Raw genomic sequence first — 72,089 nt, 5'->3', positions numbered from 1 at the left:
CAAGATAATCAAGATAAAATAATTATTGTGCCGCATGCCATGTTGCTCTCATTTTGTCTTGTGTTGTAAATACAGCGCACCCTTCCTTCACAGTGATCCCTCCCCCCAAGCCCAAACAGTAGTTTCAGCGCATGTTGAGAGGGAGGAGGGAGCCACCCACGGCATGTTTTTCCAAGTATTTTGAAACGTCTTGTAGAAGATGACAGAAAGGCAGCCTTTGGTCAAGAAAACAGGTCAGTCTACTGACCTACTGTATAGAACAGTGTTAGCCCTGACAGGTCTGTTAGATCGGCCATCGAGCAACCTATATGGACGCCGGAATGAAAGGCCCTTAGAGCGTCCTCGTTGAGCCAAAACAATGATTGTAGCTTTGGAATCAAAACACTATCTCCAAAGGCAGTGTTTCTCCTATATGCAGGCGCTGCACCGCTGCTGAATTAGGACCGCTGCTGCTATGAACTAGACTATTAAAAAAATTATTATCATTATTATAATATATATATATTTTTGTATCATTTCATTTGGGCTGTGGGGGGTGCTTAACACATTGACTGCCACGCTTCTATCCATCAATGTATGATCACTGCCACCAGTCTAAGCCTATGGAGATGTTCACCTTCTTTGCAGGGCTATAACTTTTTAAATTGTATTGCTAAATTGACATTACTATGGCCCATTCAACATCGATTATCTATCGTTCAGGATGTAGGAACGTTATACTTTTTCATTCATAGATTCTTCCAAAAATAGCTTCTAGAATATAAGTATGTTTTTATCGTTTTCTGCAGTAATTTATAGAACGTGAGTTATAGGCATAAACGCATATATATTATCAACTGCCGTTTATTGCCGATACACGCTATATTAAAAAATTCAACGGTACATGATCGTATACGTTATGATTCATCATGCACGGATGAAAGGGGGGGGGGGGGTTGTTTATAATTCCGTGATCGTCAGTAAATGCTTTATGTAGTATGGGTGATATATTGATCAGAGCGGTTTGCATTGAAAAGAATAAACAATCAAGCTGAAAGTAACGTTACTGTCCTCTTACCGTTCGCCGATGAGACTGGAGGAAAAAGATCCCACTTATTTGACGTCGATCGACTAGATCCATTTCCAGTTTGTATGGCGCAATAAACACCCAAATCATATCGATTATTGAGTTATGGCAGCGATCCATTGCACGCCAGTGTGTGTCTATAGTCCCGCAACGATATGTGACTGCCGGACGGATTTCCCAGATGCACCGAGATCACCAGATGCACTTCCGGTTGTAACGCCCGATCATCCACCAGGCGGCGGTATTGAGGCGTTGCACTGTTGTGCAGAGTCCCACTGTATCAGCAGAGGCTGGGTGGCGGAATTATGAATGCCATGCCGAAAAAATGAAATATGATCTCAATAACGTCGTACAGTGTGGTTTGGCAGAATTCGCATGACCAGCAAACCCGTCGTAAGCCGTTTTTGGCGGTCAATGTGTTAGTGTAAAAGACTGACCTGAGGAAAAGGCTGCAGGGAGAAAGCACTGCAGTCTAGTCGATTTTGTGTTTTGAGCACAAAGTTCATCATAGATCTAGCCTCTTTATTTTGCTCTCACCAGATCTCACCAGATTGATGCATTTAACTTTCAAATGTAAAAAAAAAAAAAGTTCCGGGAAGGCATGCCCCCAGACCCCCCTAGAGGCACAGCACCGCTGCTGATTTTTTTTCAGGGGAAACACTTAAAGGTATTGGAAGAAAGAAGGAAGAAAGAAGAAAACCTTCAGTTTTGAGAAATGCTCATGCTTACCTTATGAGTGTAATTAACTTATTTTCAGAAGAACAACATTTGCATTATTTGTTTGCATGTAAACAAATAATTAGACATTTAACACTTTCTCCGCCAATAATGTCATAGAACGGGTTTCAAGTTCATGCGAATTCTGCCAGATCACGGCGTGACGTTATTCTGATCATATTTCATATTTTCGCCATGGTATTGATATTTCACTCACGGATCATTGTCTGATGCTGTCTGAGCCGGCACAACTCTGCAACGCTTCAATACTGCCACCTGGTGGCTGATCGGAGAGTTGCCAAACCGGATATGCCCGTTGGAGCTCGGTCCGTCCCCTAAATCTGTCCGGCCACTCGTTTATCATCCCAGGACTCTAGCCACACACGTGGATATGGATCGCTGCCATAACTCAATAATCCACATGATTTGCGCTGTTATTATTATTATACAAACCGGAAATGGATCGCCTCGATCCCCATCACATAACTGGGATCTGTTTGCTCCAGTATCATCGCCCAACGCTAAGAGGAGGCTGCCGTGAGTTTTTTTTTTATTATTATCCATACAAACTGCTCTGATCTATATATCACCCATACTACATGAAGCATTTAACGACGATCACAGAATTATAAACGACCCCCCCCCCGTTCACCCGCGCATGATCAGTCATAACGTTTAGGACCATGTACAGTTGACATTTTTAATATAGCGTCGATCGGTATCAAACGGCATTTGATAATCTAATATATGCATTTATGCCTATATCTCACGTTCTAGGAATTACTGCAGAAAACGATAAGTAAAACGGTCCTACATCCTGAACGATAGATAATCGATGTTGAATGGGCCATAGTAATGTCAATTTAGCAATACAATTTAAAAAGTTATAGCCCTGCAAAGAAGGTGAACATCTCCATAGACTTACAGTACTGGCAGAGAATGGTATAAGATGATCAAAGTGGTGGCAGGGAATGTGTTAAATAGGGTGAGCAAACGTCCTCTTTTGCCCGGACATGTCCTCTTTTCACGCCCTGTCCGGGGCGTCCGGGGGGGGGGGGGGGGGGGGGGGTTATAAATTCATGGAAATGTCCGGGGTTTCATTGTTTTTCAGTTTCAGTTTCACGGCCCTTTGCGAGCATCTGAAGGCTCGGGACTGCATTTTTCGCCAAACATATACATTACCGAATTAAAACGCTATTTGTTGCCGTTCGAATGCCGATATGTCAGGCGTGCGACTTTTTACATGGCGCGCCAGATTATCACCCCGGACTCCCGGAGAAGCATGCAGCTGCAGAGCCGCAGAGCCAGCGGCACTCTCAGGGCCGCGCTCTGACGGCCGCGCTGTGAGGGCCGCTCAGCAGCGCCACCCACCCAATGGCTGAATTGCCAATGGCTGAATTGGAGTATTGCACTGTGCGGGCACAGCTGCGAGATCCACGCGGTGCCAGAGGATGTACATACTGTATGAGTAAATTAACTATACTTTTGCTCACACAATATCTTGAATGAATGCGTTTATTTATTTCGAACATAAATTGAAAATAAATAATAAAAAAGTAATAAACAGATTAAAAAACAAACAAGCAGGAGTATAGGATGAAGTGTAAACGTATGTATTCCTACCCCCTTGATTGATTGATTGATTGAAAACGTTATTAACAGATTGCAGAATAGGTACAATACAGTACGGCTCAATACACACAATTGTTAAGGGGATGCAGACCAGAGAAAGACTTTTGTCTTGTTTACATCAGGGTCCCCCATTTTCAATTCATCATAACATATGACATACATGACATACAGATACAGTATTCACTATTCAGTATACCTTCACACTCTATTATCTTATGCAACTCATATTCACTCCACAAACTGAAATATACATACATTGTTGAATGAACAGCCCGTTTCTTGAAGTTAGACTCTCCTCTAAATTGTAACCCCCCTCTCTATAACAGAATTTTTGGATGTTACCCGGGAGTGAATTGTTTCGTGCTTTAAACATGATTTGTGCAGTCTTAAATTCAGCCAGGTCCCAGAGTTTCATGGCATGTGATTTAAAAAATAGTGTGTTTGTGTGTTCCAGATATCCTACCTTATTGATAGTCAAATAAAAATCAATGTATTTGTAAGGCCCGACAACACACGTTAATGTCCCTTCAGGCTATAGATTTGCAGTGTTTTCCAGCTTATACAAAAAAAATATATTATTTTGGAATATTGCAACTACTACACAAAAACGTGAGTACACAAGTTCAACTCATGTTCAGCCCTATGTTACTCATTAGCACTAAAAGTGATTTTTCTTTATTGTGTACGAAACTTCAGAATGTTATCTTTCAAAAGAGACCAGGCTTATGCATGTGCTATAAGCATAAAGTATAAAGATAAGCTTTGCAAAAAAAGTATGCAGTCCTCAAGTTCAAGTAAAAAAAAAATTGCCACTTTTCTGGGTGCATGTTTCTGGGTGCAAGGCATCTTTGAGTAAACTTTGAGTAGAGATTCAAGATTCAAGAGGTTTATTCATCACATACAGTACAGTACACAAGACATAGTGAAATGAAGGTGGCCATGCCCGCTTCGATTGTGCAAAGTATCATTAAGTATCTCGAGGCTGGGGCCAGCATGTCCTCTTTTTTGGAAATCAAAATATGGTCACACTAATTTAAACAAAACACATTCTTGATGTGAACAAATGGTCGCTATATTATTATTGAGTCATTGGTCATTATGTAATGCACAACTTGACCAGTGAGTGGCAGTAAATGCCCCAAACCCATCCACCATGCTGCAGAAACCCATTGATAGTCAAGCAGAAAGAGGAACGCCATTGATGTTCTAAAGTAGGTTAGAGCAATGACGTGACCTTTACTTTCAACACCAAAGATTCAAGATTGTTTATTCTCATGTGCACAGTTAAACAGACAGTTTTCCCTACAATGAAAATCTTATACTTGTGCTAGTAGTACTTTGCTAATAATAATAAATAATAATAATAATAATAATAATAATAATAATAATAATAATAATAATAATAATAATAATAATAATAATAATAATAATAATAATAATAATAATAATAATAATAATAATAATAATACTTTGCTAGTAGTAGTTATCTTTGTATCCAAAGATACAAAAACCACAGAAGAAATCATTACATATATTCACAGGAATTAAGCAAAATAAAGATCAAGACCTCTTGGCCTCATTGTGTCCAGCAGCTAAAACATCCAGTATATACCGCTCTGTTTCTGTTTAGCAACTTGGAGAATTGTGTACATGTTATTTATGGCCACATACTGTAATGTAGCTGCTGAACCATGGTTAGCCTTGATATAGGGAAAAGCAGTAGCATTTTATTAGATAGCTGCTTTACGTTGAATTTAATTTCCTATTTCTTTCCTGTTACGGCTGAAAGACTTTGCTCATCATAATGTACACAATATCCTTGGGAGCAGGTACTATGGGTTTAATGCATTTATCTGTTCAAGCCCTGTTATCTGATGATGAACAAGAGGGTGATTAACATGACTGGTGTCACTGGGGTATAAACCAAAAGTTAATAAATTCAATGCAATGGATGATGTCCGAAACAGATTAAAACCTGATTAATAGTGAAACTGTATAGCCTCCAAGCCTCTCTGACACGTTATTTCGGGGGTCACGCCTTGAAAACTTTGGGAACCATGTATTTATATAGTACATGATACCTAAGCACATACAGTACAGATATCCTCATAAGTATCTATTAATTCATATCAATTAGATACTCTTTGAGCTTGTTTTTATCTACTTATTCTGAAAGAGTTGAACAAATTATTTTCGCTAGCAAGATCTCATTCGATTATTCATTCCATTAAGCCTACTGCCAGCAGGCACATTTAAAGAAATATAATCCGATTGATTGGGGTAATGAGGGACTTAAAATTTGCCTATAGATTATGCATTTAACTTGTCGGTGAGGCTATTGAGCCGTACTGTATATTGTACCCATTCTGCAATCTGTTAATAAAGTTTTCAATCAACCAATCAATCAATGCCGTTAGAAAATCAGGATTTCTGCAATCGACACCTGCTGTCTTTTCAGGTGAGGTGGCCGCACGCAATTATCCTGAGTATCAAGTCTGGTTCGAATTAACGAGACTGAAACCGTTCGAGGAACAGGGAAAGCCTGGATTCAAACATCGGGTTAATTGAATCTGGATAATGGGACTTTTGATCGACTTAGGCTGCGGTTACATTAGGGCCAAAACTATTCGTTTCAGTTTCGTTTTTCAGAACGCTACGTAATGGCAGGCAAGTTAGACGTCGTTTTGTCTCCTGAGCACCGAGTGATGTATATACATGTAGTACAATGCCAAAGCAGTAGGTGGCGATGTAGTTCAAACATGAAGGCCATTTTCAACCAATCAGAAAGGTTGAACGCGCCACTACACTTCCTGCAAAAAAACAACAGTCCACCATCTTTAAATACCTCCCGTGAGCCATTTAGCAACGTAGAATTTATTTCTCAGCAAGAAACAAAGTGCAATAAAAGTGCAATAAACAAAAACTGATACATTCACTGTGTGTTCTGCCTCTCATTTGTTGATGTAACAAAACCAACATCAACACAATTTACCACCAAGAGTGGATAGTTTAGTCTCACAAAAATATCTCCGATGTTGTTAGCTACATGCTAATGTGAATGGCATTCTCCATGTATATAGTTAGCATCGAGGCTATTAGCGTAGTAACGTTAACGCTAGTAGAAATGGATGAAAACTTTATTTAACAGATTGCAGAATGGGTACAATACAATACGGCTCAATACACACAATTGTTAAGGGTATGCAGATTGTTTGGAGTTTGGACTGGGCTCCTTATAACAATAACTTGACAACACATGAGCTTAGTTGGTAGCCGCAGCTACTTGGGACAGCTCTGCTGTAAACACTGGAAATAACTGTGCGTGTTATGAATAAGCAATCTGAGGAGGACGCAGCCGATATCCTGTATAGCCTCCCTGTTGTGAAGGATCAGATTAAACCGAATATATATATTTATTTATATATATATATTTAAATAGTGTTTGTATATCGTTTGATATCCCCTGTATATTCCTTGTACAATATGCACTGAATATCCCTTTAGTCTACTAAACAGCCCATAATAGTTTCATTCTACCATTGGACGAGAACCTGGCGCCAGGTTGCCATACCCCTAGGTTCAAGTTCAATCGTGCCGCCCAACATGTCGTGGCAAGCCCCGGTTCCGCATAGGAATACGTCTGGCGAAATACGAATGGTACTATTTGTTCATAGCGCATATATATATATGGCGCAAGTAAAGTAGAACTTTCTTTTAGTCCAGTTCTTTACCCTCCAACAGAGTGACAGACGCGAAGCCTCACCCACGACGCACGTGTGGTGTAGTAAGGCCTACTTGGCCTCAGAATAGGCATTGAGATATCGTGTTGATTAATAGTTGAATAGTCATAGTTTGGCACTATACCGTCGAGTTGGACGTATTCTATTAAGCTAATAATAGTCTATTTATGTATGGTGCATCGTTCGGTTAGAGTTATAAAGTTATCAGTACCCCCATCGTTCCTGACGTTATCTGGACGCTTAACCAGGCTGGGCAGACCCCTAGTGGTGCTTGCATCCGAGGAGCTCCGGGCCAGGGCGACTGGACCTGTATATTGGATTACTCTACCCGGACGACGGCGAGCCTTCCACGGCTTGGATTATGCTTTGGGTGCTTTGATTATTCCATGGATAACGGCCAACACTGCGGAGTGTTGGAACTACCCCCCGGAGAGGACTCCAGGTGAGACGGCGCTCTACACCAGTGAGGTCGCATCACGTCTCTCCGTTGTGGACCGGCAGCTACCGTCCACCAGAGGGTCCAGCTGTATTCGTCTGCGGACCGAGGTTCTGTGGGCACCGTGTTCAAGACTTTGAATTCTCCCAAGAAACCGTCGGCCAGATGGGATACCGCCAGCGGCTTCTCTAACCCCCCCCTCCTACTGTCTTACAACCAGCGGGACCCCCCCCCCCCTTAGTGTATCCAGCTATAATCATTTAAGTACCATCGCTATAGTTTCCTAAATATCCAGGTTGTATACTTACTCCCTGCGTAACCAGAGATTGGACATTCAATGTTGATTTACCTACGAATACTCATTTGCCATACAAGTGCATATTTCAAATCATAAGTGTAAACAAGTGAACGTTGTATATACCTTTTGCTATATTAAATATTCGATTTGTACATTTGTGTGGATTCGTTTCATCAGGTGGGAAAGTGTTCATCATACTTATATCATGTACTGGATGGCCAGAAGTTAAAGTACAAGAGGTAGTGGTATTAAATACCATATCTAACAATACAGTCAGGGAATTGTACCCCTCAGTTACAATTGGTCCTTCGAGCCGGAGGGTAACTAGTGTAATATTAATATAGTGTTATTAATATTGAAATGGCCTATGATGAACACTCCACGAAACGGTCCTCCTAACCTAGAACGCCCGCGGCGCAGACGACAGCCAACTCAGTACTTAGAGGATTACACTGTCAGTCAACTACCTAGCCTTCGACAAACGGTAAACGCGGTAAAAGTAGAAAGTAAAATTATGTCTGACCTTAACGACCAGGTTTCCCCGACCACAGAGGCCCTAGTAGGTCCTAATGTAACTGACCAAGCTCACGGTGGGGACCAGGAGGGAGCGGACATGCCTTTACCCCCCGCCACTACAGAAGAAGTAGTTCCCGACCACCCCCGGGAGGAAGACAACCCTACAGAGAGAGAACTCTGCACGGAAGAAGAGGAGGAGAGCACCGAGGAAATAGAGCTCCAGGACTCCCCAACGAGTACCCCCAGGAGCGGCTCACGCAGGAGCGGCTCACCTCCACAACCGCCTTCCCCCAGCGAAGCGGAGAGGATGCTACAACAGGCGTTCCTCGTCAGCCTGACAGCCTCTACCGAACGCGATCGACTTCAGGGTGAACGCGACCGTCTCCAAGCACAACAACGGAGCGAAGAAGAGCGCACACGCCTGGAGATGAGACGCCTTCAGACGGAAGAGAATATGGCAAGAGACCGGGCCGACGCCCAGCGCGCCGCTGCCGGTGCCCAAAGAGAAGCAGATCTCACCAAGCGCGAAGTCGAGCGCGACAAGTTACAAGCGCAGCTAATGGAGCAGCTGATCCGTAAGGCAACACCCTCTCCCTCCGCCAGGGGTTCAAGGAACTCGTCGAGACAACAGTCAAGGGCAGCGTCTCCTCAACGAGCAAGCGACCCTGAACTTGACCAACAGACCGAGCCTAGACCCCCCGCAGACCCCCTTCCCAGACCGGTCCAAGCGAGACCCAGCTACAAGGAAGGAGCGGCATACACTGCGGAGAAGCTAAATAAACGATTACAGGATCTGGAAGATCTGATAGAGGAAGAAGAGGGAGAGGAGGAGAACCAAGCCCGACGACAGCACAGTACTCCACCGGACCAGGAGGTCCAGTACAGTCCAGGCTATACCCCCGCGGCGCTGCGCTACAGACCCCCGACTCTATTCGCGGGTGAGCACGACGCACGACCAGCCCCGAGGAATAGCACCTGGACCAGCGGGCCATGGTACCCTGTCAGTACCAGCCCACAGCGAGGCGCAAGAGGGGACTCGCCCAGGAGGTCTTTCCCCCAACGCTCGCCGATGTATCAGCCATCCACGGCGTCATACATTGCCACGCCGTCATTTCCAGACTTCGCCTATGAGAGTCGAGCACAGTACACGGAGCTCCGGATGTGCTTAGAGACAATGATGGTGGATGTCGCTGATGAACGCCACAAGTATGCAATATTACTGAAGCACCTGAAAGTACCGCGAGCGCACAATATAGCGCTAGCCTATGCCACCTCTTCGACACCATACACAGCGGCCCTAGCGGCGCTGGACCAGAGATATGGACGTATATGGGATTACGTAATCCAAGAGATAAGGCATATTGATCGCCTACCCCCAGCCACAGACAATCGCTCATTAGACGACCTGTCAATCAAAGTGCAGTCCCTGGTAGGGATGCTGGGAGCGCAACGGGAAAAGGGCATGCATGAGCTATACGCCAACTCTAACGTCGAGAGGATTTTGGAGAAGCTGCCACCCGCAAGACAGGAGCGTTTTAGGCGGCAGAGAGACTACCGGGATCCCAACGGCCCCGAGCCATCCCTCCTTGATCTAGCCGACTTCCTGGCGAGAGAAGTCAGCAGCTTACGACTGGATACATTCGGGCGGAGCACGCCAAGCTCCAGAGAGGGACCCAGGAGAATAAATGATGGAAGAAGATCGGTGACTGTCATGCACCAATCAGAGTCAGTACCGAGCAGTAAGAGTCACAGCACCCCCTCGAGAAAAGAGAAGTGGAAGATAGCGTGTCCCTACTGTGAGAAAGAACACTGGCTGTCACAATGTGACCTATTCACAAAGATGAATGCAGAAGAAGTGAGTCAATGGATAAAGTCCAACAGGCGCTGTTACCGATGTGCGCGGCCACACATGGCAGCCGAATGCCGCCTAAAGAAAAGGTGCAGTCGGTGCGATGGAGCCCATCTAGATATACTACACGACAGTAACAGAAGACGGCCTCCACCTGCACCATCGAGCGGCACCAAGGCAAGTGTCATGTACATTGACCCCGCCAGCAGCAGCGGCGCCCAAGTGCTCTTAAAGGTAGTCCGTGTGACATTGAGCTACCAAGATAAAGTCATGGACACTTACGCCGTCCTTGATGACGGGTCAGAGAAGACCCTTCTGCTCGCGTCCGCTGCGGCCCAGCTGGGACTGCGGGGGAGCAAGAACGAAATGACGATTCGGACAATAAGAAGAGATTTAAAGACGATAAAGGGCGAGAATGTCTCCTTCACTATCGCAGCAAACGGGCAGCCAGAGCGACGGTATAAGATTACAAATGCTTTCACCAGCCAAGAAATAGGACTATCGCAGTACACCTACCCTGTCGCCAAGTTGATGGATAAATATGTGCACCTGCGCCAATTACCTATCCCGCTCATAGACGGCGCTACCCCGACCCTGCTGATAGGCTCCGACCATGCAGAACTCATAGTCCCGATTGACCGGGTCCATACAGGACCCCGAGGCTGTCCTGCAGCAGTCGAGACCCGCCTAGGGTGGACCCTACAAGGCCCCCTCGCTAAATCTCTCAACCGAACAGCAGCCACTAGCTGCCTCCACTCCAGAACGACAGAAGAAGACACCACTCTCCTGCAGCATGTCGAGAGGCTATGGACACTAGAGACAATGCCCTTTAAGAACGAAAAGAAAGATATTCGTTCTAAAGAAGACATTTACGCCATCAACCTACTCGAGCAAGGGACAAAGAGAGTCACAGTCGGCGGAGTGATGAGATACGCAACTCCACTCCTGAGGCGAGAGGGAATGCCCACCTTTCACGCAAAGAAAGACGCCACGGAGCGCTATCTATTGAACACAGAGCGGCGCCTAGCCAAAGACCCCGCTCAAGAGCGTGTGTACCGCGCTGAGATTGAGAAGCTAATCACAGCGGGACACGTAACAAAGATTGACATTAAAGAGGCCGATCAGACGACCGAATCATGGTACGTGCCGCATCACAAGGTCCATCACAACGGCAAGGATCGCATTGTGTTTAACTGCAGCTACCAGATCGGATCCCAAAATCTGAATAAAGAGCTCTTGCCCGGCCCCACACTCGGCCCCTCCCTACTAGGCGTGCTACTGCGCTTCCGCCAGGACAAGGTGGCTATCAGCGGGGATATCAAAGGGATGTTCTTGCAGGTGAGACTAGTAGAGGAGGACAAGCCCCTGCTGCGGTTCCTATGGAGAGAGAGGATCGGAGATGAGAACCCAGCCATCTACCAGTGGGAAGTACTTCCCTTCGGAACCACATGCAGCCCGTGCTGTGCTACATTTGCACTGCAGAAACACGTCGCAGAGGACCCAACAGCAGATGAAGAGGTCCAACACAGTGTGAAGAACAGTTTCTACGTGGACAACTGTTTACAAAGCGTTTCGACTCAAGAAGAAGCCGAGGCTCTCCTAATCAAGTTACGCGCCTCCCTGATCAAAGGCGGCTTTGATCTCAGGCAGTGGGCCAGCAGTGACCCGCACGTATTGCGCAGCCTCTCCCCCGCGGACAAGGCTGCCAGCAGCGAGACCTGGATGGCGACAATCCCAGGAGAAGCCCAAGAAATGACACTAGGACTAGTCTGGCGCTTCAAAACAGACTCGCTCCACTATAGACACAAACCCTTGGCTCCAGAGCAGGGAAGGTCGACGGCGATACCGACCACCAGACGGAGTGTGTACAGAACACTCGCCAGACAATATGACCCGTTGGGATGTATTCTACCTTACACCACCAGGGCAAAGATGATTGTACGAGCACTATGGGACAAGGACCAGGGCTGGGACGACCCAATACCCGCACACCTTGCCTCAACATGGAGAGAGTGGGAGACGGAACTCCGCTCACTCCCAGGCGTCAATATACGCTGCAGCTACTTCCCATCCACAGTGAGGCCAGAGACATGCAAGATTGATCTACACGTCTTCAGCGACGCCTCCGAAGTAGCCTATGGATCGGTGGCCTACTTGCGTGCCCAAGAGAAGGGAGGAAAGATACACACTGCTTTCATCCTGGCCCGCTCAAGAATAGCCCCACGTAAGCAACAATCTATCCCACGTCTAGAGCTCTGCGCAGCCCTAACAGGAGCGCATCTAGCCACGTTAATCCAACGTGAACTCACCATTCCGGTGCACAGAACAATCTTGTGGTCAGATTCCACGACAGTACTCACATGGATCAAGTCTGATTCATGCAGATACAAAGTCTTTGTGGGAGTCAGAGTCACCGAGATTCAAGAGCTAACAGAAGCAGCGAGCTGGCGGTATGTGGACACCAAACACAACCCAGCTGACGTCATCACCCAGGGAATGTCTCTGGATGACCTAACCCGTCGCAACATCTACAGTGACGGACCAGAATTCCTCAAGCTCCCGGAAGGAGAGTGGCCTACGCCCACCCCACGGGAAGCAAGTAACGAGGAGGCTGAGAACAAGAAACCTATGTTCTGTGGACTGAGCACAGTCGCCTCCACAGACCCCAACATAGATGACTGCATTACCCTAGAGAGTGCGCAGCAAAGAACATTCCTGCGGCACCACCCAGAGATTCAGCCCACCACTGACATGTCAGCAGCTGACTACGAAGAAGCAGAACTTCTTCTACTACAACGAGCCCAGAGAGACTCGTTCCCCGATAAGCTAGACTGTCTACAGGGAGGAAACCCCGTCCCATCAGACAGCAGACTGCTCCACCTGGCACCAGAGAGTGACGCCCATAATCTCATCAGAGTGGGTGGTCGCCTGCGGAGAGCCCCCGATCTACCGGATGATATTAAGTACCCGATCGTCTTGAACAGCCGACACAAGGTCACAGAGCTGATCATAAAGAAATACGACGAGGATGTACACCACGCAGGAGCAGAGAGAGTCTTCGCGGAGATCAGACGTCGTTATTGGATACTGCAAGGGAGAGAAGCAGTACGGCGCTTCCAGCGAACCTGTCTAGACTGCCGTAAGTGGCGCGCGCAGCCCAGCATACCACGGATGGCTGACTTACCCCCCTGTCGCCTCCGAATCGGCGACAAGCCATTCCACTCCACAGGCATGGACTGCTTTGGCCCGTTGTATATAAAGAGAGGAAGAGGAACCGAGAAGCGGTGGGGTATTGTATTCAAATGCATGACCACCAGAGCGATACATATCGAGCTCCTTCCGACCATGAGCACAGACTCATTCCTTATGGCCTTCCAAAGATTCACATCACGGAAAGGAAAACCGTCTACATTGTTGTCTGATCACGGGACAAACTTCAAAGGCGGAGAAAGAGAGCTGAGAGAGAGCTTCCAAGCTATGGGCCCAGAACTTAAGACCCACCTCGCTCCATCCCAGATTGACTTCCAGTTTAATCCCCCGAACGCACCCCACTTCGGTGGAACCTGGGAACGAGAAGTACGTTCTATAAAGACAGCCCTGTACGCCGTGCTTGGGGCCCAGACTGTGGCGAAGGAAGTCCTAATGACAGTCCTCACGGAGATCGAGGGAGTATTGAACTCAAAGCCCCTCGGTTACGTCTCCAGTGATGTAGCAGATGTCGACCCAGTCACCCCCAACACACTCCTAATGGGGCGGCTGGACCCCGCGCTACCCCAGACAATGTACAGGCCTGAAGAAGCGAACGGCCGAAGAATGTGGAGGTACAGTCAAGTACTAGCTGACAAGTTTTGGAGCAGCTTCCTACTCCACTACCTACCGTCTCTACAGACCCGCCAGAAGTGGGTAAAAGAGAGAGACAATTTGACAGAAGGAACAGTCGTCATGATTATTGACCAGTCACTACCCAGAGCTATGTGGCCGGCTGGCCGCGTAAGCAAAGTGATCACCGGTGCCGATGGCAAGGTCCGAGCAGCTGAAGTACTCGTCCAAGGGCGCACTTACACACGACCCGTGGCGAGGCTCATAGAACTGCCCCGACTCCCAGATACTATCGATGATGACCATGACCCCATGACTTTGTGAGTTGACTGACCCTTACAGCGGACCTTGAGTGGTAGACAGTGCGGTCAATCTGTCTCTGCTTAGCTAATTAGGTGGGACTAATTAGGGGGCGGCTGTTGTGAAGGATCAGATTAAACCGAATATATATATTTATTTATATATATATATTTAAATAGTGTTTGTATATCGTTTGATATCCCCTGTATATTCCTTGTACAATATGCACTGAATATCCCTTTAGTCTACTAAACAGCCCATAATAGTTTCATTCTACCATTGGACGAGAACCTGGCGCCAGGTTGCCATACCCCTAGGTTCAAGTTCAATCGTGCCGCCCAACATGTCGTGGCAAGCCCCGGTTCCGCGTAGGAATACGTCTGGCGAAATACGAATGGTACTATTTGTTCATAGCGCATATATATATGGCGCAAGTAAAGTAGAACTTTCTTTTAGTCCAGTTCTTTACCCTCCAACAGAGTGACAGACGCGAAGCCTCACCCACGACGCACGTGTGGTGTAGTAAGGCCTACTTGGCCTCAGAATAGGCATTGAGATATCGTGTTGATTAATAGTTGAATAGTCATAGTTTGGCACTATACCGTCGAGTTGGACGTATTCTATTAAGCTAATAATAGTCTATTTATGTATGGTGCATCGTTCGGTTAGAGTTATAAAGTTATCAGTACCCCCATCGTTCCTGACGTTATCTGGACGCTTAACCAGGCTGGGCAGACCCCTAGTGGTGCTTGCATCCGAGGAGCTCCGGGCCAGGGCGACTGGACCTGTATATTGGATTACTCTACCCGGACGACGGCGAGCCTTCCACGGCTTGGATTATGCTTTGGGTGCTTTGATTATTCCATGGATAACGGCCAACACTGCGGAGTGTTGGAACTACCCCCCGGAGAGGACTCCAGGTGAGACGGCGCTCTACACCAGTGAGGTCGCATCACGTCTCTCCGTTGTGGACCGGCAGCTACCGTCCACCAGAGGGTCCAGCTGTATTCGTCTGCGGACCGAGGTTCTGTGGGCACCGTGTTCAAGACTTTGAATTCTCCCAAGAAACCGTCGGCCAGATGGGATACCGCCAGCGGCTTCTCTAACCCCCCCCTCCTACTGTCTTACAACCAGCGGGACCCCCCCCCCCCCTTAGTGTATCCAGCTATAATCATTTAAGTACCATCGCTATAGTTTCCTAAATATCCAGGTTGTATACTTACTCCCTGCGTAACCAGAGATTGGACATTCAATGTTGATTTACCTACGAATACTCATTTGCCATACAAGTGCATATTTCAAATCATAAGTGTAAACAAGTGAACGTTGTATATACCTTTTGCTATATTAAATATTCGATTTGTACATTTGTGTGGATTCGTTTCATCAGGTGGGAAAGTGTTCATCATACTTATATCATGTACTGGATGGCCAGAAGTTAAAGTACAAGAGGTAGTGGTATTAAATACCATATCTAACAATACAGTCAGGGAATTGTACCCCTCAGTTACACTCCCCATATGGCCAGTTGGTGTCGGGAGACAGCAAATTATATTAATTATAGCGCGATATTGCAAGTGACTCCCAGAAATAGTTCTGATGTTTGGACTAATGGACGGAGACGAGGTCCAGCCAGGGGAGAATTTGGCGTCGGTCTCTCCTGCGCATGGGCATTGGGCATGAACGGCTCCATATCTGATCTGCGCAAATTACATGGCACTGTTGTCGTCGAGTTTTCAAAACGAAAACACCCTTTCAGCGTTGCCGCTAGGAAAACGCGTTTTCCTGCCAAAATGGCGTTTGCTTTTAACTTGGACATACAAGCGTAATTATTCGAAAATACAACGTTGCTGTTTTCCCCCAGTGTAACCATGGCCTTAGTTAAACCAGGTACGGGGAATAGGGCCCTGGTCTTGTGTCGCTGCATCCTCATCCATTATGTCTGTTGCCTTGTGTTGCGCCCCTCCTCAGGGGTGCTTACAGGTGTGGTAGGGCTGACCCCGATTAGTTGAATAGTCGACTAATCGATCAAAAGGAGCCGTAGTCGACTGCCAACCTCTTAGTCGTATGCAATTTTTTTTTTTATGTATATTTCTTTTAATCATTCTTTCCAAAAGCAAAGCGGCCTAGAAGCGTGGCTAACGCTAAAGGTGCGCATACCAGCGAGGCTAACTCCCTAAGAAAACAGGCACAGAGGCACTGAAAGAGGATTTCACCCATCTAATGAACACACTAGACTAGACAAATATCAAGATGTATCCATCAGTGGACCAATTGCATCCTTTCGCAGAGGACAAGAAGCCTTTAGTCGACTCCTTCAGACATTAAGCACCCAACACAGCTCAAATGGAATGATAAAAAAAAATAGTAGTCGGCGGCTAAGTGGCGCAGTGGGCAAGGCGCTCGCCACTAACGCAGGATATGCTGGGTTCGAGCCCAGCTCTCTGCGTTGCTTCCGGCTTGGCTGGTCGTTCATACTAATACATACTAATTGGCAGTATTAGGGGGTGGGAAAGCCGGTGGGTGGGGATCGGACGTTGTGGACAGCGACTCCTACAGGTCGGTTGGTGCGCCTGTACAGCAGAATCAGGAAGCAACGGGGGCAGCGTGAGCCTCCCACGCGTTACTCCTCGCCGCTGAGAGATCGTGCTGTACAGGTGAAAAGATGCGACAGCTGCCTCCTTGTGTACCGGAGGGGACACGTGATGCAAGGCTTGGTCCACATTGCAGCCGACCAGTGGGAGGCATGGTCTAACAACGTTCGAGACAGGGGAGGGTAGAAATGGATAATATGAAATTGGGATGGGAGAAAAATAGAAAATGGGGAGAAAAAGTAGATAAAAAAATAAAATAAAATAGTAGTCGACTATCGGCAAATTTCGGCCATTCAAAGTCGACTATCAAAATCCTTAGTCGGGGACAGCCCTAGTGTGTGGGTGGACGTGCCCAAAACAGTAGTGTAATGGTCAGTGGTGTAATGCACAACTTGACCATTACCAGCAGCAAATCTCCAAACTCATCAGAAAACATATCCCAGTTAAACATATGTTAGACAGGGGGAACAGATAGTAATTTAAGTAACTAAAATTTGTCATGCCCTGGAAACCACTGCAGTACAATATTTTCAGTAGAGGTTCAATATTCTTATGATTCTTATGGTTGAGTTAGTAGAATTATTTTTGGTACCCCTTCAGCAATATTCTGGGTTCTATCGAGTAAGCTTAGCATGGTTACTTTCAGGAAGTGGATTTAAACTTTACTCCCAAAAATTACAATAAAAGGCATGACTTCACTGACTATAACCAAAACAATCATGGAAGCAGTCGATTTAAACCCCCATGCACCTTTCCAAGTGTAAGTAACTGTTTACTTTAGTCTGTTCATCACAAATTATGTGAAGCCCAACCAAGTTAGATGCTGCATGTTGCTACTGTTGACACTAATAACACTGATCTTTATTTCCATGAAAAGGAGCGGGAGAAAAACACAAATTCCCTAATGCACAGTTGGAGCTGGGAATTCCTGACCTACTGAACAGTAGGTTTCTAAAAGCATAGTGTGGGTAGTAGGGTAAGCAGCTTCTGTCTGATTGTGTAGGTACTGAGGGATTTAAGACACGGCCATTGCCTTTATTATAGGAATAATGATTGATGTAAAGAGCCAGATGATTACCACCTCCTAAAGTGTAATAAATGTAATTATAAAGACTGTGTCTAGTCAATATATGACATGTTTAGAAAATGTTTATCTTTAGAAATCTAGAGACGTTACGCATCTGAGGGTTAACATAATACATGAGATTTGTATAGCGCTTTTGTAAAACTTAAGGTCAAATTTTTGTGTTTTTTTGGACTGATATTTGTGTTGGGGTTAAGTGGGTATAGGGGGAGGGGTTCCTATTGCTGGCCACACCCCAGGCTCTGCCAAGAGGGGGCTGTAGAAATTTAGAGTATAAAAAATTACTAAACTCAAAGACCAAAACCATTTTTTTAACAGCATTACAGATTCTACCTTGTTTCTTCAAGTCTGATACACATGTGTAAACATCCACAGTCACAACCACAAGAGGGACCAACCCAGAGGTAAACATCCAGTCACACCCACCAGAGACAAACCCAGATATAATCAGAGACCATGGTCAAATGACACAAAGTTGGAGACAGGAACTAAAGGAATTACAGGCTTTATAGCTTCATAATGTACATTTATAAATATTTTAACAACACATCTACTTTATCAGATAGAATACAGTAGAGTACCATGATTCCTGAAGATAAGGAGAAGGATACAAAGAAAGAGAGAGAGATCCCCATAATAAAATTGTATTTGTCAATGGGGAAATTAATGGAGATGTGGTCTGGGTGGAATTGTAAATATTGCATTTATATAGTGCTTTTTCTAGTTTTCTGACCACTCAAGTGCTTTACAACTTATTCCTCACCATCACACACCAACGGCAAAGGTAGCTCTCATCGGGAGTGGTAAGAGGTTAAGTGTCTTGCTGGAGGACACTTCGACGTGAAGCCGGGAGAAGCTGGAATAAAAATTTATGGGAAGGGAACCTTCAGATTATTACCAAACAACCGTTCTACCTCTTGAGCCACTGAGTCACAAAGTTTAAACATTTCCTCACTGATTCCATGCATTTCTTAATCCAGTGGTTCTCAATTTATTTGATGCATGACCTCTGAGAACAGAGGAATGCCTTATTGTGACACCAATCTTAATCTTCTTCTAACATTAATCTTCTTTGCTGTCGATTAATCTAGTGTGGCTTCTCGTCATACATACATAACCTGAACAGACTTTAACCGCTCTATGGTCTCTCTCCAGTCTTCATGTGTTACTGGGTGTCTTGAGGATTTAATAAAAACCCTTTCAAACACTGCAGCCGTATGATGTTTCTCCAGTATGAGTCGTCATGTGTCTCTGTACATGATGGAGTCTTCTAAACTCCTTCCCACAAACACTGCAGCTGTACGGTCTTTCTCCTGTGTGAGTCTTCATGTGTTTCTGTACACAATCTTGTCGACTAAACCCTTTCCCGCAGACACTGCAGTTGTACGGTCTCTCTCCAGTGTGAATCTTCATGTGCCTCTGTAAGTCCGAGGACAAAACAAACCCTTTACCACAAACACTGCAGCTGTACGGTCTCTCACCAGTATGAGTCTTCATGTGCCTCTGTAAGTCTGAGGATCGAACAAATCCTTTCCGACAAACACTGCAGCTGTACGATTTCTCCCCCGTGTGGATCCTCAGGTGGACTGTCAGATTGGACTTGAACCTGAAATTCTTTTTACAAAGCCTACAACTGTATGGTTCTCCTGTGTGAATTCTCACATGATTATTCATATCCCCAACTTGATTGAATCCTTTACCACAGAAATTGCAAATGTGTGGTCTGTCCCCTGAGTGAGCATTCATGTGGCGTGTCAGACTAGATTTAAAGTTGAATTTCATGTTACAAATGTTGGTTGTTTCTGCTACTCCACAGCCCTCTCCATCAGCTTCTGGTTCCATCTGTTCAGTGGAGGTGCTGGGTAGAGGTTCTCTCTCTCCGTTTCCTACAGTCTGGTGAAGATGCAAGGGCCAATTTTGGTGTTGATCATAGAGACTTCTCACTGAGCTTACGTTGTATATGGAGTCTTTGGGACCAGCCTCATCCAGCCCTTGAAGCTGCTCTCCCTCCTGACTGGTCCAGGTGTCCTCCTGTTCCTCTTTAATCTGTAGGAGCTCTAGGTCCTCCTGGCTCCACTCCTGCTGCTCAGGGAGAACCTCCTCTTTACACAACGAGAGGTGTGAGGGGTCTGGAGGGAAGAACAGAGAACACATACTTCTTAACACACTATAATTACAGTAGTTACATTATTTGTTATACCTTCTACCTTCTAGTGTGGTAGTGAACGGGTTAACCTTCTGTAGTGTGGTAGTGAAAGCATTAACCCTTTGTAGTGTGATAGTGAAAGTGTTAACCCTTTGTAGTGTGGTAATGAAAGGGTTAAACATTGATCCATCTTTTCTGTGCATGTTATTTCAGTAATATATTTGGAATGACACACAAAACAAGATTAAGGATAAATTCTACAGTGATACATTTTAATAATTGTGGTATTTTATTTCATTTTGTAAACCTTGATAATATATTGTTAATCGACATTCTGTTGGGAAAATAGTTAACTGTTATAAAACAAATTATTCCGATTAGATTTCTTACAATATAAATGCAATGTGACTCGTAAAGTGTAGAATATCAATTAAATGAATCAGGTTACTGTCAACTTAGGAGTTGAATAGTTGAAAGAATAACCCTTTCATCCCTGCAACATGTACCTCTGGTGATTTTGGCTCATTCAGTCTTTTGTATTTATTTTTTGTTTTTGTGTTTTATTTTATTCCATTTTCTATATTATGTTAATTACCTTTTGTGACCATTGTTAAGATGAATGGGGGGGGGGTGCTTGCCACAGTCTGATCTAGCCCTAGAATGGCTGATGTTCCATACATTGCATGTATTCCATATACAGCCATTAGGGGTGTAACGCTACACAAAAACCACTGTTCGGTACGTACCTCGGTTTTGAAGTCATGGTTCGGTACGGATTTTCGGTACAGTGGGGGAAAGTTTGGCTTTTCATGTTCCACTCAGGGGTGATGTAGTGTGCAGTAACTAATTGTACAGCGGTTGAGTGCCAGAAACGTAGATCTACGCTTCTGTGTCGTTATTTATTTTATTCGCTATTGCCATTCATAATCCATCGAGGCACCTTGTGCAGGCTGTCCTGAATGTGTCCGAGATCGCAGACGGCCAATACCGCCGCCTAACGCCTTGCGACCGCTATTGCACCCCATTTGAAACGATGTGGCTTGGCGTCTGGGCCGAGCTGGGCCGTGGGGGCGGGGTCTGAACAGTCGGGCGAGACAAGCGGTTACCACAGTTGCCTCGACGAGGGCCCCCTCATGTTCATTGTTGGATTACGTTGGAAACATGATCGCGATGAGTATTTGGAATGGCGATCAGATAATTAGATTAGTCTTTAACACTTTGAGTGCCAGCGACGCTATATGTCAGGGGTGGCCAACCTTTTTTGAACCAAGATCTACTTTTTTATTTACCACCTAGCCCGAGAGCTACCAGCCAAAATTGTATATTGTAAGCCGTCATTTGAGGCTTTATAAAAGCAGCATAATGAACACAAATCTGTCAGTGCCGAGTCCGACCTCATCTTAAATAACAAACAGCATTGCTTGTTGTAGTTAACAAGGAGAGGAAGAGTTGATTTAGCAAAAAAAAAAATTTTTTTTTTTTTTTTAATAATCAAATTTTATTAATCAAGATCTACTTGAAATCAGCCCGCGATCTACCTGTCGATCGCGATCGACTGGTTGGGCACCACTGCTATAGGTTGTTAGTTCATGCCGACCGTTGAATGCCAGCGATGACATAGCATTTTTTTGTCATTTTTTTTTATTAGCGATTTGAATTCATATTTCATCAATCTAGTCTCACGTTAGTGCTGCAAACTCTCTCTGAGCTCCATTGGGAAAATACCGCCCCCTATTGTCTCTCCCTGTTGTACTGCACCCCATTGGATTAGACTGAATGAAAGACATGGGGGGGGGTTGGGGGGGAATCCAGTTTCCTCATTTTACTTCTCCGGCAAGCCATCCGAAGAGATCCAAGTCATTGCAGAGCCGCAAAACAGCGTGGAATACATATTTCCAGTGCCCAGCGCTAAATCAATAAACGCAATCGATATTTGGAATGGCGATCAGGAATTGGAATAATCTTTTTGGAGAACATCTGATAGAGCCCTATGAAATCCATTTTATTATTTTCCAAATTCCATTAAATTTTTTCCCAAATTCCGTTTTTTCCATTTTAATATTTCAGAATTCTGTATTTTGCCTTTTACGCCCATTTTACCATCAGAAATAGTGTCTAATACGTGGGAATGAATAAATGTCCACAATTTAATAAGATATAACAGTCCATTTAATGTTTTTAAGTGCTGCAACTCAGAAATACAGTTCAATTTTACACAATATTTTTCAAATAATATTGTGACAAAATAAAAATACACATTTCAAGTGATCACAATGTCAGTAGCCTAGCTATATCTATTCTATTGTGATGCAATATAGTAATGCATAATTTATGCAGGGCACGAAATAAACTTTTTGACTCACCGGCCAGTGGCGGGTAGATGGGAAAAATCTACCCGCCAAGCATATTTCTTACCAGCCATTTTTTTTAATAAAATATATATATTATATAATCATACTTGTAGTTGTATTATCTGCGAGACATCGCCACCACGCAACAAGTCAAAATGCTCGCTATCTGCAAACAGCTCCACTGTCTGTGTGTATACTCGAGTAGCCTCCAGCTCCAGCAAGGATTCTCCGGCGCTGCAGCTGGACCCTATACTCTGCTTTGTCAAATCACATTCAGCATGCCCTCATGCGATGGAAGCCAGGGGCTCGAATACGCATCGAATCAATGTTATAAGACATTGATATCAGGAGCTATCTGTAGCTACTGCTAGCCGGCTAGATAATGTTAAGACAACGCCTCAGTGAACTATTTAGTTTACTGGGACATTTCGTAGTGAGCTAACATGAGCTAACGTGAGCTACCTAGCCAACGGAGGTATCATGCACTACTAGACTATTTCTGGAGCATTTGTTGATATCAGTAGCTGGTCGGCTAGATAACGTTAGACAATGCCTCATGTATTAAACTAAAAGTGAATAGTTGACTGGGTCATTTTGTAACGGTAGCTAACGTTAGCTCACGGAGGTCCCACTAGACTAGAGCAGTCAGCAGACTGCCCGAGGCAATAGCCTGTGTTTACACGGGTTTGGGAGGAGCAGTGCGCTGCAGGTCTGTGTGCTTCAGAAGTCAGCGAGTGAGAACTCCGCTAAGAATTGTATCATGTTTTTCGATCGGTTTTCACATGACTATTTGGTTGCCCGCCACATGGCGGACAGACCTCTCAGTCTCACTCGCCAAACCTAAAATCTGCCCGCCAATGGCGGGTGGCGGGCTCTAATTTCGTGCCCCGTGTATAGGCCTACTGACAATAATTTGCAAATAGATGGGTGCACCAAATTTAGCAAGAAGCTATAATTTCCATCTATAGTCCTATGTACTGTAACGTTACATAGCTATTTAAATCATAATAGTGTCAGTGATTAGCCTCGCCCTCTAGCTGTATCTATTGTGATCACTAGGGATCATCGTTAGAGAGTTGGTGTGTTTTGGGAAGCACAGTCCTTGTTCCTAACATGGCTTTTGAAGTGATCTTCGCACGTGTTTTTGCGGGTCCAATCCACGGGGTATGTTGACAGAATTTGCAAAACACCTTATCGACTGAAGCATAAAAGTCATTAGGATACTGCTCTGCTCTGAATTTAGGGCTTAGTGCGGAATTTCTTCTGACGTTAACGTTAACGACGCACCGAAGCAGCCAGACGCTTGGATATTTCTCTGTTATGTGTAACACGCTGTAGCGTCCCCGGTCATGTTCGCGTTGCACCAAACGTTCCATATTCTCCCGAACACGGAATTTCAGTCCAGATTAGGGCAAATTCTGCAATATTCCACGTTTTACAGTTGATTCCATTTTTATTGGTCAATTCCGCAATTCCGTCCGCGATTCCGTGAACGCGGATTTCATATGGCTCTATCTGAGGTAAGGAATCTATTATACCAGTCTTAGGATAATCAGAGCTGTTTTCACAGAGATATCAGCAGGTGCCATATGTGTGTGTGTGTGTGCGCTGATCAGGAAATGAGAATAGATTTTTCAGCTCGCTTCTCTAGCGTGCATAAGTACACATATACTATCGATAATCTAGCGTTTATTTGAAAACGATTCATAAATAGGCCAAAAAATTACAACGTTTTTTGTGTATTCCAGAATATTCCAGTAAAGGCCGTTTATCACAGAATCTTTATATTTTCCTGAAACTTTCAAGAAAACGAGGGTTTTGCAAAATGGTATAAAACGGAAATGAACAGATTAAAAAACAATCCGTTTCGACAATGTTGACTGCAAACAAGTCATTGATAAGCGACGGCCAGATTAGACACATAATTTAAGACATAGTTTATGCGTTCACAACACTATCATTGAAGTGGGTGCTGGCATTCAACCATGTTTTGAGACGGGGAGGCGTGGCATCCAAAGTGTTAAGGTAAGGGCTATATATTATCAATCTTGCGTTGATCAGATAATTTTTTCCCGTTGGTGGCGATCAAAGCATAGAAACACGACCCCCCCCCCCACTCTTTCTTGCATGCATGAGGAAACATAATACCGATAATCTAGCGTTGATTTCAGATTGATCATTGATTCAGGCGAGACATGGGATGATTTATAGTGAAATGCAGATAAACGCTGTTTTGGCTGCGTTTCCTGGGATTACACAGAATTGCTCTGGAACTATGCTCGTATTCACCACGGTATAAAACGGAAATGTATGGATGAAAGAATTAAAAAAAATTTGCATGTTGACTGGAAGAAACTCACTGACAATCGACAGTTTTATTAGATCCATAGCTATAATATTTAATATAGGTTTAGCACTGCCAAACACCGGCATTTATCCCATTGAACAGAGCACTGGCACTCACGGCCCACAGCGCGGCCCCCTGCTGAACGGCACTTGATGTGTTAACATACCATTGTATTCGTTCGGTACACATCCGTTCGGTACGGTACGGTACACACTGAAATGGTTCGATACGGATATGTGTACCTTTACACCCCTAACAGCCATAGAACACTTCATGCGATTTGTTGGGGGGATTCACCCTCATGTAGGGCTGGGCGATAAGGCCTCTAAAGGATATCGCGATATTCTTTTGCTATATCACGATACGCGATATATATCGCGATATTTTGACATTTCCTCTAAAGCACTTAAAAATGCTTGATTTAACCCTTTGATACATACCATACAGATACATTGCTAGAGTGTACTCCTGAAATCATCGACAGATATCCCTCCGCCCACACCGTCATTGTTGTGAAGGATCAGATTAAACCGAATATATATATTTATTTATGGATATATATTGAATAGTATTTGTATATCGTTTGATATCCCTTGTATATTCCTTGTACATATACACGGAATATCCCTTTAGTCTACTATAGCCCATAATAGTTCATTCTCTTATTGGACAAGGACCTGGCGCCAGGAGACAAGCCCCTTGGAGCCAAGTTCAATGGTACCGACGAGACATGTCTCTACTAGCCCCGGCTCTGCGCAGGAATACGGCTACCGAAAAGAGAGTGGCACTATTTGTTCACCGTGCATATAAATATGGCGCAAGTAAATGTAGAAGTCCTCTTATCCCTTAGTCCTTTACCCTTCTACCCAACTAAGTAACAGAACGTGAAGCCTCACCCCACGATACCGCGTGCGGTGTAGTATGGCCTGTTTGGCCTTAGAATAGCATTGAGACCTCGTGCGAATTAATAGCTGAATTGTCAGAGTTTGGCACCGTATTTCTATTAAGTAATAATAGTCTATTATGTATGGTGCATCGTGCGGTTAGAGTTCTAAAGTGAGCAGCATCCCCGTCGCTTCCTCGTGTTATCTAGAGTCTTAGCCAGGTTGGGCAGACCACACGTGGTGCTTTCATCCGAGGAGTTCTAGGCGAGGACCGAGTGGACCTGTACATTGGATTACCTACCCGACGACTGCTGAGCCCTATGTGGCATGGAATATATATTTGCTTTGGTACTTTGATTTGTGGAGCGGATAATCGCCAACACCGGTGAGTGTTGGATTTACCCCGAAAGGAGTCAAGGTGAGACGGCGCTCAGACCAGACTGAGGTCGCCTCGCTTCTTCTTCATTGTGGACCTACAGCTACAGCTACAGCTACAGCCTACAAGAGAGCCAAGGTGTATTCATCTGTGGATCAAGATTCTACTGCACTGTCTTCTGTACTTGAAGTCTCCCTAGACATCGTTGACCAGACGGGATACTGCCGACGGCTCTCCTACCCCCCCTACCGGCTTACAACCGGGAGGACCCCTACAGTATATCCAGCTATAATCATTAAGTGTGCCATCGTTATAATTCCCTAAGAGCCAGGTTGTATACTTGCTTCCTGCGTAACCAGAGATTGGACATTCAGTGTTGATTTGCCTACGAGTACTCATTTGCCTTACAAGTGCATTCAAATCATAAATGTAATAGTAACTATTATATGTACCCTTTGCTATATATTAAATATGTGATTATTACCTTTGTGTGGACCCGATTTCATTGTGGGAAAGTGTTCATCATATTTAGATATCGTGTACTGTATGGCCAGTAGTTAAAGTACATAAAGCGGTAGTGGTTTAATGATACCATACTTATCAATACAGTCAGGGAATTGTACCCCTCAGTTACAGTCATCATTCATATCGGAGCAAATGACGTAATGGCTAGACAATCCGCTAAGCTCCAATCTGACTTTGAATAACTCATTCTCACTGTTGAGAGTCTGGGCAAAATATGCATTGTGTCCGGCCCCATTCCATCCATAGGTCGTGGATCTGAACGATTTAGCCGTCTGTTCTGGTTGCACCAGTGGCTACAGAACTATTGTACTGCTACAGGACTTTGCTATATAAATAACTTTGATCTGCTCTGGTCCAGGAAAGACCATTACAGACCCGATGGCATCCATCCAAATATATCAGGGGTAAATGTGCTAAAGCTTAACGTCATAAAATGTGTAGCATCACTGGCCTGACAACTAGGCCTATCTGGCTCTATAGATCATCTACAGAAGCAGCCTAAGCTACAAAGCTTCCCCATCCCAGTCATCATAACTCACTGGTCACGGCGTAGTCCACAGGAGTCTGGTGGCAGGTTTCGCCAGGGCGCGAATGCCTGTCATCTGTGCCCACTGTCACAACCACCCAGTAAACTAGGACCTAAGGCTATCAAAATTGCCTTGTTAAATGCCCGTTCTATAGCTAACAAATCTTTCATCCTAAATGATTTTATTACGGCCAAAGATTTGGACCTTTTCTGTCTCTCAGAAACATGGCAAAGGTCAGAGGAATATGTATTTTTAAATGAACTGTGTCCGCCAAACTTGTCTTTTACCTGTGCCCCCAGACCCCCCCGGTCAAATGCCACCACCAGTCGCGTAGGAGGCGGCTTAGCGCTGGTGCACATGAACTGTTTTTCCTCCAGGGCTGTGCACTCTATTAATACACACAGCTCCTTTGAACTTTTAATCACCAAAGTTGGGTACACCGACCCATTTTATTGTATTTTAATTTATCGACCCCCTGGTTTTAATAGTTCTTTTTTGACAGATTTTAGCGATTTTCTAACCTCCATCATCAAACTGGAAAAAATCGTTTTATTAGGGGATTTTAATTTCCATATTAATAACAGTAATGACAATTTTGCCACCAATTTTATTTGTACCACTGAATCCTTCAATTTTGTCCAACATGTCTCGGGCCCCACACACAACAAAGGTAACACACTTGATCTTGTTTTTACTCTTGGATTAGACATAGATAACATTGTTTATGAGGAAATGATTTTAAGTGATCACAAATGCATACTTTTTAATTTAGTTTTTAAAACTGACACTATTTCAACTAAACGAGTTAAACGCTCGTGCATGCTAAATGACCTCTCAGCAGAAAAATTTTCCACAGCCTTTGAGAGCAGTGCGGTGCCATCTCTGAACGTTAATGGCGACATTGATACTTTAGTCCATGCTTTTAACCGGCACTGCTCAGACATTTTAGATGTAGTTGCTCCTCTGAAATCCCGCACTGTTCGCACTTTAAATTCCTCTCCCTGGCTAAATGAGGATATTCGTCGTTTTAGAAGAAATTGCCGGTGTATTGAGCGAAAGTGGAAGTCCACTCAGCTTAATGTACACCGTCTTCATTTTAAGCAACTTTTAACTGATTTTAACAGTATGGTTAAGTATGCCAGAGCTGCCTATTTCACAAACTTAATCTCATCTAGCAAACTAAACCCCAAAGTCCTATTCGACACCATTAATACCATTGTCAGTCCACAAACCCCTGTCACACCTGTTTTATCTGATAAGGACTGTCATGATTTTCTCCTATTTTTTGTAAATAAGGTTGCAAATGTCAGGGCAGGTATTACACCCTCCACCTCAATCCAACCGTTATCTCCCAACAGTCAGTCTACTCTAAATTCCTTCTCACCCATTTCCCTCAACGACCTAACAGAGCTAGTGAGAAGCACAAAAACCTCCTCTAGCCCATTAGACACCATCCCAACCTCTCTACTAAAGGACGTTTTCAGCACTATTGGTCCCAGTCTGCTTTCCATCATAAATCTCTCTTTGGTCTCTGGTCAGGTCCCCGCCTACTTCAAACAGGCAATCGTTCAGCCGCTTTTAAAAAAGCCAAGTCTGGACGCCTCGTTACCAAGTAACTATCGGCCCATCTCCAAATTATCATTTATGTCCAAGATTTTAGAAAAGATTGTTGCCAACCAGCTTATATCAATTTTAAATGAACACCACATTCTCGACAAATTCCAGTCGGGTTTTCGTAAGCAACACTCCACGGAAACTGCACTTTTAAAAGTATCCAATGATCTAATGATGTCCGCCGACTCAGGTAGATGCTCCATTTTAGTGCTACTGGATCTCAGTGTTGCATTTGACACTGTGGATCACAACATTCTGTTAAATAGGCTCAGAGATTGGGTGGGTGTCACAGGGAGTGCACATGAGTGGTTTGAGTCCTATCTCTCAGGTAGATGTTTCTCAGTCGGAGTAGGCCCCCATGTGTCTGAGTCTGTTACCCTTTCCTGTGGGGTCCCCCAGGGCTCGGTACTTGGTCGGATTTTATTTTCACTATATTTGCTCCCATTAGGACACATTATTAACACTTTTAAAGGCATCTCCTACCACCTTTATGCGGATGATATCCAGCTGTATTGTTCTTTTAACCCTGATTGCCCTGATGATTTTAATTCTAATTTTATTGTTTTAAATGAATGTCTGTCGGCCATTAAGGCCTGGTTAGCTAGCAACTTCCTCCAGCTAAATGAGGCCAAAACCGAGGTGCTCATCGTGGCCTCTGATGGCGTTGCATCTAGGGTGGCTGGTTGCCTTGGGCCCCTAGAAACTAATGTGAGCCCCAACCTCCAGAACCTTGGGGTAAACTTTGATCATACTATGCACCTCGACACCCATATCAAGTCGGTGACCCGCACCTGTTTTTTCCATCTCAGGAATATTGCTAAACTCAGGTCGATGGTTTCCCACTCTGACCTAGAGTTGATCATCCATGCCTTTGTTTCTTCTCGTCTAGACTACTGCAATTCGGTTCTCACCTGCCTCAATAAATCATCCATAGACCGCCTCCAGTTCATACAAAATACTGCTGCAAGACTGCTGACCAGATCAAGCAGAAGGTGTCACATTACTCCAGTTCTGGCCTCCTTGCACTGGCTTCCTATACATTTTAGAATTAATTTCAAAGTCCTGGTGCTCACTTTCAGAGCTCTGCACGGCCAGGCACCAGAATATTTAACTGACCTGCTGGAACCATATGTGCCCAGCAGGACCTTGAGGACAGCTGACCAGGATCTGTTGGTCATTCCGCACACCAGGCAGATCACCAAAGGTGACAGAGCCTTTCAGTCTGTAGCGCCTAGACTCTGGAATGCCCTTCCTCGTGGCCTAAGAGCTGTATCGTCTGTTGACATTTTTAAAAATCAGCTAAAAACATTACTGTTTAAACAGGCCTTTGGGTAATGTTTGAGCTTCTCCTTCAGGTATAGAATATGTCTTTTGTTTTGTTTTGTTTATCTGTGATGCATTGTGTTTTGTTCTATCTTATCTCTTGAATGGTTTCTTGCTTTTTATTTGAATTTAATTTAATTTCTGCTGTATGTAAAGCACTTTGTGAGCTGTCTCTGTGAAAAGTGCTATATAAATAAACTTTACTTACTTACTTACAGTCATGCCAATATGATGATTATAATAGTCCCTGCAACATATGTTTGCATTAAACCATGAAGATGCTTTAAAAAATTATTAAATTAAAAGTTTCAAATATTTACTAAGAGTAGTCTACTGACACACTAATACTTTTAATATTTTTTTATTAAAAATGAAATAATCTACTGTAAGACCATTTATATAAAAACTTTTGCACAGTACTGTGTTTTCTATCCACTTTAGCTAAAAACACACACACTTTATACACTACTGTGAGACAATAATAATCACACACAAAGGGATAATGGCTTATAGCAGACTTAATGATTTTATAATATTTCAGACAATGAAATTAAATGTTTATAATCAACTATCCAGTTAGTATTTATATTGTAACGTGTGGCCACTTTAAATCATTGAACGTAGAGAGAGAGAGATAAGAGAGAGAGAGAGAGAGAGAGAGAGAGAGAGAGAGAGAGAGAGAGAGAGAGAGAGAGAGAGAGAGAGAGAGAGAAAGAGAAAGAGAGAGAGAGAGAGAGAGAGAGAGAGAGAGAGAGAGAGAGAGAGAGAGGGAGAGAGAGAGAGAGGAAGAAGAGAGAGAGATAGAGAGAGCGTATTTGAGCATTCTAACGACACCAGGATTGCATTTTGTCAACACAGTTGGAACCTGGAAGCGATATAAAGAAACTAATGAAAGTGAAGTTATCTTTGGACCTCTGCTGTCAAGCCTCGTCAATATACCCCCCCCCCCCCCCCCCATGTCCTCACTAATGAAACTGGTATCGGGGAGTCATGTTAGTTAGATAGTTTAGCGTTAGCTAAATGGCTAACGTTAGCCAGTTGGTCAATTCAATTTAATTGCATGTCATTGAAGGTCTGAGCTGGTATGTGTCTAATGAAATGACAATTGCTCATCATTGAAGGTCCGCGCTGGTCTGTGTATATAATGAAATGAGAGGAAAACGCTGCACTAAAGCAAGTCGGTCCGTGTTGATAGTTTGTTTTTAGCCGCGGCGGCTAGCTGACGGCTAATGCTCGATGTTCACGATATAGTAATTTACTACATCTCACGTAGAACAAGCCACGATACATCGAGTATACTCGATATATCGCCCAGCCCTACCCTCATGCATTCTAATTTGTTTATTCACCCAATAAACGACAGAACGCTGCTATCATCAGCTGCTGGGCTATTAGAGGCTCCCAGAAACAGTCGAAAGAAGATTGGTGATGCAGCCTTTATCAACTACGCCCCAAAACTATGGAACAAACTGCCCAAGAACATCAGGGAAGCCAACTCGCTAAATATATTCAAAAGACAGCTTAAAATCCCTTTGCTCAGGCATTTAAATGAGATATCAGGGAGGCCAACTCTTCAAATTAGTGATGCACCGATGTGAAAATTGTGGCCGATACCGAAAACCGATATTAATATTGCTGTTCTGGTCGATACCGATATTTACCGATGTCGATATCGCTGTATAGAAAACACTTTTTTATGATAATCAAATAAAGAGCTATTTTCCAAAACGCTTTTTATTTTATTTTTTTTTTTACTTTTGTAACTTATTTTCAGAAATTACAGATATTTTGAAACTATTTAAGGCCAAAACATGTAAAAAGAAAAGAAAAAAGATAAAAAAATAAATAAAAATTATATCGGCCCTATCTTGATATCGGACCAATACCGATGTGTAAAAAAACTGCCATATCGGCCGATATATCGTGCATCACTACTTCAAATGTTTATATTTTGGATAATTTTAATGCAGTTAATATTTAGGATAATTTTAATGCTTCTGAATTAAGAGTGTTGCCAGTGGCGAATCTTCCTGGAAGCCAAGGGAAGACAGGCTTCCCTAGAAAAATATGAATAGTAAAAAATGTAAAGGGGCTATGTACTGCTATTCCTAGCACTATTTGGGCAACTTTACACAATTCCTGTTAGTCTATTGAAGACATCTGTAAGTTTTTTTTTTTTTTTTTTAAATGCATTGTTTTATATTTCTAATCAAGTACTCAAAACCATCATTTTTCAGCTCCAAGATTTCAGGCTGTTATGGCCTGGCTCCGCCCATAAGCACTTTGAGTGACAGTCAGTCCACACAGTCTGCGACTGGTATGAATGAATGAATGAATGAATGAATGAATGAATGAATGAATGAATGAATGAAAATGAATGAATAGACAGAGAGAGAGGTAGACAGAGAGAGAGAGAGAGAGAGAGAGAGAGAGAGGGGGGGGGTGCGAGAGAGAGAGAGAGAGAGAGAGAGAGAGAGAGAGAGAGAGAGAGAGAGAGAGAGAGAGAGAGAGAGAGAGAGAGAGAGAGAGAGAGAAAAAAAAGATAGGCAGTCTCTTCCTTTCGTTTTTTCTCTCCCTGCAGGGCAGATTGAAACCAGACACCTCTGCATACTCTGGAGGGAGAGAGAGAGAGATAGAGGGAGAGAGAGAGGGAGAGAGAGGGAGAGACAGAGAGAGAGAGGGAGACAGAGAGAGAGAGGGAGGGAGCACTTGGGGGGGGGGGACCTGCCGCGCCACACGGGAGAGAGGAGGAAGGGAGGCCCCCCCCCCCTCGTTTTCGAGAGGGTCCCACCTCCCGTGTGGCGCGGCAGGTCAGCCCCCCCCCCCCCCCAAGTGCTCCCTCCCTCTCTCTCTCTGTCTCCCTCTCTCTCTCTCTGTCTCTCCCTCTCTCTCCCTCCAGAGTATGCAGAGGTGTCGGTTTCAATCTGCTTCGCAGTATGAGGAAGTAGGCGGGCATTAGCTCCAACCACAGAGCCAATCGCATCACTGTGCGCTACCCAGTGGCCGAATGACGTCACTCAGCCGTTCAAATCAAAATGGCCTGATTTACTGGAGGAGGAAAGGGGCTGAGCTGAATCAGAGCAATCCGCCAATATGGTATTTAGACACTAAAACACATTGATACGAACTCCTATTACTATAATACAATGCTAGAGACTGAAAAATGACATTTATAGTACATGTCACCTTTAAATTTAAATTTTCTCCCTCTTCTCCTTCTCACTCTCTAACACTGTCAGACTCACTGAGGCAGGCTGGCAGTCACTCTGTTTTCTATTCTGCCTGACTGAAGCTGCAGTGAGCACAGAGAGCAGAGGGGAGTGGGGGAGGTGTCTTTGTCTAGCTTCCACCATGTGATTCATGGTTGTAGAGTCCAGAACCAATTATTAGCCAATAAGATTAGAGCTTAATAAAGGGGTTCCCACACCTTAACAACTGCGTTGGGGAAAATATACACGACTCGCGGTCACGTTCAACAATATGAGGGAACCCCGGAGATAGCTAGCTAACGTTATGTGAGTCTTAATGTCTAAACAAACAGCATTGTTTGATTGATTGAAATTCGGATTCCTCTCTCGGATTAATTCATTGAGGAGACCTGAAATTCGCTCAGCTGCAGAAAATACCCACAGGACTTGGAGAACTTTGTGGACGTTGCTTTACCAAGGCGCGTCAGCTGCTACAATGGTGAGTACCTAATAACTTTTCATAAGTGATGCCGCTGTGTGTGTATGTGTGGAGCCATACTGTATATTCTGCCGTGTCATATCATACTGTGTTATTGTGTTGATGGGGCGGCGCCGACTCGTCGAGTCATACTGTACTGGTCTGCTTGTGTTTGACAGGCTACTGTATACATGTATGTTCTGCCATGTCAGCAATATCTTGCAAGACGCTGAGAAACGCTCCGACGGCGACATCAGGCCATATCTCTATCTCTCTCTCTCTGATTCATAATCAAACAAGACCTCCTGCAGGCAACCACTGTGTGTGTGTATATATATTTGTGTTGTGTGTGTAATATTCAGAAAGAGAGGGAGAGAGAGCGAGGGAGGGAGAAATATATTATTTGGCTTAAATATGAAAAGAAATTATTAAAACATTTTACCCACGCGATGCCACTGAGTGCATGTTGAAAGATACATGAAACACTATAAAGATAATATAGAAGTTTCTGAATTAAGAGTGCCTGGCATGTTGAAAGATACGTCAAACACTATAAAGATAACATAGAGGACACAAATTATCAGTATTTTGGCTGCACTATTTTTATGCACTTCCTGTCAGTTCCAACTATTTTACAATGTGCCGTCTGGACTCATTACATAAACACTGCGATTATTGTATTATAAATGAGAGCTACTTTATTCATTTATTGTACTGTAAATGAACTATTTTAATGCGCCGCACTATTGCATAATTTTACTGTATTTTACTAACTAACGTTCGCTATCTATATGGCGTTGGCAGGCGGGGCTGGCGTTGTCCAGTTGACATTGCAGATCATGATGCTATGATAGTAGGGATGCCCCGATCGATCGGTATCGATCGAAAACATGATCCAATTCTCAGCGGAGTTCTCACTAGCTGACTTCTCTCTCAGGAACACAGCTGCTGCTGCTGCAGCGCACTGCCGCTCCCCCTCCTCCTCCCCCTCCCAGACCCCTCATGTCAACAAGCTCCGGCAATAGTCTAGTCACTCTAGTGCATGAGCAGCTCCGTGAGCTAACGTTAGCTACCTAGCTAACGTTACCGTTTAAACTAAATAACCCAGTCAACTATTCACTTTTAGTTTAATACATGAGGCATTGTCTAACGTTATCTAGCTGGCTAGCTACTGATAGCTCCTGATATCAACAAATAAATCCGTTTTATTTTTCTTTCCAAATTCCATTTAATTTTTTTCCAAATTCCGTTTTTTTTCGTTTGAATATTTCTGAATTCTGTATTTTGCTTTGTACGCTAATTTTACCATCAGAAATAGTGTCTAATAAGTGGGAATGAATAAATGTCCACAATTTAATAAGATATAACAGTCCATTTAATAGGGCTGTCTTAAATACTTCGAAGCTTCGTTCGATGGGCATGGGATTCGAATATGAAAATAAAATTTGATTATTAAAAAATATAAAAATATAAATGATATATATTTTTTTGCAAAATCAACTCTGCCTCTCTTTGTTAATTACAACAAGCAATGCTGTTTGTTATTTAAGATGAGGTCGGACTCGGCACTGACAGATTTGTGTTCATTGTGCTGCTTTTATAAAGCCTCAAATGACGGCTTACAATATTTCATGAAAGCAAAGTGTTTTGTTTGTCTAAGATTTAAAAAGGTTTAAACTTTACAGCACTGACAAAGTTGAACAAAGTGCTGTACAAGTCCCACAACATTAAAAAAAATAAAAATAAAAAATTATAATTTTTTTTTTAATTTACAGTCGATTCCATTTTTATTGCTCAATTCCGCGATTCCGTGATCGCGGATTTCATATGGCTCTACATAATTGACATTATTCGTATTCGTTTTTGCAGCTGTTGGCTAATTAGCTATCATGCTTCAAGGAATGTCGGATATTATCGGCCTACCGATATTATCGGCCGATATTGGCATTAAAATGTGATATCGGAAAATATATATATATTTTTTTACATTTCTATAACCTTTATTTACCCAGGCAAGCAAGTAAGAACAAATTCGGATTTTATTTATTGTCAAAAGTATGCATAATGTTGTGTTAATTCCACAACAAGAGATATGTAATGTTAATTACCTGAAATTATTCCGTTTTTTGGGGGGGGGGGGGGCCCTGCATATATCGGTATCGGTTGATATCGGTATCGGAAATTAAGAGTTGGACAATATCGGTATAGGTAAAAAAGCCAATATCGAGCATCCCTAAATCATAACTGAACACATACGTTTCAGACCCTGTTAGTCAAGTTGAACTATCGCTCTGACTGGGGAGGGCTGAAGGCATGCTGAATGTGATTTGACCAAAGCAGAGTATACACACAGACAGTGGAGCTGTTTGCAGATAGCGAGCATTTTGACTTGTTGCGTGGTGGCGATGTCTCGCAGATAATACAACTACAAGTATAATTATATAATATATATATTTTATAAAAAAAATATATATATATTATATATTAAAAAAAAAACGATCGGTATCGGCCGATATGGCTCATAGGTGATCGGTGGCAAAAAACGTGATCGGGGCATCCCTATATGATAGCGTTAGCTAAAGCTATTGCCTGCGTGCATGTTATCAACTCGATTAGACTCAGGTAGAGTCGAGAAGGTACAACACGCAAAATTGTCCATGCGGGCCCCGCAATCTAGTATAGACAGTTCCAACTTCAGTGTGCACTCAATATTTAAATACCAATGTTAGTCTAAATAAATGTAGACAGACAATGTACATATTAAAAAAATGAATGGATTAAGAGTGTCATTTTTAGAAATTATGGCCTGCCTCTTATATAAGCCTCGCTCTAATAAAGGCCTGGTGCTCTTTGCAGCTGAGGTAAATACAAGACCCGTCCAATATGAGAGGATTTACGGTACTCGTTCTTGGCAATTATTGTGTTAAGATGGAGAAAATAAGGTGTGTCATAAGGGGTTCCACAGCTAGATTTTATAAAACATGGGGTTGTTTCTTTACTTATGTTGGGGAACAAGGTTCAATCGACACCCCATAAATAATGCTCACTTGTTCTAGCCTAGCATTGTCTGGTCGGTTGACCCGTCTACATGTGCAGGTGTAACCCGATGTTTACCTTCTCACTTAAAAAAAAGAAAATGTTCCATTCCTCTTTCTGCTGTACAGTCCTTGTCCTGAGTGTACATATCTGTTCAATTGACTATGTCCGAAACAATATCTATATATTTCTTTTGTGGTGTACTCGCTGTAGTCTATATTCAACAGACCTATACTTTGACTACTTTGTGCAATATGTATATTGCTTACATTCAACAGACCTATATTTTGTCTACTTATACGTAGCTTTGTGCAATATGTATATTGTTTACATTCAACAGACCTATATTTTGACTACTTATATGTAGATATGTGCAATACGTCTGGCATATATGTGTACAGTTTGACCTTATGCTAATTTCATATTGCAATGAAAAACTCCAATAAACAAAGTTTTGAAAAAAAAGAATCAAACCATAAACAACGAGGCCTATTAACTCATTGACCGCCACGCTTAAGTGTGCCAGAGGGCGCTAGAGCGCCACCGCTTTAATCAATGGGAGGAGTGGGAGATTTGCGAGTGCTTAAAATATATCTTAAATTATGGCTATGGGTCTAATACACTCGTCGATTATCAGTGAGTTGCTTGCAGTCAACATGTACAAAACAGATCGTTTTTTCATCTGTACATTTCGGTTTTTCCGATAACATCAGGCTGGATGGATGAAAATGAATGGATATCGCTAATAAAAGAAATAACCAAAACCCGACTATACTCGTGATTGGCGCTCAAGCGATGGCGAGTTAACCCGACTATACTCGTGATTGGCGCTGAATGAGTTAAGATGTTAGATGTTAGTAAAACTGTGATTTAATGCTCTATGCCTTACCTTGACCTTGTCTACAGTATTTGCTGCTATCTATTTTATGCTTGTTTTACTGCATTTTATGCATTGATCTGCCAATCTTGTGCTCATTTTATGCCAGTTTTCTTTTTTCTTTTTTTTTTTTACTACTGTGAAGCACTTTGAGCTGCAATTATTGTATCGCTGCTGGCGGGACAAAACCTCATAACTCCAAAAACCCAACTTTTCAGCAGATGAAAAAAACGAACACAGATTTGAGGGCGAATAGAGTTACGAGGTTTAGACAGATGATTGGTTTAATGCTTTCCCATTGTGTAGACTTTGTAAAACCACACACACATGGAGGATGATCTACTGAGTTGATAAAAAATTTAAATAAAAAATTTTGTTAGGGGGTTTTGTCCCGCCAGCAGCGGTATGAAAGGTGCTATACAAAAAGTGTATTATTATTATTAATAATAATGAATTGCTGCGACTTGGGGTAAGCTCTTTTCATATATTATCAAATTCCTTTAAAAGTTCTAGCAAGACAACGTATATTTTGTAAAATATGAACACTTTTCCCATGAGATTCATACGGACCACATTCTGTGAATGCGACGGGATGGCAAACACAGCAGCACCAATCGCATGAAAACTTCTGTTAATCACAAATAGGGCAATTGTAAACTCACCTGGCTCGTTAACGGAAGTTTTCATGTGTTCGCAAAATGGCTTTTCCTCAAACTGAGCTACGCAATCAGACATGTGTATTTGCAGGTGACTGGCCATGCAAAAATTAAGTGACCAGCAGGTAACTTTAATTAGGGAAAACCATAGGAATAGCAACCCTAATTTTCACCTGAAAATGCAATCATGTGTCGGATTGTGTAGCTTAGTTTGAGGAAAATATTATAAACATTGCACTTTACAAACAATCAATCTACTTAACACTTTGATCGCCGGGGTTAAATTCATAATTTACCATCCCTCGCCAGCCCTATTTAACATGGAGAAGTTCCCCTTCTTTGCAGGGCTATAACTTTTTAAATTGTATTGCTAAATTGACATTACCATGGCCCATTCAAATCTATTGTTCAGGGTGTAGCAACGTTATACTTTTTCATTCACATATTCATACTAAAATACGGTCTAAAGTATAAGTATGTTTTTATCGTTTTCTGCAGCTTTCTCCAGAACGTGATTTATAGCCCTAAATGCATTATATTGATGATTGTATACAGTTTGATAGCAATCGGCGCGAGATAAAAAAATTCAACTGCACGTACTTCTAGAAGTTACTACGTATGATCTGATGTTGACCGGATGGGCGGGGGGTCGTTTATAATTCCGTGGGCAACGTTATATCATTCATCTAGTGCGGGTGATATGATCATTAGAGCAGTTAGTATAGAAGACATTAAAAAATAACACTGAAACTCACCGTAGCTTCCTCTCGCCGTTGGGAGATTATGGGTTCTATTATGGGATGTAGAAATACCACGATCCATTTCCAGGTTGTATAATAGTATATACGTCCAAATCATGTTGTTTATCGAGTTATTGGCAACTTCCTGTTTCTTCCCTGGGCGATCAGGCCGATCGGCCACCAGATGGCGCTCTTGTTAGAGAGTTGATAGGGGCTCACCAGTACATCTCATGTCTCCGGGAGAGAAATATGATTTCGATCACAGATTTTTGAAATATTGATATCAAAGACGCTGTCCAGCGTCAACGGCAGAATGAGCATGGCGGGGAATGACGTGTTTCAGCGTCAACGGCGATTAAAGGGTTAATACTGCAAATGTGCGCCATTGGCAATAACAATTAGTCATTTGTAATAACAAAGACAACAATGTAATTTCATGTCTTTACATTACGCTGCGCCCCAATTGGTGAGCATTTGTTTTCTGGTCTATGGTATTTTCACCCAACCTCATACTAACTATGCGGTTGAGATTCAAGATTGTTTATTGTCATTGTCAGTTAAACAGACAATTTGCCGTAAAATGAAAATCTTACTTTGCTAGTCCGCCCTTCACACAATACAAAACAGCTAATGGAATACATGCAATGTATTTTCAGTAAAAAACTAAAAACCAGATTTACAAACATAAACATAAAGACAGAAAACACTCATCACAGACAAACTGGATGTGGCCAATTACTTAAAGATTCTCTTTACAAACATAGCCACAACACTGGTTAATAAACTACCCTCCCACCCAGGGCATTTTGGGGTAGAACTAATCCTAGCCTTCTACAAAAACCTAGGGGTCCGCAAAGACGACTTCAAACTAGAAATGGTAACAACCGACAACAACAGCCATGACAATATCCCCTCCAAATTCCTCAGAGACTCAGCAGCCGCCAGGGTTAGAAAAAAAAAAAATCAAGGGCTTTTTTTGCCCCCCCTTAACACTTTAACTGCCGAAAGACGTGTTTAGGCGTCCTTCCCCGCCATGCTCAAGTTGCCGAAGACGCCGTAACTCGTCTTTGATATCAATATTTCAAAAATCTGTGATCGGATTCATATTTCCCATCCGCTGGCCTGAGACCCACCAAAAAGCCCCACTGAACCCTCTAGCGGTTCAAGAGCGCCATCTGGTGGCCGATCGGCACAATCGCCAAACAGGAAGTTACTTGGACGATGTGCTGTTCACCCATATTACTTCCGGGCACTCGGTATAGGTTCCGGCACTCTAGCTCGTCACAATACATAGCGATCCGTTGCCAATAACTCGATAAACAACATGATTTGGACGTATATACTATTATACAAGCTGGAAATGGACCGGATATTTCTACATCCCATAATAGGAAAATGTCTGTTCCACGCTCATCGCCCAACGGCGCGAGGAAGATACGGTAAGATTCAGCGTTATTTTTCAATGTCTCCTATACTAACTGATCTGATGAACATATGACCCACACTAGATGAATGGTATAATGTTGCCCACGGAATTATAAACGCCCCCTCACCCATCCGGTCAACATCAGATGACGTGTAGTAACTTCTAGAACCATGTCTAGTTGGAATTTTTTATATTGCGCCGATTGCCATCAAACTGTATTTCATCATCAATATAATGCATTTGGGGCTATAGATCACGTTCTGGAGAAAGCTGCAGAAAGAGATGAAAACATACTTATACATTAGACCATACTTTAGTATGAATATGTGAATGAAAAAGTTTAACGTTGCTTCACCCTGAACAATACATATAGGACTTTGAATGGGCCCTAATAATGGCAATCTAGCAATAGGATTTAAAAAGTTATAGCCCTGCAAAGAAGGGGAACTTCTACATAGACTAATAGAGCTGGCAACCCATGCATGGTCATGAATTTAACCTCCGGCAGTTAAAGTGTTAATTGATTTTCGGGGGCTTTTTTTTGTATTTCGGGGGCACAACATTTTTATAATGAAAATTAACATAAAGATTATAAAACATTGTTGACACTTTTTGTTACAGTCTTCGTCCCTATGTTTGATAACGTAATGTTAATGTCTCCATATATAGGGCTCTACGCGAACCTTTTTCCCAAGGAGCACATGTGCTCCTAAATAAAATGTTAATAAATAAAATCTAAATACAAATTTAGGAGCACACAAAGAAATTTAGGAGCACAGTGACAATTTTGATGTGTGACATGGCTTGGTTTCATGTTTTGAGGTACCTTCAATTATCTGTAAATAATACATACATACTCTATCTAAATAGATTAAATATGATTTTCCCTTAGGGCAAGTTGTGTTGTTGTCTTGATATATCTACAAATAGCAGACGAATAGCCGGTTGCCTCTGGATCAATGAATGTCTAATATTGAATAATATTATTAGCTATTTTATTTTTAACATCCCTAATTCCAACAGTCAAGAGGCTTGTTTCATATTGATACATGAAAAACCCCACACACGCAACAACATCCACCTCAAACACAACAAAAGAACAGAGCATCTCATGAACTTATGTCATGGACTATATGGACTGTCAGCTGAACTCGCACCAATGCATAGGGAAATAGTCAGACATCCCAGAATTATTTCATAATACAAGTTTTTAATGGACGTTTGGATTAAAATCATCCCGATGACAGCACTGGAACGTTTGTGAGTATAGGCTCTGGCCAGATCTATCAATGAAATACGTTGCACGCTCAGCGCTGTGGAATGAAGGAAATGCGCATCGGGTTCGGATTTGGATGTTATTCTTTGAAGTTGTGTTACAAATGGAACGGTCTTTCCCCGCCGAACACAATTTACTTAACGTTACACAGGTCGCGCTATGCAGATGCTTAGCTTGCTAACGTTAAGATAGCAGTGTAACTTAATGTTACACTATGCATGCTTGATGAAAGCAGAGCCCTCTGTCTGTCTGCGTTCGCACCTCTCAAGTACCTGTAACACGCAGCGGGCCCCGCCTCCCTCCCTCCTTGCATTCCACCCAAAAACTGAATTTCAGTCCAGTTTCTGAACTATTAACAGCGGAGCTGTTTTGTAATCTTCACTCATCTCGCACACTGCAAGTAAATGATTTTTCCGGTTCGCACACACACATTATTAGGGGCAAATACGAGGGAAATGCTCGCACTGTAGAGCATATATATAATTATATATATAGTATTATATATATATGCAGATGCTTAGCTTGCTAACGTTAAGATAGCAGTGTAACTTAATGTTGCTTAGTTCAATGTCAGAAGTTAGTTAGTTCAGAAACTGGACTGAAATTCAGTTTTTGGGTGGAATGCAAGGAGGGAGGGAGGCGGGGCCCGCTGCGTGTTACAGGTACTTGAGAGGTGCGAACGCAGACAGACAGAGGGCTCTGCTTTCATCAAGCATGCATAGTGTAACATTAAGTTACACTGCTATCTTAACGTTAGCAAGCTAAGCATCTGCATAGCGCGACCTGTGTAACGTTAAGTAAATTGAGAAAGTCGCGCGAGTTTGGTTGCTGCTAGCAACGGAGTTTGTTTGTTGTTTTGGTCTGTATTCTTATCGACTAAAACTGACAAAGCCAAGCGAAAATGGGACCAAAGAAAAGTGAGGAAGTTGACGAGATTAAAAGATCTCTCGATTTTCTGGCGGAGGAGGTCTCGGATGTCAAACGACAACAGAAAGCCATCCTCGAATTAGTAGAGGAGGTAAAGGCTCTGAGGCTGCAGAACGATGAGAAAGACCAGAAAATGAATTTTCTGGAGAGAAGAGTGGAGGACCTGGAGCAATACACCAGGATGAATGACATTATTGTCAATGGGCTCCAAATCAAACCCCGGTCATACGCTCGGGCGGTGACAGCTGTCAATGGGGATGGGCCGAGTGCGCTGGATTCAAACTCTGTGGAGCAACAAGTGGCTGCCTTCCTTCAGTCCAAGGGGATTGAGCTGGACTGCAATAACATCGAGGCTTGCCACCCACTGCCCCGAAGAAACGGCAATGACAAACAGGCCATCATAATGCGGTTTGTAAACAGAAAGAACAAAATTGCACCACTGAAACAAGGAAAAAAATTGAGGGGATCAAACGTCTTTATGAATGAGCATCTTACAAAGCGCAACGGCGACATCGCCAAACAGGCACGATACATGAGGAACAGTGCATGTGAGCGGATCGGAGCGTGAGCGGCGCGGGGCGCGGAGCGGCCGGTTTTGACGTGAGCGAGGAGTGGGTTTTAAAATGAGTCGGCGCGACGTCCGGAGCGAGAGTTCTCCTCCGCTCCAATCCACTCCAGGCCGCTCACAGTGGTTTAACACTGATGTAATATATACATGCAGTACAATGCCAAAGCAACAGATGGCGATGTACAAACATGAAGGCCATTTTCAACCAATGAGAAGGGTGAACCTGTGATAGGCTGTTCGTTCAGGCTTTGTCACTGTAGAGACGCCCACACTCACTCCAGTTAGAAAAAGTATATCGACGCCATTGTTGTTGACGTTAGCTTACATGCTAACGTTAATGGCAGCGACCATAGCATTGTGGCTCGGCTAGCCTATCATCGCTTAATAGAGATAGTGAATGGATAAACAACGTTATTTAACATTGCAGAATGGCTACAATTACAATGCGGCTCAATACAAACAATTGTTAAGGGGCCCAGGGGGTGTAGACTGTTGTAGTTTGAGCTCATTTACACCATGCTCCAAAAAAAGAAGAAAAAAAACTGCCGAGCGATCTGGCGCGGGGAGCGCTCGATTCAAGGTGAGCGGGGAGCGACTTGGGGGCGGGGTCAACATGAGTGATTAGCGGAGCGGACCAAGCTTTAAAGAGCGAAGAGCGGATTTCTCGGCCGCGCCGATCCGCTCACGTGGTCTGATGAGGAAGCAGAAATTAATTCAATCTACATGGACCTCTAGCTGCAAAGTATTCATCAAGCTGAATGGACCACCGGAGGAGGCCAAAGTGCTACTCATCAGAAACATGGAGGAGCTGGACAAATACCAATAAACATCATGACGGGACTGTAAGGTAATAGAGACACACTGGACACAATTACACAACTTACAACCATGACGCATAGGCCTACGGAAATAACCAATTCACCTACATCTGGAGATGATGTGGATTTGACACAGTGGATTCTTGAACACGAAAAAATTAAACTCAAAACATTTGAATACACTGAGCACAATCTACAGGATATAGAAAATGATATTGACCCAGACAATAATCTATTCTTCAACATCAACGACAACTGCTGCTACTATACTGAAGATCAGTACAACAGGACAATTAAGACAGTTAACAAACTATCAATAATTCACTTCAATTCAAGAAGTCTGTACGCAAACTTTAACAGCATTAAGGAATACTTAAACCAGTTTACACAACCATTTAACATAATTGCCATTTCAGAAACTTGGATGAACGAGGAAAAGGGAATGGATTTTGAAATGGTCGGATATGAACTCAACTATATGAACAGAAAAAATAAGAGTGGAGGAGGAGTGGCTGTGTATGTGGATAATAACTTGAATTATAAGATTGTAGAAAAAATGACAAATGTGATTGATAATTTATTAGAATGTATAACAATAGAAATATGTGTAGAAAAAAAGAAAAATATAATTGTGAGCTGTATATATAGAGCACCAGGTTCGAATATTGAAGTTTTCAAGGACTGGATGGAAGAAATGTATATAAACAATAATCAAAAGGCTATTTTCATCTGTGGGGATTTTAACATTGATCTTTTAAATCCAAACAAACATAAAATGACTGAGGAATTCATCAACACATTGTATAGTTTGAGCCTTTATCCAAAAATCACAAGACCCAGCCGAATCACATCCCATTGTGCCACTCTGATAGACAATATATTTACGAACATTATAGAAAACAATACAGTGAGTGGATTACTAATAAATGACATCAGCGACCATTTACCAGTTTTTACAGTTTATGACAACAACTACACAGAAAACAAGCAGGACAATAAACTACAATTTAAACGAGTAAGGACTGAAGAATCAATGAACGCTTTCAAAAATGATTTGCTACTACAAAATTGGGAGATAGTATATAAAGAGGATGACACTGATAAAGCATATGAAACATTCTTATCTATATTTAACTTACTATATCACAAACATTGTCCAATAAAAGAATATAGCAGTAAACATAAACACTCAGACAGCCCATGGATCACAAGGGGATTACAGAATGCATGTAAAAAGAAAAATACACTATATAGAGAATTTATAAAACATAGAACTAAAGAGGCAGAAAATAAATATAAGAAATATAAAAACAAGTTGACTAATATTATGAGAAGATGTAAGAAGGATTATTATAGTAGAATATTAGATAACAACAAATATAATATTAAAGGTGTTTGGAAGATATTAAATGGTATTATCAGGAATGGATCAAGACAAATAAACTATCCTCAGTATTTTATGGAAAAGGATCAAACTATTAGCAATATGGATGATGTGGTTAACAACTTTAATAAATTTTTTGTAAATATTGGACCAGAATTAGCGGGAAAAATCCCAGATCCAGTGACTCCTGAAGACATAAAAGACAATTACATTGAAAGAAATCCTAGTTCAATGTTTCTGGAAGCGGTAGATGAAAATGAAATTATAGAAACTACTAATAAATGTAAAAACAAGACATCTACAGACAGTAATGAAATAGATATGAAAATAGTAAAAAATGCCATTAGTGGGATTTCAAAACCACTCACGCACATCTGCAATTTATCATTCAAAACTGGTCGATTTCCGAATAAAATGAAAATAGCAAAAGTCATACCTCTGTTCAAGACTGGAGATAAAGACCACTTCACAAATTATAGGCCCGTTTCTCTACTTCCTCAGTTTTCAAAAATATTAGAAAAACTCTTCAACAACAGATTAGATAAATTCATTGATAAACATAATTTACTCACCGATAGCCAGTATGGATTCAGAACACACCGGTCAACATCACTAGCGTTAACACTTTGGTTGCCTAAGGTTAAATTAATGATATACCATAGATTGCCAGCGCTATTTGTCTATGGAGAAAGTCCCCTTCTTTGCAGGGCTATAACTTTTTAAATTCTATTGCTACATTGCCATTATTAGGGCCCATTCAAAGTCCTATATGTATTGTTCATTGTGTAGCAACGTTAAACTTTTTCATTCACATATTCATAGTAAAGTATGGTCTAATGTATAAGTATGTTTTCATCTCTTTCTGCAGCTTTCTCCAGAACGTGATATATAGCCCCAAATGCATTATATTGATGATGAAATACAGTTTGATGGCAATCAGCGCGATATAAAAAATTCCAACTAGACGTACTTCTAGAAGTTACTACACGTCATCTGATGTTGACGGGATGGGCGAGGGGGCGTTTATAATTCCGTGGGCAGCGTTATACCAATCATCTAATGTGGGTCAAATGTTGATAATATCAGTTATTATCGAAGACGGTAACGTTACACGCTGAAACTCACCCCAGTCTCCGCGCGCCGTTGGGCGATCATCGTCGAGTAGAAATTTTATCATTATGGGATATATTATTACCCGGTCCATCTCCAGCTTGTATAATGGTATATACGTCCAAATCATGTTGTTTATCGAGTTATTGGCAATCGATCGCTATGTAGTGTGACGAGCTAGAGTGCCGGAAGCTATACCGAGTGCCTGGAAGTAATAGGGCCGACCAGCAAAACCTCTACAGCGCTTCCTGTTAAGCAGTTGCGCCGATCGGCCACCAGATGGCGCTCCTGAACCGCCAGAGAGCTCAGTGGGTCCTGCTGGAGGATCTCAGGCCAGCGGAGGGGGATTATGAATCCGATTGCAGATTTTTGAAATATTGATATAAGGACGCTGTACAGCGTCCCCCGGCAACTTTAGCATGGCCAGCAAAGACGTGAGAAGACGTCTCATGGCAGTCAAAGTGTTAATAGAACTCATTGAAAAAATCACAAATTCCATAGATCAAAAAAAACATGTAACTGGAGTATTCATTGACCTAAAAAAAGCATTTGATACTATTAATCATGATATATTAATCAGGAAATTGGAGAGATATGGGATCAGGGGGGTAGTATTGGACTGGGTGAGAAGCTATCTAAATAAAAGACAACAATTTGTGACAATGAGAGATTATAAATCTGAATGTTTGGACATTGCTTGTGGTGTCCCCCAGGGGTCAGTGTTGGGTCCAAAACTGTTCATCTTGTACATTAACGAGATATGTAAAGTATCCAATATATTTAAATGTATTTTATTTGCGGATGACACTAATCTTTTTTTTTCTGGTGAGAATGTCCAGCAGCTTTTAGAGGTCATCACATCTGAAATGAAGAAATTGAAGGAATGGTTTGATAGAAACAAATTATCATTGAACTTGAGCAAAACTAAAATTATGTTGTTTGGAAACTGTAGATTGGATACTCAGGTACAAGTTAAAATAAATGATGTGATTATTGAAAGAGTTTATGAAAATAAATTCCTAGGTGTAATAATAGACCATAAAATCTGTTGGAAACTTCACATAAAACATGTCCAATCTAAACTCTCACGAAGCATTTCAGTCATGAGTAAAGTAAAGCACATCCTGGATAGAAAATCACTCTACATTCTCTACTGTTCACTAGTTTTACCATATTTAAATTACTGTGCTGAAGTCTGGGGAAACAATTATAAGTCTACACTACAACCACTTTTTATACTCCAAAAAAGGGCCATAAGGATAGTTCACATTGCAGGTTATCGTGATCACACTAACATATTGTTTCTGGAGTCAAAGACATTGAAGTTAAATGATCTTGTGGAATTTAAAACGGCACAATTAATGTATAAAGCAAAAAGTCATGCACTTCCAAGAAACATTCAAGAATTGTTCTTTGATAGGGAGGGGGGTTATAATCTTAGGGGAGAACACAATTTAAAGGTGCTAAACGTACGCACTACCATGAGAAAACACTGCATCTCAATATGTGGAGTGAAACTGTGGAACAGTCTAAATGTGGTGCTAAAGCAATGTCCAAACATGAGACAATTCAAACTGATGTATAAGGAAATTATGTTCACAAGGTACAGGGATGAAGAAGGGACTTGATATTCACGGGTGTTTACATTTTTATTTTGTTTTCTATTTAATAAAATTTTATACATATATAGTTTTTGTTTTTTGTTTTGCATATATATATATATATTTTTTTTTTTTTTTTTTTATGTTTAAAATAGTACACTCATTTGAGTAGTGGAAAAGGGGTAGGATTAAATAAGTGTATACTTCTTCCTACTCCTTTTCGAACATGCAGATTGAGTTGTTTTTTCTTTTTTGTTATCGTTTGTTGTATTCATTGCATGTTCGAAATAAAGACTTCAAATCAAATCAAATCAAATTAGTAAACTGTCTGGGGCTTTTCTTGCCCCCCTTAACTGATTTTCGAGGGCATTTGGTCAATTTTCGAGGGCATTTTGCCCCAAGCCCCTGTTAATTTCGAACCCTGGCAGCCGCCATCACCCCAGTCATCACCCACATAATAAACCTCTCCATAAAACAGGGATACGTCCCCAAATACTTAAAAATTGCGTGAGTGACCCCCCTGCAAAAAAAAGGCAGCAAACTGACACATGCTTTCTCTATTTGAACGACCACATCAAACAAGATGTGGACACGGGCAAATACTGCGGCATTGTCATGCTGGACCTCCAAAAGGCTTTTGACTAGAGATGTTCCGATACCATTTTTTCCTTTCCGATCCGATTCCGATACCTAAGCTTTGGGTATCGGCCGATACCGATACTTATCCGATACCAGTGCATACATTAAAAAAATTAAAAAATATTATATAAATTATAAAACGTTTTTTTTTTTAATACAGCTACTGTTTTATATATACTGTTTTTTAGTAATAACTATAAAGTAATGGTATTTATTCAACAACAGGTGATTGTATAGATTAGTATTAGTATCAGTAATTGAAAACTATCTCAATGAGTTCACCCACGGAAAGGTTGTTGGCACATTAGTTCCACACGGACATTATTCGTTGCTGCACTTGCTTCCACAAGAAGGCTCCGTTTAGTACCAGAGGCTCTGTTGTTGTGATTTTTGCACAATATTCAACATTCTCTTTTGAGACTCCGCCTCAGACTCTTATCATTTGGCACTAAAAGCTAAACATTGTCGCCGATATGGCTGTCCGCAACATGTCATTAATTGTGTACGCGACGTGCAATTGTGCAATGACAACGTTACCGTGAGCTATGTTAGCTAGCATGAGCTACCGCTATATGGAAAGACTGTAACGTTACTGCCGGTGACAGTGATTTAACTTGGAATACTCCTTTGCCAACTTGCTGTACTTTGCTTGCAGATCTGCAGCCATTATTGCTGGATTATGTGAATAGCCCCAACTTTAGCCAAGGTAACGTCAAAGCTAGCTTTCGGTTAGCTGTTCAATGCTAATAACACCAGCCACCAAGCGAACTCATCAGAGCTCCCCGTCAACAGCGCTGTCGGGACAATGGCATTTTAAGAAAGTATCTGCTCTGCTGTTAATGGCAATTGACACTTTAATTCACGGTCGATTAAGCACACGTTTGTTTTATAATGCTCACCCAGCGAAGTATGAGTATATAAAGTATCTACAGAGCCCAACGTCCGCAGTGTTGTTGATAAATTACGTCATGGTATCGGAGCGCAACATTAGAGGGTACTCGCCGATACCGATACCAGCATTTTAGGCAGTATCGGCGGCATTTCCGATACTGATATCGGTATCGGAACAACTCTACTTTTGACACTGTCAATCACTCCATTCTGATTGACAAGCTAAAAGCAATTGGTTTTGATAGTTCATCAGTGAGCTCGATGCAACCCTACCTGGAGGGGGGAGAACAGATGGTGGAGGTAAACAGTACACTACCCCCCGCCCCCCTCCCAGTGAGATGTGGTGTTCCACAAGGAAGCATACTAGGACCATTACTGTTCCTAATTTATGTAAATGACATGTCATCAGCTTGTGACTGCAACTTGTTCCTGTTTGCGGACGACTCAGCCCTGCTGATCTCTGACAGGGACAAGTTGCAGGTTGAAAAAGCCCTCAGCTCTGAACTCGGCAGAATCTGCACCTGGCTCACTGATAAACTATCATTACACCTGGGTAAAACAGAGTCCATTCTCTTTGGATCAAATAACAAACTCAGCAAGGCCAATGGCTTCTCTGTTACAGTAGGTGACAGTGGGTGATATTGTCACAAGGAAAGATGAAATTACATACCTGGGTTCCAAATCTTTCCTGTGACAAAATGGCAACCAATGTAATAAAAAAAAGTCAATCAGCTAACAAGATTCTTGTACCGGATCTCCTCTCTGGTAAACAAGAATACCTTGAAGATTCTAACAGGAGCACTCATTCAAGGATACTACGACTATGCTTGCACCTCATGGTACCAAAGCACCTCAAAGGCACTAAAAACAAGATCACAAAACAAACTGGTCAGACTACTGCTTGACCTTACTCATAGAACCCACCTCACCCCTGCCGATTTTGACAACCTAGGATGGCTTAGAGTAGACGACAGAGTACAGCACACCACTAATAGGCCTTTCACACCGGTCGGGCTCCGTGCCGGAGCCGGTTCCCGAACGTAATCTCGAACTGGCCGGCGCGTTCACACCGGGAATAATTGGTTCGGAACATGAAAAATCGGTGCTCAGTGTTTTCTTAGAGGGCCAAACTAAAGCCTCCGTCATGTTCCGAACCAATTATTCCCGGTGTGAACGCGCCGGCCGGTCGAGATTGCGTTCGGGAACCGGCTCCGGCATCGAGCCCGGCCGGTGTGAAAGGCCTATTATGTACAGGAGAGGAGATGAGATGTGAGGGGAGAGAAGAAGAGATGGGAGGAGAAGAGAGGAGAGGTTAGGAGAGGTGGGGAGAGGAGAAGAGAGTGTAGGAGAGGAGAAGAGAGGAGAAGAGAGGGGAGAAAGAGAGAGGAGAAAAGAAGAGATAATTGATAGTATTAGTAATATAACTCTGGTTTGAATGGAATTGTGAAAAGGATAGAGATCAGATTGACAGAAATAAAACACGAGAGAGAGAAGAGAAAGACTGACAAAAGAGAAAGAATAAGATTAAATTACATTAGAGACAGAGAGAGGCACTAAAAACAAGACTACAAACATCACAAAACAAACTGGTCAGACTACTGCTTGACCTTACTCCTAAAACCCACCTCACCCCTGCCCATTTTGACATCCTAGGATGGCTTAGAGTAGACGACAGAGTACAGCAACTTGCAATGGGCCTGGTCTACAAGATACACTACACCACGAAGATACCCATGTACATGTCGAAATACTTCCCAAAGGTCAGTGAATTCCACGACCACAACACCAGAGTGAGTTCCACAAATCATGTTCAACTAGGGGTGGACGGTATGGTCTAAAATGTATATCACGGTATAATTTGAAGCATAGACGGTAACGGTATATATCACGGTATCAGTGTTTCTGTTCGAATAATTTTTTTTGCCTGATAGGCAGGCTATATAAAGAATTACATCCTCAAGGCATGTAGATTTATAATATTTTAACTTAAAACTAGGCTACTTTTGCGTATAAAGTCATTATATTCCATATAAAATAAGTCCAGAGTCGAGACTCCTGCTCCCATTGCAAACAGCGGGGCTGGATTTTGCTAGAAGCATATGTAGCTGCAGAGCCGCAGAGCCATAGGCTTTTTCAGGTCATTCATTTCAGCCATTGGCAATTCAGCCGTTGGGTGGGGGGGGGCGCTGTTTGACGGGCCTGTGACCAGACCTGAAAGAGCCCCTGGCTCTGCGGCTCTGCAGCTGCATGCTATTCGCAAATCCACTGCTGCACGCCGTCCTCCCGGCTCCCGCTGCTGCCGTCGTTATCATAACACTACACACATATCGTAATGTTTACAGCAAACTGTAGTTGATCACCAGGTATGTTTTATTAACGTAGAATAATTCATATAAGAAAAATGATAGGGAAATATCTTACCTTTCTCCACTGGTTAAAAATGCCAGGAACTGAAATTGAAACTTGCTGTGCGCCGCGGTGATATGTGTTTATTATGAAATGACAATTGCGTGTTGACACGGCCACTGCGCGAAGCCTCCTAAATAACTTTTTCCAGTTTGCACATATCTATTATCTATGACTAATTCTATCTATTTTTAGGGGCAAATGCGATTGAAATAGTCGCGCTGTGGTTACATGACGTCATTGCTATTTTAGAGCTGCTCTACCGGTTAAACGGTATAGTCAAAATCCATACCGTAGAGCAAATTAATACCGTTTATACCGTATACCGTTTATACCGTCCACCCCTATGTTCAACCCAGATTCGGCTCAAACAAGGGACTAAACACTTTTCACAATTATGCCACAACAATGTGGAACGCCCTACCCACAGCCGTAAAATAATGTGAATCCCTACCCACCTTCAAAACCGCTCTCAACGAGCACCTACGGGAGGCTGAAATTCTAAACTGCCCCCGGTAAATGTACAAACACCCCCACCCAACCCCCTCCAATGTAGTTTCTTCCCCCTCAAATGTATATATTCTCTTTTAGAAACTCTGTCTTAGTACTGTATATTTGTATAAATGTATGTCATAAATGTATGGATGTAACAGTACTGTATATCTGTTGTGTATGTCATAAATGTTATGAAAAAAGTAGTAGAACGCGCTCACCTCACTAGACTTGACACTGGGTGCTGTAACCTCTAATATCATACATAAAAATAGGGAAACAATGTCCAGGCACGCACTCCAGGTTTTTCCAAATTTATTGGCAGTCTGTAATCATGACGTTTCGGTGTGAACACACCTTCTTCAGAATGGCTTGCATGAAGCATGAAGGGTAAGTGACCCTAGTATATACAAGACAAGACACATTCCCACAAGAGATCTGCAAAAAAGTACAAAATACCACTTACAAGCACAACCTTTTCAGAATATGTAAATCAAAAAGAAACATGTAAATCACAAAGAGATATATCTATATATATTTATATATATTTTATACAGAGTAGGCCTACATCTTATACTCATGACCCATATAAGCCATCTTTCAATTATAAATATAAAGAATGATAAATGAAAATAAATAATAAACAATCGAATGAAATGAAATAATCAAATGAAACAGGTCAAAACATTTTCCTCATTGAGGCCTCTAGGCTCTAAACAATCCAGATAATGAATATAAAAGCATTCCCTTTGTAGCAAGAGCCTGTCTCTGTCGCCGCCTCTTGGTGGTCTCAAGACCTGCTCTATACCCATGTATTTTAATCCAGAAATATCATGTCCTAACTTATTAAAGTGCCTTGCAACTGAAGACTTCTCGTCATTTCTTCTTATAGAACATTTGTGCTCAGAAATTCGATTTTTAAAACGTCTTCTTGTTTTTCCAACATAGTAAAGGTTGCAAGGACATTTAAGCAAGTAAACCACAAAATCAGAATTACAGGTAATCCGGCCTCTAACAGCGATACTCCTACCTGTACTTGGTTGTAAATAAAATTTCTCTTTAATCATGCCATGACATTGGGTACAAGACAAACTGGGTAAATTTTTGGGGAAAATCTGTTTTAACTAACTGGTCCCTTAAGTTAGGTTGCCGTTTGTAGAAGTATTTGGGTGGTTCCTGGAACACACCTCCGATCTTAGGATCTGACTTTAAAATGTACCAGTATTTGTTCACAATATCACTCATATCTCTAGAAATAAGGCTGAAGGTGGACACCAATGCTACTGAGTTGCTTTTTACTTTGTCTTTATGTGTAAAAAGGGATTGTCTGTTTATCTGTTTAGTTTTATTAAGAGAATTCTCAATAAGGGCCTCACTATATCCTCTAGATCTAAAGTTCTGACAAAGCTCCTTGGCTTGTGTATCAAAAATGTCACGTTTATATCTCAAAATCTGACTAAATGGAGGGCTCCTCTTGAGCTCTGGCGGGTGATAACTGCTATAATGGAGAAACGAATTTCGATCAGTCTCTTTTTTGAAAACTTCGGTATGGACAATATTGTCTCTCTTTTTCACCAATACATAGAGGAATTCTATGGAATGTGAATCATAATTCATAGTAAACTTAATAGTCTCTCTCTGAGAGTTGAGAAACAAGTGGAACTCTTCCAGAGCCTCTTTAGTGCCTGACCATACAAAAAATAAATCATCAATATACCTCCAATAGGCTTTAATGTGTCCAACATATGGATTATTATTGAAAATACATTCAGACTCAAACTTCGACATAAAACAGTTGGCCATATTAACCGCTACCGGGCTGCCCATAGCTAGGCCTCTTTTCTGTAAATAATATTGATCCTGAAAACGAAAATAATTCTTATTAAGGACTTCCTGAGTCAATGATATTAATGCCTCAGTAGAGGGATGTAGCTCTATTCTCTGATCCAAATAATATCTACATGCACTTAACCCATCAATATGTGGGATGCTAGGATATAAACTAGAAACATCCATAGTACACAAAATATCAGTAGCTTCTATACTGCACTCATACAGCTTACTTAGAAAGTCGGTAGTGTCCTTTAAATAACCAGGTTGTGCTGCAGCCAATTATTTAAGGTGTGAGTCAACACATTTTGTCAAGCTTTGTGCTTTCATTTTCGATAATTAAAAGCATCAGATCAAAGGAACACTTATTCAGAATAGTACACAAAGTATCACAAAAAGCAGGGTTCTCTCGACCCAATGTGGGTTCATTAATGATACGCAAACCTCTAGGAATGATGCTGTCCAATTAGGACTCTACACGGATTTGCGGTCTGTTTCCCCCTTCAGAGACTGGCTCCCATACTACAAGAGGGAGCGTCGCCATGTCCAGTTATCTGTTGCGCCTGAGACAGAGAGAGACTCGTTCCTTATTGCACGGCACCACACTGTCACAGTACTGGAAGGACAGCATCATTCCTAGAGGTTTGCGTATCATTAAGGAACCCACATTGGGTCGAGAGAACCCTGCTTTTTGTGATACTTGGTGTACTATTCTGAATAAGTGTTCCTTAGTTAGATCTGATGCTTTTAATTATCGAAAATGAAAGCACAAAGCTTGACAGTTTACGCAAGGAGATCACTGCACTGGAGGTTGACATGTGTGAGTCGATCCCCACAGAGGAACTGCAGGTCATTAAGGAGGCTTGTGCAGCAAAAATTTAACAATAAAAACGTGACATTGATCAACATAAACAGGCTAAACGCCGGAGAGACACGCAGGACTATGAATCCAATAGGGTTTACCCTTGGCTTTCACAGACTTTCATACATACACGTATGCGCAGGCAAGCACACCAGGCTGGGGCTCGGCCCTATCCTGGCTCTTCCTCCTCTGCTCTGAGCTCAGATGAGACACAACCAGGACCTGAAAGGAGCCGGAAGGTTTTTCAGCCAGGCTCCTCTCCTCCCCTACCAGGGAGAGGAGGCACAGGAAGACCCGACAAGGCAAGAGAGCTTCCAACCCGAAGACGCAGGGGGAGGTGCCAAACATAGTCAACATTTCAGAGGTAGACCTCAGTGACTCCCAATGTAAACTACGGTCAAAAGGACTTTCTTTTGTACCATCTCGTAAGGTGGACGGTTTCACTACAAAGGTTGAATTGTTTAAGTTTTTTAGGAACATTAAGCTTAAAGCTTTTCATTCTAGAGATGTCGACAAAAATATTGTTTATTCTACTCCCGGAAGCACAGTGCTGCCAGAAGTCAGTTCATTGGACACGGCTGATAGACCATTTAAAACACTGTTCCTCGTAGCACGTTCACTCCACAGATTAATCATGCATCAGTTGACACATTTTGTAGACTAGTTGATGATGAAGTTATGCTTCTATGTGAGAAAAGTAATGAAACTAGATTATTCCCTAATCTGCTTGAGTCAGAGAGACTAGCATTTAAGGAATTGATGCAGTTAGATAATCTGGTGTACAGGAAGCGTCTATGCCAGGGGTCAGCAACCTTTTTGACATGGAGTGCCTGTTTGAAATATAGTTGTAACTAGTGTGCCTCAACAATATTCCATGCATCGTAATTTTTTTTCTCATAATCAGGTCTTTTTTTTTTTTTGTATTTTTTTTTTTTATTCTTTTTTAAAACAAACATATAAACAAACATGACAACACACGATAAGATATACAAGCATTAATTGTCAGGGCACATCCAATGGGATCACCTTTTGGTTAGTTGTTTTATATAAGATATACCCATAATACCTGTTATCTAAAAAAAAAAACCTACATACATATGCTCAGCTCGAACCCCCCCCTCCCGGACCCCACCTTGAGAAGTACCTCCACTATCCCTCGCACCTAACCAGACACTACCATTATAAGCTAGCTTTTATTCTCTCCACCACTTCTAACCACATTGACATTTTGGATTCATTGAGACCCAGAATTCTTGCTGTAGATATTTCATGGTAAATTACATCGAGATATGTAAGAAACCAAACTTTACGGCACATTTTTTCCGGTTGAAACCAGCGTGATGCGATCAGCTTTTTGGCTACTGTGATACCCGATAAAACCAATCTCTTTAGCTGTGGATTCACTGCAAACTCAAAAACATCATTCAACAGCAATACCGAGGGGTGTACAGGTATATTCCAAGATACGAGTTTTGATATTTGTTGGGTCACATCTTTCCAGAATGCCTTAACTGGTGAGCAGTCCCAATACATGTGCATAAATGTCCCTTCGTCCCCATTTGTACATTGGGTGCATTTGGAATCTTGTTTGAGCCCCATTCGGCACAGTCTTATAGGAGTCAAGTATGTCCTGTGAATATAGTTAAGATTGATTTGTTGATGATCCGGGTTCCTTGATGTAAGTCGGACATTTGCCCAGGCTCCTTGCCAATCAAAGTCATTTTCCAGGTCTGGTATATCCCTCCTCCAGACAGAGTCAAGTTGGAGGGTTTCATACGAGGACGTTAGTAATTGATGATAAAATTCTGAAACAAAACCTCTCGATGTCTCTCTTGAGTAGAAGAATTTGTGGTATCTGTGGTGTTCAATTGGTCTGTCTAATGGAACACCGTGAGACTTCAAACATAGCTCTAACTGTTTGTGAAAAAGCCATGTGGACTTGGTGAGATTAAATTTTTTGCGTATTTCTTTATCACTACAAAAACCCTGTTTGTTAAAAATATCCCCTAATGAGTGTATGCCTTGCTCTTCCCATATAGGGAATCTTATAGGTCGTTTTCCAATTAAGAGAGCATTGTTATTGAATAAGGGAGTATGGTTGTGCCATTCTTGTGGGTTAGGATTTTTTTTTTGTGATTCACGCCATATCCGGATCGCATGAGTAATTATGGGGCCAAATTTTCGTTCACAGTGCTTGATTGGTAGTTTAGTGTATGCTATGTCCTTCAGTCTATGTGGGGCTACTATGTTTTCTTCTATTTTCCTCCAAGATGCTAATGCTTGGGAGTCAAACCATGTTGTCAATGGACTTAATGAGTACGCCTTAAAATATAGGAAAAAATCTGGAAATGCCATGCCACCATCTGCTTTATTTCTCTGTGCGGTGGATCTTTTTATACGTGGTGGTTTGTTATTCCAAATAAATTTGTATGTGGAGGAGTGTAATCTTTTCCAGTAACCCTCTGGAGGGGGTAACGGTAGCATTGAACAGAAGAAGTTGATTTTAGGTAGTACATCCATCTTAACTATTGATATCCGTGCTTGTACTGTGTTCTTAAGTTTTGCCCATCTATCAAGGTCGTCTTTGATTTTGTTTTGGATTTTTGTGTAGTTGTGCTTCACCGTTTGTCTTATGGTAGGGAATATTTCCACTCCCAAGCATCTGAAATGTTTTACCATCGGTATCTGTCCTGGGAGGGTTGTATCTTTTTTTGCAGGGGTGTTAAGTGGAAGGAAAGCCGACTTCGGCCAATTTATCTTAAATCCCGATAAATCACCAAAGTCCTCAATCAACTTGAGCAGATGAGGCAATGTGGTGTTGGGGTTTTTCATGAACAATATTACATCGTCCGCATATAAACAAATTTTTTGTTGTGTGCCCTTGATTACGATAGGTTCTATGGATTGGGATTGTCTTATATATTGTGCTAACGGCTCTAATGATAGATTGAACAGCCCGGGACTAAGAGGACAACCCTGTCTGGCAGAGCGTGATACCGGAAATATTTCAGAGATGATTGTGCCTGTTATAATCATGGCCGATGGGTCTTTGTATAATACTTTAATCATATCGATGAATCCTTTTCCTAACCCCATCCTTTCTAGCACTGCCCACAGATACGACCATTCCAGCCTGTCAAAGGCCTTCATAGCATCCAGGGACAGTATCGCCTTAGGTATGGTGTCCTCTTTGTCGGCATCAAGTACGTGCAGTATACGTCTTATGTTCTCAGTGATCAGGCGGCCTCCTATGAAGCCAGTTTGGTCCGGGTGAACTAAAGACGTCATATGCTTTTGTAATCTGATGGCTAATACCTTAGAGTACAGTTTGATATCTGTTCCGAGGTCTTTTTAATGATAATTTTTACATCATTATTGTTATTGTTATTATTAACAATATTATTATGATGGTTGTATCAACCCTAAATCTGAGTTGGGGGGGGGGGGGGGGAATGCAATGCAGACAAACAGCTGCATACAGTGCGACCATTTCACTCACATTTGCCCATTCATTTTTGGACACATCACACACCATCGGTGTGTGTACTGTACGTGTGCTGTCATATCTCCACCTACAGGCCTAATGGAGAACACCAGGAGAACACCAGGATGTGAATGGAGGGTGAATGTGAGGTATATCGTGTAAATAAGTTTTGATTGATCGCAAGACTACACTGTAAAAAAATTATAATAATAATAAATTACCAGAACTTAAAAATATTGAGTTCAGTTACTGTGCATTAAGGTTTTCAGTTTTCAATCCATAATAAGTTAACAGAAAAATAAGTACACAACCACATTATTTCAACCTAATAAAACTATGTTTATTGTCATTGTTTTAAGAACACAAGTTGACTTGGTAATACTCACATTTTGAGTAAAATAAATGACTTTTAACATGTGCAATGTTCAATGAAATAGACAAATAAATAATCAAATTTGTTGATTAATCCCACTGGTCACAATGGTGACCGTAATAATGTTTTTGTTATAAGGCTCTGCAAATGTTACTGAATGATGTAGCAATGTATTTCCAGCTAAATTGAAATAATAAACAAATAAAGGGTCTCAATTAAATATGTGGTAGTAAAAAGAACCTGTGGGAGGATTTCAACAAGATAAATGCGACAACAGTGCACTATAATTCACTATAATATTTATAAAAAAGAAAAAAATATTATGCTGCCCCCTGTGCCTATGAAAATGCCCCCGCGTGCCTATGCAGGCACGCGTGCCTAGGGTTGCCTACCCCTGGTCTATGCCTTCTACAACGCTGTTCAGTTTCCGGGTTCCTCTGATTGGCCACTAAGCCCACGTGACCCACCCTACGCTAGCACGCCCCCCTTATCGCCGCCAGTTATCGCTTACGCCCGCGCATGCGCATGAGCTGCGACAAGCCCCTTCAATGACAGAGCTCTCATATTTGCGAATGCATAAACTATATATTAAATTATGGCTGTGTCTAATATGGCCGTCGCTTATCAATGACTTGTTTTGTTTACATCAGGGTGAACGCTGTTGCATTCGCAAATATGAGAGCCAGCAATACGCAGCTCCAGTTAACATAATTTATACCGTAATGAATCATTAAAAAAATACCGTTAACTGGAATATGTTGTTTCTTTACACATATGTTGGATTATGTAATTGGTTTGTCATGACAAACCAATAAAAAATCGCTACTTTACATCAGGGTGAACGCTGTTACGCTGCCACCACCCACTTCAATGACAGAGCTCTCATATTTGCAAATGCATAAACTATATCTTAAATTATGGCTATGTGTCTAATATGGCCGTCGCTTATCAATGACTTGTTTTGTTTACATCAGGGTGAACGCTGTTGCATTCGCAAATATGAGAGCTCTGTCAATTGATAAGCGACAGCCATATTAGACACATAGCCATAATTTAAGATATAGTTTATGCATTCGCAAATATCTTAAATTATGGCTATGTGTCTAATATGGCCGTCGCTTATCAATTGACACAGCTCTCATATTTGCGAATGCAACAGCGTTCACCCTGATGTAAACAAAACAAGTCATTGATAAGCGATGGCCATATTAGACACATAGCCATAATTTAAGATCTAGTTTATGCATTCGCAAATATGAGAGCTCTGTCATTGAAGGGGCTTGTCGCGGCTCATGTGCATGCGCGGGCGTGAGCGATAACTGGCGGCGATAAGGGGGGCGTGCTAGCGTAGGGTCACATGGGCTTAGTGGCCAATCAGAGGAACCCGGAAACCGAACAGCGTTGTAGAAGGCATAGACGTGTACAGGAAGGCCGATAAAGGCTCTGCCTTAGTGGTGCAGAATAATAGTTCCTATGTTCGCCGTCGACTAAAGACGCACTTCTTCAACCATTATCTGAATTAAAAAAAAAGAAAAAAAAAATATCTAACCCTAACTAACCGTACTGTCATGCACTTGTCCTAATAAACTAACCTACACTGTAGCACTCAACACTTTGATGAACATTGTTGCTCAGCTGATAGAGTTGTGCCCTTCCTGATGGCTTGTCGTACAGAACTTGTAAGTCGCTTTGGATAAAAGCGTCAGCTAAATGACTAAATGTAAATGTAATGTATGTTGCTGAAATAAATTGACAATTAGCAGACACAGATGTGTATATTCCTTTAAGCACAGATCCAACTGTTCGGTTCTCTTTTGAGATCAAAGAGGTTCTAAAGCGCCTTCTTAAGGAGGGTGAGATTTCTGAGAAGGAATTTAAGTTCATGGTGAATGATAACCCAGTAAGACCTATTATTTACACTTTGCCCAAAATTCACAAGGATCTTCATAACCCACCAGGTCGACCTATTGTGGCTGGTATCGGGTCACTTACAGAACCTATCTCAAAATTAGCGGTTAGTCAGATCCTAAGATCGGAGGTGTGTTCCAGGAACCACCCAAATACTTCTACAAACGGCAACCTAACTTAAGGGACCAGTTAGTTAAAACAGATTTTCCCCAAAAATGTACCCATTTTATGGCTAATATTCCAAATGGCAATTTTCCATGTTTGTCTTGTACCCAATGTCATGGCATGATTAAAGAGAAATTTTATTTACAACCAAGTACAGGTAGGAGTATCGCTGTTAGAGGCCGGATTACCTGTAATTCTGATTTTGTGGTTTACTTGCTTAAATGTCCTTGCAACCTTTACTATGTTGGAAAAACAAGAAGACGTTTTAAAAATCGAATTTCTGAGCACAAATGTTCTATAAAAAGAAATGACGAGAAGTCTTCAGTTGCAAGGCACTTTAATAAGTTAGGACATGATATTTCTGGCTTAAAATACATGGGTATAGAGCAGGTCTTGAGACCACCAAGAGGCGGCGACAGAGACAGGCTCTTGCTACAAAGGGAATGCTTTTATATTCATTATCTGGATTGTTTAGAGCCTAGACGCCTCAATGAGGAAAATGTTTTGACCCGTTTCATTTGATTATTTCATTTCATTCGATTGTTTATTATTTATTTTCATTTATTATATTTATAATTGAAAGATGGCTTATATGGGTCATGAGTTTAAGATGTAGGCCTACTCTGTATAAAATATATATAAATATATATAGATATATCTCTTTGTGATTTACATGTTTCTTTTTGATTTACACGCTTCTTTTTGATTCACATATTCTGAACAGGTTGTGCTTGTAAGTGGTATTTTGTACTTTTTTGCAGATCTCTTGTGGGAATGTGTTGTCACTTCCTATGTTGTCACTTCCTGTTTGTCTTGTATATACTAGGGTCACTTACCCTTCATGCAAGCCATTCTGAAGAAGGTGTGTTCACACCGAAACGTCGTGATTACAGGCTGCCAATAAATTTGGAAAAACCTGGAGTGCGTGCCTGGACATTTTTTCCCTATTTTTATAAATGTTATGATGAATTGAAAATGGGGGACCCTGATGTAAACAAGACGAAGGTCTTTCTCTGGTCTGCATCCCCTTAACACTTTCAGTGCCACCAGGGGGCACACGACTTAGTGCTTGAATGCCACCATCGGCGCCAATGTTAACATTAATATCGCCTAATCTATGTTTTAAATTATGGCTATGTGTCTAATCTGCCCGTCGCTTATCAAAGAATAATTTTTCAGTCAGTGTTGTCAAGGCAGATCGGTTTTTTATCGCTTCATTTCCGTTTGAGAGCATTTTGAAAATCACCCGTTTTGAGGTGAAAAACAGCCCATTCTGTGATAATCGCCTTTTACTGGAATATTCCAGAACGTTGATATTTGTCGGCCTATTTATGAATCGTTTTCAAATAAACGCTAGATGATCAATAGTATACGTGCATGCACGCACGTTCGAGGCGCGCGCTGATAATAGCTGCTTTCATTTCCTCATGGATTTTACAGTGAAACAGCTGGAGCACATATCACAAAAAAGCTTATATCTTCATGAAAACGAGTCTGATTATCCTAACACTGATAACATAGATTCCTTACCTGACATCAGATGGTATCCAACTGGTATATTCCAATTCCTGATCACCATTCGAAAAAATCGATAAGTGTATAGATCCAACGTGTATACAGTAGAACTCATGATCCGCAGGGCTCAGAGCCCCCTGAATGAACTCTGGTACTCCGGCTGCATGGGTGAGAAGTGAAATGTGGACTGGAATATATTTTTTTTCCCATCCATTTTCATTGAGTCCATTCCAAAAGGGTGATTTACCATCTGGGAGACAATAGGGGGCGCTTTTTTCACATCTGATCGCCGGCGGCCCTTGGGTAGGCTAGGGTAGGCTCGCGTGATGCAATATGATTTCAGATCGCTAAAAAAATAATTCCGAGAAATCTCGTGAGTGGCTTTCAACGTAACTATCGTAAACACGAGGTTAGCCATGAGTGGCTCTCAAAGTGTTAAAAACACTTTGAATGCCCATCACGAGATTTCTCAGTTTTCTTTTTTTAAATTAGCGATCTGAATTCATATTTCATCAACTGAGTCTACCGTTGGTAATCCTGCCCCACCAGGCGCTCAGATGTGAAAAAGCGCCCCCTATCGTCTCCCAGATGGTAATGCACCATTTTGGATTGGACTCGATGAAAATGGATGAGAAAAAAAAACTCCGGAATCCACATTTTACTTCTCACGCATGTAAACGGAGCCGATCAGCTTCATTCTGGACCCTCAGCACAGCGTGTAATATGTGTTTTACAGTATACGCGTGGGATCAATAAAAGGATCGATTTTTGGAATGGCGATCAGGAATTGGAATAATCCATTTTGATACCATCTGATCTCAGGTAAGGAATCTATTTTTACCAGTCTTAGGATAATCAGACCTGTTTTCACGGAGATATAAGCTTTTCCCCTATACTGTGATATGGCTGTTTGACTGTAAGAGCGATCAGGAACTGAGAGAATCGATTTTCAGCGTGCTGCACCAGCGTACACATATACTATCGATAATCTAGCGTTTATTTGAAAACTATCATAAATAGGCAGAAAAATGACAACGTTCTAGAATATTATATCCATCACGCTCAACATAGGGGCCCCCCAGGGCTGTGTTCTGAGCCCCCTCCTCTACTCCCTGTACACACATGACTGCGTGGCACAGCGGAACAACAACACAATCATCAAATTTGCTGATGACACAGTAGTGGTGGGCCTGATCTCTGCCAACGACGAGAGGGCCTACCTGGAAGAGGTAGAGAATCTGTCACAGTGGTGTCAGGAGAACTGCCTCTCCCTGAACAAAAACAAAAGAGATGATTATGGACTTCAGGAGGTCGGGGGTCAAGGACTACAGTATTGCTATTTGTCCATTCTCATTGTCAATTGACACTATAAACCGTCCCTTCAAAATGGCTTAAAGAAATAATTTCTTCATCAATACGTTCCCATTTTATAGCATCTTGAATATAAGCGTTATATGGGATTGGTCTGGTATATTTCCTGCAAAATGAGATACAGGCTGCTAAGCTAATAACGTTAAATCGAATGGCGTTTCGGCCCTACAGAAGCTAGAGCTAAAAATCAAAATGCATATGGTCGATATGTTCCACCATGAATGCATTAAAGGGGGGGGGGGGGGGGGGCGTCGTTTCTGATTATTGATTACCAATAGCGGCGTTAGCCTCAGTAGCCACATTCGCTGATCGCCTGGTTGAGTATGATAACAAGGCCTGATCAGCGTTGAATTTTTGTGAAAAAGATCTTACCTGTGGCCGGTTGGACTGCAAAAAGGATTTCACCGTTATCGATCGCCATCTGGTAGATCCATATGTCCATTGGCTGATGCTATATTCCTTTACTGCACACTGAATTCAGCTCCCAAAATGTATTCCATGCTACATGCTACATGCATAGATTCACTCTAACAGGAAAGTCCATTCTCGAAGACACTCTGATGTCACGAGACCGCCGCCATCTTGGTATAGGGGGACTGTTACAAAGGGTCAGATTAAACCGAATATATATATTTATTGATTGATATATATTGCATAATATTTGTATATCGTTTGATATCCCTTGTGTATTCTTTGTACATATACACGGAATATCCCTTTAACCTAGTACAGACCATAATATTTCGTTCTCTTATTGGATAGCGTTCCACCAGCGCCATTGCCATACCCCCAGAGTCGAGTTCAAAGCCACCGTCAAGGCTTGTCTCAACATGCCCGGTTCTGCCCAAGACTACAAGACAGGAATAAGGCTGGTACTCGTTTATTCGCCTAACATATAAATATGGCGCAGGTGAATACAGAAGTAGTTCGAGTTACCCAAGTGAAGCCTCACCCACGATACGACGTGCGGTGAAGTGGGCCCGTTTTGGCCCAAAATAGAGTCTTGTCTTATCCTAATACGTTTGTTCAACGTATCGTTCGCTCCTTACTAGTAAAGCCTTCATCACGAGTCAACGACCAAGTGAAGTGAGCAACCGTGCGTCTAAATAGAGCACTTATAGCCGCGTGCGAATAGGATAGTAAAGTGTCAGAGCTTAGTGGAATAACGTCAAGTTCAACCTAGTTAATGTGAAGTACCGCGCACCGGAGAATCTACACCGGTGAATGCAGAGCCCCTTTCCGGCTGGATTATTATTATTATATTGCTTTGGACCAGGCTGTTGGAGCGGAGAAGAATCGTCTACACCCACTACTGTGGGATTTACCCGTGACGTGAGGAACATCACTCGAGCCCGTCTCTTGGAGAGGCTGGCCGGCTTTCACCTGTGCTGCACGCATACTGGGATTACAGCTGCTGCTTTCGTCTGCCGATCAGGGAGTAATATACCGCCTCCCATAGCAGGAGCTTATTGAGTCCCCGTGGATCCAGACTTGCATTCGAACATTTCCTCCCCCTGCTGGCTTACAACCGGTGGGAACCCCCCTACCAGTATATCCCGCTGCCTCCCCAGAGTACCATAGATATAATTCCTAATATTCAGGTTGTATTATTATCTCCTGCGTAATATGAGAATGGACATTCGTTATTGATTTACCTACGCACATTCCTTTGCCTTATAAGCGCATTGAAAGTAAAGTATATTATGTACCTTTTGCTGCTAATAAATATTCTTAACCCAGATTTGTGTGGAACCGTATCATTGTGGAGGTGTTCTCATCATATACTCGTGTACTGTATGGCCAGTAGTAATGTACATAAGACGGTAGTGGTTTAATGATACCATACTTATTAATACAGTCAGGGAATTGTACCCCTCAGTTACAGGGACCATACGGATTTCTACCATCAAATGCATGCGTTGAGGTCCGTTTTTATTACATGTTTTATCACATTCTTGTTCATTTCATAACATTTTCATACGATTTGTTTTGAAAATATTGAGGCCAACATGGCATTTCACTATTTCGAAAGCCTTTCTGGTGATTCTAAGGCGAGATATGAGTCAAAGATCTCCCCCTGATTGACTTGACATAATGTCCATACAAAACACATACAGACATGGCCAACTCTCGAATACCCAAATTGAAGCTACTGTGTTACGTTTTGTACTAATAACAAACACAGAAATCCAAATCGCAAGTTTTATATAATACCAGCTGATGCATCACAGAGGAAAAAGTGGCTGGTGGCTAACGTTCGGCTAACTCGCTCTGTGTTGTGGTCATGGTAGCTACATGCTAAGCTAACGTTAATTACATAATATCGAACCGATAGGAGCTTATCTTATCTAATCTTACGTGGTGGTACCACGTGTGCCACTACCCGATCAAACATCCACGTAAGATTAGATAAGATAAGCTCCTATCGGTTCGATATTATGTAATTAACGTTAGCTTAGCATGTAGCTACCACAACCACAACAGCAGAGCGAGTTAGCCGAAAGTTAGCCACCAGCCACTTTTCCTCCTTGATGGTATAAAACTTGCGATTTTGATTTCTGTTTTTGTCATTAGTACAACGCGTAACACAGCAGCTCTTTGGCATTGTGAAGGACTGAAGAAAATTCCGCTTGATAGTCTTTAATTTGACGCTTTAACGATCCGTTTCTGCACTAAATGAACCGTACACAATGTACCAGGCGGGGCAGTTTCCCCCCACGCTGCAGTTGCCTAGCAACAACAGACAGGAAGTTGACTTCGAGAATTGGAGATCAAAAAAAATAAAACACCGTTCTGCCACAGGGAACACTGCATTATTGAGACAGCGCCCCTACGAGGATCTGGCCGGTAATGCACTTTTACAAATTCCAAGAGTAGGGTAAATCTGCAGTGCCGCTCGGTGACATTGAGTAGGATATTACAATGGAATAAAAGCCAAAACAACCTTGCCACAGACATGTCCGTGGTTGGCCATCAACCGTTGGATCCGAAACACGGACATGTCCGTGCTTGGCCAGGAATGTGTTAACAATTGTGCGTATTGAGCCGTATTGTATTGTAGCCATTCTGCAATATGTTAATAAAGTTTTCAATCAATCAATCAATCAATGTATGAAATATCAGCCATTCTAGGTCCAACCCTATAAGGGCCAATCCCAATATCTCTCCGTTTTGCATGTGGCCGCACTGGCCGTGTAGTGTAGGGTGTACCGATTCTATTGTGGATCTAGTGGAAGTGATCATCTAGCCCTCCAACAGAGGGGTAGAAGGGAGAATGTAAAGGACTTAGGTTGTGGTTTCCCTTTGAGGAAATGGGCTGAATCACTGTTGCTTTTTTCTCACTGTTCCAATGTGTACAACTATTTCCACTGCTTCAAATAATGTTTTGTTTTATGGTTTTAAGTATATTTTGATGGTGGACACGATGGTTATGCCAGTTTAACGAGCAGATAGGTGAAACGGCAACATTCAAGTTTTTTTTTTCAGCGGCTGGGTCGTAGAACACCAGAAATGTAGAAGAGACCCGTTCAGTTTATGGAGAACCGGTGGTGATTCGTAACTTGCAGGTGTTGCAGAAATATTGAGGGAGAAACACAGAGTTGTGTGGCTTTTTCTCTCCAGACGCACAGCGTTCCAAATATTATAATTCCACTACATTTCAGTTAACATTTTTTATTAAATAAAAATGTGTACATACAACTAACCAAATCTTAAAATACTGTAAAAAGGTGCTGTGTTTGATACATACAATAAATGCATAGGCCTATCAAAAACAAATAAACTGATACATACGCGTATCACTACAGAAATGTCCTTTACATTATTTTACTACTGATGACAATAATGAGGGTCGTCTCCCATTTCTTAGGTAAAGATTTAAACCCCTTGTAGTTGTAGCTTAGTTTTGAAGAGCCACTAGTACCCAGTCGATGGCAATCCAAACGATGGGGTTGGGATTTGGCTGATGATGTGACGTGAGACTCACCCTCCAGAGTGTTTTGAAGCTCCAACACATGGTTAATGAGCCTCGTCTTCTCCTCCAGCTCAGCCTGGTTCTCCATGTCACCTGCGTGCACACACACACACACACACACACACACACACACACACACACACACACACACACACACACACACACACACACACACACACACACACACACACACACACACACACACACACACACACACACACACACACACACACACACACACACACACACACGTCTAGTCTACAGTTTAATCCACTTTGGCAGTAGCAGTATGAATGAATGAAAACTTTATTTAACAGATTGCAGAATGGGTACAATACAGTACGGCTCAATACACACAATTGTTAAGGGGATGCAGACCAGAGAAAGACGTTTGTCTTGTTTACATCAGGGTCCCCCATTTTCAATTCATATCGACATTTATGACATACACAACATACATGACATTTATGGCATAGGTACATACAGGTATTTAGTACTGATACATTTGTGACATAAACGGTATTCAAATATACAGCACTGTTACCCATAGATCCTGACAGAGTATATACATATGAATGAATGAATGCAAACTTTATTTAACAGATTGCAGAATGGGTACAATACAGTACGGCTCAATACACACAATTGTTAAGGGGATGCAGACCTGAGAAAGACGTTTGTCTTGTTTCCATCAGGGTCCCCCATTTTCAATTCATATAGACATTTATGACATACACAACATACATGACATTTATGGCATGGGGACATATAGGTATTTAGTACTGATACATTTGTGACATAAACGGTATGATGGGGAGGGGACTGTACATTAGGAGGGGGTGGGTGGGTGGGTGGGAGAGAAATATACATACGGCGGGGAGAGAATATATACATGCGGTGGGGAGGACTGTCTATTAGGAGGTGGTGGGGGGGTTTGGGCATTTACGGTGGCCAGTTTCGAATTGCAGCCTCCCGTAGGTGCTCTTTAAGAGCGGTTTTGAATGTGGGTAGGGATTCACGTATGTGTGGTGTTGTGTAATGTGTGTGTAGGAATACATGCAATTATAGGTAACTACCAACTAGCTAACATATTAGAAAGTGTGAATCTCCGTACAAACCTATACAACTCACAAACCTGCTCTTTGTAAATTGATCTTGGGTTTCAGAAGGATATCTAGTAGTTTGTTTTGACGCTCGATCTCGAATTTTGATCGGGAATCTTTCTCCTCAAAGTCTTTAAACACATTTTCAATTATTCCAAATATATCCTCAACAGCTGCTGTCAGTCGCTCTTCAACAAGAGCCTTCATTTGTTCCATTTTGAACATTTTAACTGTGAAATTATAGGCCACGTTGGTATTCCAATCCTAACACGAGGCTCTAGCTAACATGCATAACAAGGGCTACGGAAATAAACTAAACAACGGCGTTCGTCGAACTTGTTTTCCTGGTCCTAGGGGCATGATTCCTTACTGGGAAGTGTAGTTCTTACGCACAAGTGGACCCGCGCAAACTTGCAGTACTCCAAGTCCAAGAGCTAGAGGCAGCACGCCAACGGAAGTCCGACCTACCGGAAATAGCCTATGTTTGCGAAGACGCTCTCTGATTGGCTAGCCGCGTACAGCGTGGTTTAGCGCCGAAGGGTCTCTTCCATAGATATATATAAATTATATATATCTATGGTCTCTTCCGCCTTGTACAGTACATATAAATTCTGCTGTACGCGGCTAGCCAATCAGAGAGCGTCTTCACAAATATAGGCTACAGAAAGAAATCACGCAGTCCGCCGCAAGGGACCGCGTTTACTTCCGTAGCGTTGTCGGCTAGTTAGCTGCAGCCTCTTGGTAGAAATATATAGACACATATAAGATAGGTATTGGCCTTTAGTTTCACATTCAGACATGTCTGAAATAGAACAAATTAAGGCTTTTGCGACTAAAAGCAGCTGCTGATGAGATATTTGGAGTCTTTGAAAAGGTGATTAAAAATCACATGGAGAAAGATTCCCATTCAGAGCTGGAGATTGAGCGTCAACATAGACTACTGGATATTCTCCGTCCTGAAGCCCGAAATAAGGTTACACAACGCAGGTTTGTTATTTACTACATAATAGTTGACTTGATCAAGTTGCAAGAAACGAGCAGTCTCTCGACTTCCGGTAGAGATTATTCGCTTTCAAAATAAAAGCGAGATGCAGAATCCGCCATCATGTTAACCCTCTTGCGTTTCCGGTCAAATATGTGACTTAATTTGTAATCATAAATATTGTGTTTTTCATCCAATAGCCTCAAAACCTTATGTTATCCTCCACACTAGGCCTCTGAACATATTGTAGCGTCTGCTATTAACGACTCGCCAACTCCGTTGTTGTTTCTCACTTATTTGTTTATTCAAACGTCTCAGGTATGCGTCTCCGGTACATAGACTGGGTGCATCACCTCTGCTTGCATTCGTAGACTCTTGAACTTCCCAAAGGTCAGCCCTTGCTTCCCATACACAAAGAGAGCGCACTCTCAGGTGTACTACCCTCTTATACCCTCCCTTGCCCCCCCCTACCAACACCGGGCTTGCGTGACCAATAGCCAGCCCCAGGTTGGTAGAGTGCAGAGTGACAGCACGGCTGACCAATAACCTCGACCCTAGGGTCGCTACTCGCTACATATACAATTGATGATCACCACTTGCATAGAATTTTTAGTGACTTATTCAACAGTGTCACACCCAGGGGCGTATCTAGACCCAGCACTTCAGTAGGGCACAGAAGGGCACCAACAACTACGAAGCGGGAGCGCGTAGCGCGGCCGCGGAAAAAATTTGGCCGGTTTTGGCCGGTTTGTGGGCGAAAATGGGTGGATTTTGTAACTATTTTTTTTTAACTTTATTTCGGTTTTATGGTTAGGTTAGGGTTATGTTATTTAATTATTTTGGGGAGCCAGCCCCCCAAACTCCTGAAATGCATAGAAATCTATGAAATAAATAAAACAATCTGACATTTATATTAATTAAAAAGAGCTAGCCACCCAAACCCCTAAAATACATAGAAATCTATGCATTTTGGAACAGTTACTATATATATAGTCAATAAAGCATTTAGTCATACTTAAAGTTTAAAGTGCTTTACTTGCATTGAACATTGCATTGAACATTGAACATTGAGGAGACATCATTAGAAAGCACAATGTATGTTTCCATAGTTACGCAGATGACACACAATTGTACATCTCCGCTGAACCAAATGATCACACAGCTATAAACTCCATTTCCGCCTGTCTCTTAGCAATAAACAAATGGATGACGAACAACTTCCTAAAATTAAATGAGGGCAAAACTGAAATCCTACTAGTCGGTCCTATAACAAAAAGAGAAATGTTACAGAGCAATATGGGGCAACTTACTCCTTGGATCAAACCCGAAGTTACAAGTAAGTGATCATCTACTACTGGTCTATTGAAGGTTCCAAGCCACAGTCTAAAGAAAATCAGGGATGCAGCCTTTGCTAACTATGCACCAAAGTTATGGAACACACTACCTATGGACATTAGGGAAGCTAGATCTCTTAATATTTTCAGAAATAAGCTAAAAACGTACCTCTTCACCATAGCCTTCTAATACACCCCGCTGTTGATTGTACTGTAGCACTATTTTACTCTGGCCATTCTATTGCATAATTTTACTATCTATTCTACTATTCTATTATTGCACTGTATTATTGGTGTGCAAACCAGTCAACTTACAAAAAAGAGCCTGTTGGAGGATTTCAACAAGATAAATGCAGTGCAAAATATTTCACTATAATATTTCAAAGCGAAGTAAAAAATATTATAATAATTATTTGATCATGTTAAATGATCATTTGATCATGTTAAAAAAGGGAAAATAAAAAACATTTGTTAAAAAAAAAAAAAAAAAAAAAACATTTTTTTTTATTTTTATTTTCATCACTGGGGCACA

The 72,089-nt window shown here is 42.0% G+C and overlaps 1 protein-coding gene across 1 annotated transcript; it reads right to left on the bottom strand.

Moving 5' to 3' along the window:
- Positions 1-18,623: 18,623 nt before the first annotated feature.
- On the bottom strand, positions 18,624-69,522 carry LOC311235785 (uncharacterized protein). Its single transcript, XM_084323272.1, has 4 exons — positions 69,274-69,522; positions 68,151-68,231; positions 20,005-20,180; positions 18,624-18,907 (listed from the first exon to the last, which is right to left on the bottom strand). Exons 1-4 carry the CDS (start codon positions 69,464-69,466, stop codon positions 18,863-18,865), a joined length of 495 nt encoding a protein of 164 aa, XP_084179398.1. The 5' UTR covers positions 69,467-69,522; the 3' UTR covers positions 18,624-18,862.
- Positions 69,523-72,089: the final 2,567 nt, after the last annotated feature.

This window comes from Notolepis coatsorum (assembly GCF_963971535.1).
Source record: "Notolepis coatsorum genome assembly, chromosome: 10".
Classification (NCBI taxonomy): domain Eukaryota; kingdom Metazoa; phylum Chordata; class Actinopteri; order Aulopiformes; family Paralepididae; genus Notolepis; species Notolepis coatsorum.
The sequence above is the reverse complement of the archived record's forward strand: the minus strand, read 5'-3'. Positions and strand labels throughout refer to the sequence as shown.

Bases quoted from the DNA above. Each gene is read 5' to 3' on its own strand.
- LOC311235785 (XM_084323272.1), bottom strand. From the start codon at position 69,466: ATGTTCAAAATGGAACAAATGAAGGCTCTTGTTGAAGAGCGACTGACA. The intron at 20,181-68,150 runs GTGAGTCTCACG...TCTTCCCTCCAG, and splicing joins GCTTCAAAACACTCTGGAGG to ACCCCTCACACCTCTCGTTG. The intron at 18,908-20,004 runs GTAAGCTCAGTG...TTTTTATTCCAG, and splicing joins CCAAAGACTCCATATACAAC to CTTCTCCCGGCTTCACGTCG.